We start from the raw sequence: 65688 nt of genomic DNA, 5'->3' as shown, positions 1-65688 counted from the left end.
AAAAATGTTAGTTTTCATTTCATTTTTTGTTTTTCTGGTTATTCGTTGTGATCGAAATTCATTATTTCGAATAAATTCGAAAATCCAGAAATCTGAAAATTCAAAAATAAGAAAGAAAATCCGAAATAATAACTAACTAGCTAATAATAACTATTAAATTAAAGGTATTGGAATTTTCTTTCAAATTTGTCTGTTGAACATAATGAATATGAATTTATCCGAAATAACGAATGTCACATCTAAACAAATGTAACGTAACAAATTAATAATAATAAAAAAAGGTTTTTATTATTATTTGTTACGTTCCATTAGTTTAGATGCAGCATTCGTTATTTCGAATAACTTTGGATAAATTTGTATTCGTTATGTTCACTAACAACCAAATTTGAAAGGAAATTCCAATACCTATAATTTAATAGTTATTATTTCAGATTTTCAGGTTTTCTAATTTTTGGACTTTAAAATTTAGGATATTTTAGAGTGTTCGGCTTCAAATTTCCAAATTTTAGATTTTTGGATTTTCAGAATTTTCAGGAAAAAAAGGGTTTTCGTTAATTTGAATATTTTATGAATTAACGAACTTGTTGAATTTTGTAAAAAAAAAAAATTATGCAAAATAGGTACCCTTTGTCCCGAAAATGCCTTACCGATCAAGGAAGTCTGATAACTCAAATGTAAGCAAAAGGCTTACCTCAGCCGGCTGATTATCAGAAATTCCCGGATCGTCTCAAGCTCCTCGTTTCGGATACTCAGGGTCACCTGATAACCCCTGCTGGGCTGGCTTCGCCACCTGAAATGGATATTTTGATGATAGGCAACTCCTATCCTCATATTGATTAGTGGTTCCAAATTAATAACTACTGCAGTAGGGAACAGACACAAAAGATACGCTCAGCATCTTTCCAAATAACCGTTCTCCTTTATTATGACGCATTTGAAGGCTTTTATACACATGATTACGTAGGTATCGCATTAATATTACAATTGTACGTTTATGGTAACAAGGGGCGTTACATAGGCAGGCTTATTCTAATCAGAACTTGAAAGAATGCAAAACATGTACTGAAAACATTATTAGTGCCGTGTGCACAGTGAGGGCATTGTGCAATACATATAAAATAGAATACAATTATATACAGAACCTACAAATTTCCATTACATTATGTTCACTAACAACCAAATTTGAAAGGAAATTCCAATACCTATAATTTAATAGTTATTATTTCAGATTTTCGGGTTTTCTAATTTTTGGACTTTAAAATTTAGGATATTTTAGAGTGTTCGGCTTCAAATTTCCAAATTTTAGATTTTTGGATTTTCAGAATTTTCAGGAAAAAAAGGGTTTTCGTTAATTTGAATATTTTATGAATTAACGAACTTGTTGAATTTTGTAAAAAAAAAAAAAATTATTTGGAACTAAACCAATTGCACATGTCTAGTTAAAGTGAAACTTTAGGCTAGGAATTGAAAACTGGTGGGCAGGCAGGATTTTTAATACAGAAGAGACGTGCTTTGTCTCTTCTGCATTAAAGCTTCTTATCTGCCTGTTCACCCCTGCTCATTGCACAAATTTGGCAATGCTGAATCTGACGGAACTCCCGCACATGGATGGGAGTGACATGATCTTGGGCCAGCCGATAACAGCAGCCATATCAAGATCCTGAAGCCAGCGGCCGGAATATGTTAGCGGCTGGTGGGGAGTTCCGGGGACGATGAATCGCTGAATTCAAAGTACATTCGTGAGGTAATATTAATTTATTTGTGGCTTATGGTTTGAAGGCAGCTACCATTGGTAGCGTGTGTGTGTGTGTGTGTGTGTGTATATATGTGTGTGTGTGTGTGTATGTGTATATATATATATATATATAATCCATTGGCACTGTGCAGTATATGGAGTCATTAAGATGTCCATGATTAAAAGTGATAGAACAGCACAAAACAACACTTTTTTTTTTTTTTGTCTGTTTTTTATCAACGGTAATGAATTGTATGTATAATTTATTTGTCTGCATGTTTGCACATTGTTGTGTTCGTACAATTTTTTTTTATTTTTTTAACCACTTCAATACCGGGCCATTGTAAAATGATGCTGGCAGGAACATCTCCTTCCTCCGGGTGGACATCATATGACGTCCTCCAGTTCTCGCCGTTCCTGGGAGCCCGCATTGCAGCGATTGGGGATGAGGCATGTCCTTTGGACACAGCCCATCCCCGATCAGGGTGAAACACCAATGATATTGGCTCTTTACAACGTGACCGGCTGTGTCCAATCACAGCAAGTCACATGTGTTGTGCTCATAATCGCTGCTCGTGCGTGCCCCCGGGGGCGTGCAGCACAGCAGTTGGGGGATGAGGCATGCCCCTCAGACACAGCCCATTCCCGGGCCGGGGTAAAGAGCCAATAAAATAGGCTCGTTACCACGTGACTGGCTGTGTTCAATCTCAGCCGGTCACAAATGTCAACAAGCGGCTGTAGTGCTGCTTCTGGGTTCTGCTCCTCTGTGTGTGAGGAGGAGACCTGGAAGAAGAATGTGCTTCAGTACAACGACCTACCCCCACAACATGGACCAGTCACAAGCCCCAGCCCAGAGTAACTGTCACCAGGCCATCAGAGTACCCGAAAAACCTGTCACCTGCCCATGCCTCGTAGAATATTCATTGGGGTGTTTTCTTTTCAAAATTGGGTCATTTTGCGGGCGTTTCCATTGTCCTGGTGCTCCAGGACCTTCAAAAGTGTGATAGGTTGTCGTGAAATTAAATGTGTAATTTATGCTTCTATAATGCCTGACCGTGCTCCCTGCATGTTGGGCCTCTCTATGTGGCTAGGCTGTGTAAAAGTCTCACAGATGTGGTATTGCCATACTCGGGACGAGTAGCAGAATATGTTTTGGGGGGTAATTTTTGCTATGTACATGCTATGTGTTGTCAATTTATAAGATTTTTCAAAAAAAAATGTGTTTTCATTTTCTTTACACATTTTCAAAAAACTTGTGAAAAAAAATGAAATGTTCAAAAGACTCATGCTTCATAGATTTTACATTGGGTGTTTGCTTTACAAAATGGGGGTAATTCTACTGTCCTGGTGCTCCAGAACCTTGCAAAGTGTGATAGGTGGGAATGAAATTAGATGTGTAACTTATGCTCCTAGAATACCTGATGGTGTTCCCAGCATGTTGGGCCTCTTTACGTGGCCAGGCTGTGAAAAAGTCTCACATATGGTATTGCCATATTCAGGAGTAGCAGAATGTATTTTGGGGTGTAATTGGAAGTATGCTTATGCTGTGTGTGAGAAATAACTTATGACAATTTTGTGTTAAAAAAAAAAAAGAATTGTGGGAAAAAAATTACAACTTAAAAAAACTCACCATGCCTCTTACTAAATAACTTGGACTGTCTACTTTCCAAAAAGGGGTTATTTGGGGGGTATTTGTACTGTCCTGAAATTTCAGTTTCTCAAGAAATGAGAGGCTGTCGGTACACCAGGTGTGATTAATTTTGAATGATTTGCACAGTAGCTTGTAGACTCTAACTTTAAGGCTACATGCACACAGACGTTTTTACAGATGCTTTTTTGAGCGTTTTTTGCAGCTTAAAAACGCCTCTCCATGTTAGTCTATGGCCTCATACCCACCATGGCGTTTTTGAGCTGTAAATGGCATAGCCGTTTTTTAAGCTGCAAAAAAAAAAAAAACATGACCGGTGCGTTCTGACGCCGGCAAAAGGTGTTAAACGCAAATTAATGAGGCTTAACGCTGTGTTAAGCCTCATCCAGCGTTTCTGTCTCTATTCAAAATCAATGGTTCCCTATGGGAGCCCATTGATTTGAATAGATGTCGCACCAGAAGTCTTGCGGTGCGACATGTTTGCTGAGAATCTTGACGGAAAAATTAGCGTGAGGTTCCCCCCAAGATGATACCAGACCCTTCAGTCTAGTAGGGGTCTTAAGGGGAACCCCCACACCAAAAGAAATGGCGTGGGGATTCCGCCAAGGTTCATACCAGACCCTTATCCGAGCACGCAGCCCAGTAGGTAAGGAAAGGGGGGGGGGAGCGAGAGCCCTCCCCCGGACCATACCAAGCCACATGCCCTCAACGTGGGGGGGTTGGTGTTTTGGGGCAGGGGGGGCCCTGCGTCCCCCGCCCCAAAGCACCTTGTCCCCATGTTGATGAGGACAAGGGTCTCTTCCCGACAACCCTTGCTCGGTGGTTTCAGGGTCTGTGGGCGGGGGGGCTTATTGGAATCTGGGAGCCCCCTTTAATAAGGGGGGCCCCAGATCCTGGTTCCCCACTCTATGTGAATGAGTATGGTGTACATCATACCCCTACCCATTCACCTGGGGGAAAAAGTGTAATAATAAAAAAAAAAAAAAAAAAAAAACACTACAACGGTTTCTAAGGTCATTTAGGCAGCTCCGGGGGTCTCTTCTGACTTCTCCATGCTCTCCGGCCTCTTCTCCCGCTGTCTTCTGCCGCGCTCCTCTGCTATCTTCTGCTCTTTTACTAGCGGTGGCTCGGACTTGTCTGTCGTTTTCTTCCCTCCGATGTTGACACGACGCTCCCTCCCACTGTAATGCCATTTGTGCAGTGCGCAACGACTTATATAGGCATGGGGCGGGGTCACCGGGTGATGCCATCTGAACCCGCCCCTTATGATGCCACAGTCCCATCATGCCCCAGGACTGTGACGTCATAAGGGGTGGGGTCACCAGATGACATCACCCAGTGACCCCGCCCCATGCCTTTATAAGTCGTTGCGCACCGCACACACGCCATTACAATGGGAAAGAGCTTTCATCTGGACAGAATTGTATTCCTAGCATAGTAGGCCACAGAAAATATTAGTGGGTTTGGTAGTTAGCAGATTGTCAGTGATGCCTAGTAAAAAGACTAGTGGGTCCCCTTCCAGAGAAAGGCCTGTAATCCCATTCTTGTCAGCGACCACTGCCTGCCAGAAGGTTTGAATATGGGGGCACTCCCACACCATATGAATGAAAGTTCCCACCAATTGCCTGCACTTGGGACAAGTGTCATCCCCACCCAGGTAAATCCTGGAGAGCATGAGGGGCGTGTAGTACACTCGATGCAAAAATTTTTGTTGGACAAAGCGGTCCTTGGCTGAGATTCATTGTTGTAGACCCTCGGTCCAATCCTCCTCCGTCAGAGCAGGAATGTCCTGCCGCCACGCTCCAATCAACCAGAGCGTGTTCGAGGAATCTTTACTGGTAAGTCTCAGGTATATGGAGGACAGTGTGCATCTGATTTCAGCAGACGTAAGAAAGGATTCAACCTGCATCTGGTGCCTGCATCGCTAAGATGCTGGGTAACCTGCTTTCAGGCCATAAGCATTGTTTTCATAGGAGTGGTTACTTGGGAACTATATTTGGGCCCTCGATATAAGAGATTGCTGAGTTCAGAGTAGGACCCTAGAATGACCTCCTCCAAAGTCACCGCCGGTTTGGAAATGTCTTAAGTAAATTACCACCTCACCGTGACCAATTGTGCAGCCCAGTAGTATTTTCTGAAGTTTGGCAGGGATAAACCACCCTCAGTCAGTGAAAGCTGCAGTGTGGTTTTGGCCACTCGGTGGGTCGAACCTGCCCAGACAAATAAGGTGACGACTCTATGAAGTTTAGCGAAGAAAGCATCCGGGCTAGGGACCAGGGATTGACGAAAGATGTAGAGGAACTTGGGAAGGTAGGACATTTTTATCAGATTTACTCTCCCCACCAGAGTGAGTGGGAGGTTCTTCCATATATTACATTGGTGGATAATTTGTTGGAGTACAATGTATAAGTTGTAATCTAAATATCGCATGTGAATGCCTAAATATTTAAAAACGGGATACCTGCTGTAGAGGGGTCTACCAGCTGATTCCCCATTGACAATGGAAACGGGAGCGATTTGTCCCAATTCACTTAAAGTGGAGGTTTACACAAAAAGTGAACCTCTGCTTCTTGTAACCCCCCCCCGTGTCACATTTGGCACCTTTCAGGGGGAGGGGAGTGCAGATACCTTTATAAGACAGGTATCTGCACCCACTTCTGGGAATAGACTCCCGTGGCAGTCACGCCCATTCGTGTCACCCCCCGCTGTGTTCTGGGAAACACACAGGTCCCAGAACACAGTGGAGACCAGTAAGGACGCAGAGCGCGACTCGCGCATGCGCAGTAGCGAACCGGGAAGTGAGACCGCAACACTTCACTTCCGGATTCCCTCATCGAGGATGGTGGCGGCGGCAGCCAAGAGATGAGCGAGTGCTCGGCTTCAGCAGCCGACATTGCTGGCACCCTGGACAGGTGAGTGTCCATCTTTTACATTTTTTATTTTTTTTAGGTGGACCTCCTCTTTAACTCCTGAAAAAAAACCAAACCGGTCAATAATAGCTAAGGCCGCCCTTAGTGACCATCGAGTGTCATGCAAGTACAGTAATGTATTGTCTGCATACCGAGACACTGTTTCACGAAGGGGTGGAAACGAGATGCCCTGTACCTCCCCAGAGGTCCGCAAGAACCTCCGCCAATGGCTCAACAGCCAATGCTAAGAGGGCCGGGGAGAGGGGACAACCTTGCCTGGTGCCTCGGTGCAGAGGGAAGGGGGTCAAAAGTGTACCATTCGTCCGAACTCTGGCTGAGGGGGACGAATAAAGCATCTTCAGCTAGGAGATAAAGTTAGGCCCTAGACCAAACTTCTGAAGGACGAGCCACAGATATTTCCACTCCACCAAGTCAAAGGCATTCTCGGCATCCAGCGAAGCCACCACCCTGGAGCCCCCCAGCTGAAACGCCGGCTATGACTGTGTGTGAAGCCTTCTCAAGTTGATGTCAGTACGCATAAACCCGGTTTGGTCTCTGTGGACCAAGGATAGGATGACCTTGTTAAGGTGAGTCGCCAGCACCATTGAAAGGAGCTTCACATCCATGTTAAGCAGCGAGATGGGCTTATATGAGCAGCATAGCTCAGGGTCCTTGCCTGGTTTGGGTATCACAACAATAATAGCTGTAGACATCGATGGAGGGAGAGAAGAGGCCTCAAGGAGGCCGACAGTACTTCCAACAGCCTACTAGCCAGTGCTTCCATATGTGCTTTGTAAAATTCTGCCGGGAGACCATTGTCTCCCTGTGTTTTCCCTGCCTGCATGGCGCCAATAGCCTGCTGAACTTCCTTTAGGGTGAGTGGAGCGTCAATTTTCTGGCGAGCCTCCTCAGAGTCGGGAGCTGGATGTCCTCCAGAAAAGCTCGGAGCTCAGTTTCAGTGTATGTCGCCCTGGAAGAGTAGAGGTCTCTGTAAAAGGAGGCAAAGCAGTCAATAATACCTTCACGGTCAAATACCCGCTGTCCATTGGCATCTTTAACATTTGCAATATCTGTCATGATCAATTGCTTTTTGGATAGCCATGCCAAGAGACGACAGTCCGCTCACCCTGTTGGAAAACACGCTGCAACTGATGCAAAAAAAATAAAAGTGGCTAAACCTGAAAAAAACGGCGTTTTTAGCACTGCTCTAGTGCTGGCATTTTTAAAACGCCCTGCGTGCAAGAGCCCTTAAAGGAGAAGTCCAGCCTGACCTTGTTTGGCTGGTTTCTCCTATGGGTCACAGGAGTGCAATTCGTTTTGCACTCCTGTGACCCATTTTCAGCAGAGAGCGGTCTGAAGTCCGGTCTCTGCTGACGTCACAGGAATCAGTCCAGGCACCCTGTCATCATGACTCTGGGAGTCTGGATCTGCCAGATGCCTGGACTGATACCCGCCTCAGCGAACCGCTGAGATGGCCGATCCCCACCCCTCCACAGCTCAGCGATCCAGTAGCAGAGCAGGAGAGCTGTTGATTAACAGGCAGCAGCTCTCTGCTCGGGGATCTGTGAGAACCGAGCCATCGGCGGTGTTCGATCGCTCGGTTCTCAGTGAAGAAGCGCCGGGGGACAGATGCAGCTTCAGACCGATGCTGCATCCACCTAGGTAAGTATGAATCTGAAAAAGAAATAAAAACCCATACTTCTCTTTTAAGTCAGAGCTGCTTAGTAGATTCTATAACTATCACACAGACCAATACACACTTATTGGGATATTTTTTTTACCAAAGACATGTAGCAGAATACATTTTTGGCCTAAATTTATTTAGAAATTTGATATTATTGTATATATGTTTTTATAACAGAAAATATTTTTTTTTCAAAATGTTCTGCCTTCTTATTTATTTATTACAGGTACTTATATAGGGCCGGCAATTTACGCAGCACTTTACATAAACATTCACATCAGTCCCTGTCCTCAAGGAGCTTACAATCTAAGGTCCATAACTTGCATTCATACATACACATACTAGGGGCCAATTTAGACAGGAACCAATTAGCCTACCAACATGTCTTTGGAGTGTGGGAGGAAACCAGAGTACCCGGAGGAAACCCATGCAGGCAAAGGGAGGACATGCATACTCCAGGCAGGTAGTGTCGTGGTTGGGATTCTAACCAGTGACCCTGGTGCTGCTAGGCAAAAGTGCTAACCACTTGGCAAAAAACAAAACAAAAAAAAACACAGTGGTGATCAAATACTACCAAAAGAAAGCTCTATTTGTGTGAAAAAAAAATTATATAAAATTTAATTTGGGTAGTGTTGCATGACCGTGCAATTGCCAGTTAAAGAAACAGTGCTTGACAGCAAAATATGGTCTTGTTACAAAGGGTGTAAAACCTTGCAGATTTCAAGTGCTTAAAACAAAAAATATAACTTTCAATTACAGTGTATGATGCCTTTACCTACTTGCTGACTGCCAGCGGTACATTTAGCTCCCCTAGGCACTGCAGCCTATCCATACGTCACGATGCACATGCGTGCAGCAGATGCTAACCGCAACCATCCACAAGACAGTGCGGTGCTTCGTACTGGGCCGCTGTGATCATTCAGTGTCACTATGATGACACTGTTCTACTCTGATGAGAGTATGGTACATAAAGAAAAAAATTGTAAAAATAAAAGAAAAAAGAAAAAAGGTTAAAAATTCAATAACTTTTTGTTTTGACATAATGCCACCAGTCAGTATCCCTGATCACTGCCATACCAGTCATATGATGATGCTGTACTGCACTGTAAAAAAAAAAAAAAAAAAAGTGAAAAAAAATAAATGTATTTAATTTAATATGCCAAAAAAAAGTGACAAAACATTACAACTTCAAAAAACTTGTCATGCCTCTTACCAAATACCTTGGACTGTCTACTTTCCAAAAAGGGGTATTTAGGGGGATATTTGTATTGTCCTGGCATTTTCGGGCCTCAAAAAATGAGATACAGTTGTGCTCATAAGTTTACATACCCTGGCAGAATTTGTGATTTCTTGGCCATTTTCAGAGAATATGAATGATAACACAAAAAAGTTTCCTTCACTCATGGTTAATAAATGGCTTTGGCCATACAATATCAATCAACTGTGTTTAGTCTTTTTAATTCATAATGGCAACAGAAACTACCCAAAATGACCCTGATCAAAAGTTGACATACCCTAGTTCTTAATACCGAGTATTGCCCCCTTTAACATCAGTGACAGCTTGAAGTCTTTTGCGGTATTTGCGGATGGGGCTCTTTATCTTCTCAGATGGTAAATCTGCCCATTCCTCTTGGCAAAAAGCCTCCAGTTCCTGTAAATTCTTGGGCTGTCTTGCATGAACTGCATGTTTCAGATCTCCCCAGAGTGGCTCAATGATATTGAGGTCAGGAGACTGAGATGGCCACTCCAGAACCTTCACTTTATTCTGCTGTAGCCAATGACAAGTCGACTTGGCCTTGTGTTTTGGATCATTGTCATGTTGGAATGACCAAGTACGTCCCATGCGCAGCTTCCTGGCTGATGAATACAAATGTTCCTCCAGTATTTTTAATAACATTCTGCATTCATCGCCCCATCAATTCTGATCAAATTTCCTTTGCCTTTGTAGCTCCCACATCCCCAAAACATCAGCGATCCACCTCCATGTTTCACAGTGGGAATGGTGTACCTTTCATCATAGGCCTTGTGGACTCCTCTCCAAATAAAGCGTTTATGGTTGTGGCCAAAAAGCTAAATTTTGGTCTCATCACTCCAAGTGGCTTTGTGCCAGAAGGTTTGAGGCTTGTCTCTGTGCTGTTTGTTGTATTGTAAGTGGGATACTTTGTGGCATTTGCATAGTAATGTTTTTTTTCTGGCGACTCGACCATGCAGCCCATCTTTCTACAAGTGCCTCCTTATTGTGCATCTTGAAACACCACATGTTTTCAGAGAGTCCCGTATTTCACCTGAAGTTATTTGTGGGTTTTTCCTTGCATCCCGAACAATCTTCCTGGCAGTTGTGGCTGAAATTTTAGTTGTTCTACTTGACCGTGGTTTGGCTTCAACAGAACCCCTCATTTACCACTTCTTGATTAGAGCTTGAACATTGCTGATTGCCATTCTCTATTCCTTGGATATCTTTTTATATCCCTTTCCTGTTTTGTACAGTTCAACTACCTTTTCCAGCAGATCCTTTGACAATTCTTTTGCTTCCCCCCCATGACTCAGAATCCAGAAATGTCAGTGCAGCACTGGATGAAAGATGCAAGGGTCTGTCAGGAGTGTAGAAACTCGTTGACCTTTTATACACACTAATTACAAGTAAACAGATCACAGATGAGGATGGTCACCTTTAATAGTCATTCAAACCCCTTTGTGTCAACTTGTATGCTTGTTTTTAGGCCAAAATCACCAGGGTATGTAAACTTTTGATCAGGGTCATTTGGGTAGTTTCTGTTGCCATTATGATTTAAATAGAGTAAACACAGTTGATTGCTAATAAATGGCTTCAGCCAAACACTAACCATGAGTGAAAGAAAAGTTTTTGTTATCATTCATATTCTCTGAAAAATGGCCAAGAAATCATAAATTCTGCCAGGGTATGTAAACTTATGAGCACAACTGTAGGCTCTCAGTACATCAGGATTAATAAATTTTTGGTTTTAAGCTGGCCATACACCATACAAATTTCTTATTCAATTTTCTTTAGTTTTACCTTCAACTATGTAGTGCAAGGGCCTGCCTGATTGCTTACAAATTGAAAGTGTTTAGGTTTGACCTCATATTATAGAGTTTTGGTAAATCTAAAGAAAAATTGTACAAGAAAATTGTATAATGTATGGCCAGACTTAGGCCATCAGTACATTAGGATTGATAAATTTTCAGTTTTAGGTCGTCAGTACATTAGGATTAATTTTCAGATTTATATACCATAGTTTGTGGATGCTATAAATATCCCACAGACTAAATAGTATACACTAATGTATACACTAGAGTGGGTTATTTTCCCCAAAGAAATACATTTTAGGACCAGTTTTTCCTGCACCAATACAGTCAGTTCCTGTCAGTTTCTGCACCAGAAACTGACTGCATGGTGTGAACCAGAGCCATTGGAATACATGTAAAACAATGTGCATGCATTTTTAGTGCAGAAAAAAAGCGCACGTAACGGAATGGAACTGCGTCTGGTGTGAACTAGACCTTAACCTAAATTTGTGAAGAACAATAAATTTATTTGCAAAATTTTATAACAGAAACTTAGAAAAACATGTTTTTTTTTTCAAAATATTTGTATTTTTCCATTTATATTGCAAAAAATAAAAAAAATGGTGATCAAATATCACCAAAAGAAAGGTCTATTTGTGTGTGCATGTGTGTGTGGGGGGGGGGGTTATATGAATTTCATTTGTTTACAGTTGCATGGGCAATTGCCAGTTGAAGTAGCATGGTGCAAAAAAAAAAAAAAAAAAAGAAAATGGCCTGGTGATGAAAGGGGTTAAATGTTCTGGAGGGCAAGTGGTTAATAATTGCAGACCAAAGCTATACTGGACATTGGCAATCTCGGTTCAATACTGCCACCTGGTGGTTCAATCTATAAGTGCAGACTGGAGTATTTTCCTAAATAGAAAAGCCAACCGTTCTTTCCTTCCCTTGTAAAGGAAAGGAACTCGCACCTAGACGTGTCCATTTGTCACATAACAGACGGTGCGGCGTCGCCTCTGCATTTCACGTTCCAGGAATCCCGTATGACAATGGTTCTCTATCGGAGCCCTCATTCGTATGGTGTACCTGCTCCCCTAGCGACCAATAGTGATATAATCACTGCCCGGCGCTGACTTGTGACGTTCCGGCCAGAACGTTGTTATCTGAAAGAAATGACTACTACAGAATGCTACGACTGTCTTATACAATGAATAAAAAATCACGCCGGGCACGGTGTGGGCGAAACAGGCAAAAAATGAGAGCGCGCATGAGTAAAAAATAAAAAAATAAAAAAAAAATGGCACCTTGTCGCCTTGGAGTGACGTCAGCGCAACCCCTCCCCCCAGGTAAGCGGTGCGGCGTACGATGTGTGTTCGGTGACGTGCGTGTATCTGCTAGCTCATCACCCGGCGCCCGTCCTTTCCCATTCAGCGGCGATCGTACTATCGGTGGGGACGACACCCGGGTGTCATGTTCCAGTGCTCTGCTCCTCCACTTAGGCCTCGGCTAAGAACGGTGAAAGGCTGCCTGGATTCCCCTTCCGCCAGTCTCCGGTGAGCGGAATGAGCGCCACATCAGACAACAGTCCGGAGGAGCGCAAGGAGGACGGCGTTGAAGATGGCTCTGCGGAGGAGGAGGAGGAGCCCCCGGCACAGGTCAGCCAGCTACCTTCTGTCCCCGCCCCTGAAGAGCCGCACATGGTCTTCCCTGAGACGGAGGGCCAGCCGGTGGGCAACGGGAAGCTCTTCTACTGGCTGAAGGACAGGTGTTTGGGCCGGGGGCTGTGTGTGGATCCAGCACGGGACAATTACAGGACCATGACCAGCTTGTACAGCTCCATCCAGCCGGCGGACTCCGTGAACCTGAGCACAAGGACACATGGGGCTGTGTTCAATCTGGAGTACTCCCCTGATGGGTAAGGGGCAGCACTGCTGCTGATGGGGCTTCATCATGCATTGGGTGACATCAGATAGGAGACCCTATATGCCAGATCATACCATCACAGTACACACTTGGGGGTCTATGAAACGCTGGCTGTGTGATTATGTCAGTCATTCACACAGGCGTCACAATCCTGCCAGATCTGTGTTGTGTTTACCCAGTGTTATGACAAGGAAGATCCCCCCATTGGATAGTGTCCGCCCTGTACTGCGCAGGCGCAGCGTTTGCGTGGTATGGAAGACAAAGGAGATGCCAAAAGTCTCTGAAGATGAACAGCTGATCATCAATTCTACACAGCGCCTACGCACTTAATAGTACATTCTGTCACTCGCTCCCCATGTTGTAAGACAGCACTTTGTAACAGGGCCCCTTTCGGGCTTGCCACGCTTCGGGCACGGCCTCTAATCTAACTCTATGTCCACTTGGATGGTGGGGCTTGAACCTGGACTGTAGTATTAAGTGCGCAGGCGCCGTGTAGAGCTGACGATCGGCTGTTCCTCTTCTGAGACTTTCGGCGTCTCCTCTGTCCTCCGTACTGCGCAAACTCAGTATAGGACAGGTGCTATCCAATGGGAGACATTTCTTGACAGGTCACCGGCTCACAGATCTCAGGGCTGTGGTTGGCCACAGCTGATCAGCAGGTATACATCCAAACGTATTGGCTGTAACATGCTGCCAAACTTGTGCTGTAGCCAATCACAGGTCAACAGAGGGCACACGCGTGCATGCCGCTAAATGAGTTTGTATTCCGTGACATACAGGTACAAATGCTGTAGCTGCTGACTTTTACTTTTAGGGCACTTACCTGTCCAGGCATCCAGTGGTATCCTCACCTGAGCTGATTCCTGAATCAGCTCGCAAGTGCTGGCGCCGCCATCTTGGCGAAGGGAAACTGACAGTGAAACCTTGCGGCTTCACTATCAGTTTTCTTCTGGGAATGCGCAAATCGTGCTTTGTTTTGTGACTGGGCTTGCTTCTAGGGAAAGGAGGTGGGGCAAAACTGAGCTGGAAGTAGAAGCAGGTATCTGTCAAAACCAGGTATCCCCCCCCCCCCCCCCCCAAAAAAAAGAGGCAAATGTGGCAGTGAAGGGGGGAGAAGTCAGACAAGTGGAACTTCCTCTTTTATGGTGGAGCTCCACTTTATGCAGTCTTGGTCTTTTTTATACAAAGGGGTCTATGTATTAAAATTGTACTGTGTGGTTATGACAAGCATTCACACAAACACCACAAATCTTTACCCTAATTTGTTTATTTCCAAAGATCATCAGTGGCATATAGTTGTAGTAATGTGGTATTTCTCCCGAATACCTCAATCAGGAAAATACCACATTATTGCCACTAGAGGGCATTGGCATTCCCAGGATAGAAACTTATTAGGGTAAAGATTTGTGGTGTCTGTGTGAATAATTGTCATAACCACACAGTACATTTTTGATACATAGACCCCTTAGTACAAAAGAGACCATGTCTGCCTATCTGGCCTTTTTATAACTGGGCAAAGGCCAGGGTTTGTCCAGCCACAGCTGAATTACACATTTAATCCTGGTGGTGTATTGTCTTTACAGTTGTTGGTGCACACATTGTAGCTGAGTGCTGCAAGGTACCTGTACACCCTGGTTTAGAGGCATGCATGCACATGCTCCCTGCTGACCTGTGTTATGATTGGATGCAGCACAAGTTGTTCAGCAGCTTACAGCCAATGATTTTGGCTGTATTAGGCAAGTAAAGGCGCAACTCACTGGTGATAGGTATACTCAGAAAAACCTCTTATTTTAGCCAATTTTTGTGGCACTTGCCTTCTCTCTCTCTTTTTGAAACACGAAACAGATCGGGCAAGATTTCACCTTGCTTTGTTACCGTTTAGAAGTGAAAGCAAGGAGAGAAGCAGCCAGATGATCAGCGAGTAAAAGCAGCACACATACACTGGTTAGGCACATGGTTAACCCATTGATTGCACTCCTGATCATTCCTGTCACCCATCCAGTGTCATTAGTACAGTATTATCACTGATCACAGTATTATGCCGCGTACACATGTAGCCGACTATCGGACTTCCCACCAGACTGTCCGTCGGACTTTCCGAACGGGCTACTTGCCCACACACGGCACTTTTTCAGCAGACTAATACGGCGTACTAAGTCCGCCGTACTATCCGCCCTGCTTTTGAAATGAACGGACTCGCCCACACACGCGGAGGAAAGTCCGCTCATTTCGAGCGCGTCTCCAGGTAGGCGGGGGCCCGCGAAGGAGACGCCGCTGGCCCCGCCACCTGGTATGGACTTAAAGGGGAACCCCAACGCCAAAAAAAATCGGCGTGGGGGTCCCCCCAAGTCCACAACAGACCCTTGTCTGAGCACGCTCCCCGGCCGGCCAGGAAAGGAGGGGCGAGCGAGCGCCCCCCCCCCCCCCCCCCCCCCGAGCCGTACCAGGCCGAGTGCCCTCAACCGCAGACCCCGACAACCAACGGCCAGGGTTGTCGGGAAGAGGCCCTTGTCCTCATCAACATGGGGACAAGGTGCTTTAGGGTGGGGGGCCGCGCGGCCCCCCCTTCCCCAAGGCACCCCCCATGTTGAGGGCACGCGGCCTGGTACGGCTCAGGAGGGGTCTTGAGTTTGCCGGACTTTTCCACCCGCGTGTTTGATTGTGTGTACGCGGCATTAGTGTCACTTGTGACGTCCGTTAATGCAGTGCTTGACAAATTTGCTTGGAATCTAGGAGCCAGCTAAAAAAGTTAGGAGCCTGGTCCGTAATGGCAATCCGGACCTGTCCCTGGCCTGACATGGAGACGAGTGAAGGGAAGATAGCGCGGCCCCCACCTGTCTCCAAGTCATTGCCCATAGCTCTTCGAGGGACTTTTTTATTTATTTATTTATTTTTATTGCATTTTAGTGTAAATATGAGATGTGAGGTCTCTCTGACCCCAGATCTCATATTTAAGAGGACCTGTCATGCTTTTTTTCTATTACAAGGGATTTTTACATTCCTTGTAATAGGAATAAAAGTGTCTTTTTTTTTTTTTTTTTTTTTTTTAAAGAACAGTGAAAAAATAAAAAGTTAAAATAAGAAAAAAAATACATTTTAAATGCGCCCTGTCCCGCCAAGCTTGCGTGCAGAAGCGAACACATACGTGATTAGCGCCCGCATAGGAAAGCGGTGTTCAAACCACACGTGAGGTATCGCCGCGATCGGTAGAGTGAGAGCAATAATTCTAGCCCTAGACCTCCTTTGTAACTCAAAACATGCAACCTGTAGAATTTTTTAAACGTCGCCTATGGAGATTTTAAAGGGTAAAAGTTTGTCGCCATTCCATGAGCGGATGCAATTTTGAAGCGTGACATGTTGGGTATCAATTTACTCGGCGTAACATTATTTTTCACAATATAAAAAAAATTGGGCTAACTTTACTCTTGTCTTATTTTTTTTAATTAAAGAATTTTTCCCCAAAAAAGTGTGCTTGTAAGTCCGCTGCACAAATACGGTGTGACAGACAGTATTGCAACGATCACCATTTTATTCTCTAGGCTGTTAGAATAAAAAATATATATAATGTTTAGGGGTTCTAAGTAAAGGGGAGGAGATGGGCGGGCAGTGAATGATCCATTAGCATTGCTGGCTGTCATACCAACAGCCACCACTAGAGGGTGCCAGATTCCAGAAGGAAACATAGGACCGCAGAAGGCCTCAAAGCCGCGACCTCAATTGCCGGCGGCTGTGCGGCCCGACGTGATCAAGCTGGGGGGTGCACGGAGACAGGATACCCCCAGCTGTGCTGTGCCAGGTCGCTAATTCTAGTCGCAAATGCGACCTGGAGCCCGGGATTTGTCGAGCCCTGAGTTAATGTCCCTCCCAGCCAGTGTCAGCACCAGATTGTCCACAACACTATCACAGTCACACTTTAAGTCGCTGATCGGCGCCATTACTAGTATAATGTCTATACGTATCAGTATCTTGATTATGATCAGAACTATACTAGTGTCCATAATAGTATAGTGTCCCCAAAAACACAGTGTTAGCAGGATCAGCCCTCGATCACTGCCAGTACTTGTGACATAAATGTATGAAGAAATTTGATTTTATAGGATATACTTTATACTTTAAAGTAGAAAATAGCAGGGGATTGTGTTTATTTTTTTTTCCTTACAAATTTTTCAGTCTTTATTTCGTTTATATAGCAAAAAATAAAAAACCCAGTGGAGATTAAATACCACCAAAAAAGCTCAATTTGTGTGAAAAGAAAATTATATAAATGTAATTTGTGTACCGTGTTGCATTACCAGGCAATTGCCAGTTAAAGTAACATTGTTAAACAGTATAAAATGCTTTGGTTATGAAGGTGATAAAACATTCCAGAGGGCAAGTGGTTACCTTGTACCTATAGGTAAGATTATAATATGCCATACCTGTAGGTACCATGAATATCTCCTAAACTTGCACTAAACTAAACCTAAACTGAGAAGTATACATATTAATGATGTCGCTTCACATGCGCTTTGCATTCAGGTTACACTGAGTGTGCATTGAATGTAAACAGCGTTGTGCTGCTAAAGTGACTCCCGAGAGCAAGCACAGAAGTATCATCACAGCCCAGTGATTCTAATGGTCAGAGAGCACAAAACCTGAAGGAAGACTGAGTGAAGGTGGAAGTGTTGGCAGCAATGACAGTGCAGCACAGGAGGGCTCCATTTGAAAGGCAAGTCAGTCATAATCTGCTAGTATGTGTTGCATTCTAGCACATTATGACACAAACCTGCCAGGGGGCCATCCAAAAAAAAAAACTGTTGGAGACTTTACTACTTTTAGGGGTGAGTAGGATCAGCAATCATGTGACCACTGATTGGCGGTCACATGATCGGGAACCAGTCCCAGCGACTACTGATTGTTAGGGGGGACTTTTGACAGCTTGGTCCTTGGACAAAAAGAAAAGACCCTAAGATATAGAAGTGTAAAGTAGGGGATAGAAGAGAAGGGGAAGGAAAGGTTAGGGATTGTCACACACTAATTTCTAGGATCTCGGGACCCCATATCCCTATTCAGGAACCAAGAGGTCAGAGAAGTAAGGTTCTCTGATCAGGGTGAGATAAAGTTTAAAGTGGAGTTCTAACCAAAAGTGGAACTTCGGCTTGTTTTACTCCTTTCCCCCTCTGGTGCCACATTTGGCACCTTTCGGGGGGGGGGGGGACAGGATACCTGTCTTTCACAGGTATCCTGGGGCCTCAGCCACGGGTATTTGCGTTTATCGCTGGGGCTCCCTCCTCCTTCCCCAGCTGCCGGGCCAGTAGAAGAGAGGAGCAGAGCCTCGTGTACACGCAGTAGGGTTCATGGTGTGAAGCTGTAAGTCTACACTGCCGGGTTCCCTTACTCGAAATGGTGGCGGCAGCACCCAACAGCTGATGGAAACATCAGCTGCGGTGCCGACATCGCTGGACTTCAGGACAGGTAAGTGTCCTATTAAGTCAGCAGCTGCTGGTTTTTAATTTTTGCAGCAGTGGGCGGACCTCCACTTTGACCATGGGGTCCATATTTTCAGGAAATCAAGTTTAGCCTCTTAAATGGCTATCAATTTTTCATTGATATCATTTAGGTGGGTTTTAATCTCCTAAAAGTTCTGGGACTGGGCAATAGTTTGGTTAGTGGCACTAACATTAAGGCCAATAAGTTTGTTTTACAATTTGAGGCCTGAGATGGCTTATTCAGCAAGGCTTCAGCAGAAACTTTACATAAATTACAAATTTACATAAATTATAAACTGTATATATTAGGGCAGGGCTCGACAAAACCCAGGGCGCCAGGTCGCATTTGCGACTAGAATTAGCGACCTGGCGCCTGGGGCATCACAGCTGGGGGTATCCTGTCACTGCGGACCCCCCCCCCCGGCGTGATCGTGTTTGGCCGCGCCGCCGGCGGGTAATTGAGCCCCCGGCTTTGAGGCCTTCTACGATCCTATGGTTCCTTCTGGAATCCGGCGCCCTCTTGTGGTGGCCGTTGGAATTACAACCAGCAATGCTAATAGGCTGGCAGGCAGGGGAAGCTCCATCTCCTTCCCTTTACTCAGAACCCCTAAACATTATATATATATATATATATATATATATATATATATATATATATATATATATATATATATATATATATATATATATATATATATATATATATATATAGTGTGTGTGTATATATATATATATATATATATATATATATATGTGTATATAATTTTATTCTAACACCCTAGAGAATAAAATGGTGGTCGTTGCAATACTGTCTGTCACACCGTATTTGCACAGCTGACTTACAAGCACACTTTTTTGGGGAAAATGTATTTAATAACAAAAAAAATAAGACAACAGTAAAGTTAGCCCAATTTTTTTTTATATTGTGAAAGATAATGTTACGTCGAGTAAATCGATACCCAACATGTCATGCTTCAAAATTGGGCCCGCTCATGGAATGGCGACAAACTTTTACCCTTAAAAATCTCCATAGGCGACGTTTAAAAAATTCTACAGGTTGCACGTTTTAAGTTACAGAGAATGTCTAGGGCTAGAATTATTGCTCTCACTCTACCGATCGCAGCGATACCTCACGTGTGGTTTTAACAACGCTTTCATATATGCGTTCGCTTCTGCACGCAAGATTGGCGGGACAGGGCGCGTTTAAAATTATTTTATTTTTTTCTTATTTTAACTTTTATTTTTTTCACTGTTCTTTAAAAAAAAAAAAAAAAGTGTCACTTTTATTCCTATTACAAGGAATGTAAAAATCCCTTGTAATAGAAAAAACATGACAGGTCCTCTTATATATGAGATCTGGGGTCAGAGAGACCTCACATCTCATATTTACACTAAAACGTAATTTTAAAAATTTGTCTTTTGAAAAAAATAAAATGTCCCTCTAAGAGCAATGACTTGGAGACAGGTGGGGAGCTGGGGGCTATCTTCCCCTCACTCGTCTCCATGTCAGGCCAGGGACAGCTCCGGATCGCCGTCACGGACCTGGCTCCTAACTTTTTTTATCTGGCTCCTAGATTCCAAGCAAATTTGTCAACCCCTGTATTAGGGAGTAGGACACCGTATGTGTAACCTCCACTGTTCCAGGGAGAGGGGTCCTAGGAGCGTATTTGGAAAGGAGTCGGGTACCAGTGCATTAAGATTGTATACGAATTTTCCAAAGCTAAAACCTTTTGAGAGCTCATACTTGTGGAAAATAAAATGTCTTCCCATTCCTCCTCTGAAATAGTAGTTTTAACTCCTCCAAGCGAAGCATACAATTTATCTTTATGGCTTGATGTAGAGGAATTCAAAGAAGCCTGAATAAGAGTAATAAGCCCGGGAGAGTGAGGAATGCTGTAACGTTTTCTCTTTCTCGCTATTTCTGTAATAGCACCAAATGCTGTAGTGGCCAGCTTCCACAGCGATCCATCAGGTATTAGATGTGCACACTTACATTGGTCCAAGCTTGACCAATGTAAGCATTCAATGCAGATAGTTTCTGGAGTTCAGCTTTTTTAAAGTGTAACTCTACTTTCGTGAGAAAAAAACATTTGCAAATATAAAAATAATATAGTGTATACAATGACTATACAAGTCATATTGCAATTTAATGTTATCAAAATTACCTTTCCTTTTCAATCTGTAGCTCTGTTATTTTCTTAAAAAAGCAATATGGCTACCTGGAGGTGTTCTTTACACAGTGGGGGTACAGAATGCCCCCCCAAAATGTAATTTTGTGTTTGTGTGATTGGCTCACTGTTTTTTTCAAAAGTCTGCACTAAGATACAAGTCAGATTTTTAGCATCTCCTGCAACAAAAATGCCTTTTTTTTTAGTTTGTTCATTACTCCCAAAGGGAATTCACATCTAAAGAGATGCAGACCCTGCAATATTTCTCATTAGAGCCCTGCAGGTGCAGCAGCTGAATGATCATTATGAAATTGCTCCCATTCACGTTAATTTTGCACATGGACAGTGACAAACGGCTATTTCGTTAGAATAACAAAATGTAGTTATCTGAAATGGTTTGCTAAAATCCTTGCAATGTATAGAGGTCACCAAGAGGGCAATGTTGTTTTGATTTTGTTTTTTGTTTGATTTTGTTTTTTGTTTGATTTTGTTTTTTGTTTGATTTTGTTTTTTGTTTGATTTTGTTTATTTTTTTATTTTTTTTATTTATTTATTTTTTTTTTCAACAAAAGTGGGGTTACTCTTTAAGCCTGTAGGACTGGAAAAAAGTGAATGGAAATCTCCATAATAGGAAACCACTACTTTCCTGAAAGTGGGGAAAAAAAATTCTTCTGGAATAGTTTTTTTGATGCAGTGCAATATAAGATACATTATACATGCTTTGTCTTTAAAAGGTTTGAATTATTGACGCCAGGGCTTAAAGTGGACCTTCGGTCCTTTTTTCATCTATTAAAGCGGGAGTCCACCGGGACTCCGCGTTTTTTTTTTTTTTAAAGCCAGCAGCTACAAATACTGCAGCTGCTGACTTTTAAAATAGTGACACTTACCTGTCCAGCGCGCCCGCGATGTCGGCACCCGAAGCCGATCGCTAGGTCGTCTGTCGGGTCCTGCCGCCGCCATCTTGGGTATGGGAATCAGGAAATGGAGCCTTTCGGCTTCATTTCCCGGTTCCCTACTGCGCATGCGCGAATTGCGCTGCGCAATAAGGACGCTCCCTGCTGCCTCTGGGAGCTGTGTGTTTCCCAGCAGGCAGCGGGGCACTTGCGGGAAGGGGCGGGCACTTGCGGAAAGGGGCGTAAGTTACGCCCCTTTCCGCAGAGAGCTGTCCCGGAAGTGGGTGCAGTTACCTGGATTATCCAGGTAACTGCACCCCCCTCCCCCCTGAAAGGTGCCGATTGTGGCACCGGAGGGGGGGAGGGTTCCGATGAGCGGAAGGTCCACTTTAGGGTGGACCTCCGCTTTAAATCTTCTGCCCTTGTTGTTTTAGCTTTGGATAGTAAAACATTTTATTTAATTTTTTTCTGCCAGTAAATACCTTATACAGCCCACTTCCTGTTTCTTGTCTGGTAAAAAAGCCTAGGCTTATGACATCATGTACAGCTCGCTCTCTCTGGCCAATGAGAGCTGCAGAGCTGGAGGTGTGCCTTTGTGTATCTGTGTAAATCCAGGAAGTGAACAGGCAGCAGCTTCAGCTGCCCACAGGTAAAATGGATGCAGCAAGACTTGGTGGATAGAGATTTCTGCACTATGACAATTGCGCAGTTATGCTACACTGTACCTGAACAAAATTTTTATCATTTTGTTCCCACAAATAGAGCTTTCTTTTGGTGGTGATTGATCACCTCTGGGGTTTTTATTTTTTGCTAAACAAGTACAATTTCTCCTTCGCTGATGGCCATCACTGATGAGGTGGCACTAGCAAGCATTAGTGATGGGCACTAATTGGTTTCCCTGGTGGTCATCAGTGGTGTGCATCCCTGGTGGTCCTGGGTGGGCACCCTCTGGGGGCTGGCCTGAGTAATCCCCTGAGGGTGCCCCATGCCTCTGTCCGAGTCTCTTTACCTAGATCGGAGTTGCTGTGTGTTGCCCTGTTCTCCCGAAAGACATTGTATGACTTCCGGTCAGGATAGCAGAAAACGCTGTCCAGCTGTCATTTTTGCTATAGGTGAGGCGGGAAGTGGATAAAGTGGTTGTAAAAGCCAAAGGTTTTTTACCTTCATGCATTCTGTTTATGAAGGTGAAAATGCTTTTGTGTGCAGCAGCCCTCCTAAATCTTACTTGAGCCCCATCCCGATCCAGTGATATGAACGAGAGCAGCGCCTCTCCTGGATCTCTTCCTCCTCATTGACTTAGACAGCAAAGGAGTCATTTGCAGGGCCGTGAAAACCCATTGCACAGATCATCCATGACAAGTTTGATGCATACCACAGTGAGGGTCAGGCGGGAGGCGAGGAAGAGTTACGGGAAGCCCAACCACATCTTTCCACACACACCCCTATGGGGTAATCCCATGCTCCCTCACCTAAATAGTATCCCAGACCCTTCTCTGTGGGCGAAAAAAGGAATCATCACCTTAAAGCACATAGTTTATCGGGGTAGGCTAATGACTTTCCAGGAACTGAGATGTACATATGCACTTCCGATCTCTTTCCAGTTCAGATACTGGCAACTGAGACACGCCTTTTGGGGCCCAATTTCCTGCCCCTCTGACCCTGGAATCGGACTCCATTGAATGTCTACTGACTTCCAGGGTAATGGGGAGACCCATGTCGACCTTATATCTTTACCTCACAGTGGAACACGACACTGAATTGACCAAATCCCGGGAGAAATGGAGATCAGACATTCCATCCCTAGATGAGGAAGAATGGGAGGAGTGCCTGACTTCTTACATTCCATCAATGCTAGCTGCGAAGGACAGGTTCATACAATTTAAGTTCCTGCATAGGGCCTACTTCACCCCACAGAGGCTGGCGCGTATTTACCCTCAAAGGGGCCCTAATTGTCAAAGATGTAAACAGGAGGTGGGCACATTCTGGCACATGGTCTGGTCATGTCCCAAAATCCAGCCCTACTGGACGGAAGGGGATTCTATGCTAAATAATGTGACCGGGTCGAACCTCCAGGTTGACACTCAAACCCTACTATTGTGCCATTTGGCAGACGTTGAGGGGGACAGGTACTGCAAACTGTGCCTTACCTTCGCATTGTATTATGCCAGACGCGAGATTTTATTGAGATGGAAACTTGAAGACCCCCCACTCGTGGAGGAGATCGGTAAACCTGGTGCTCCCCCTGTATAAGTTGATCTATGAAAGTAGACAATGCCCAGGGAAATTGGATAAAATTTGGTCTCCCTCTCCCCCTGGCGGGCTCGCGCGAATGTCAAGTACCTGCATGATGACATGCATTTATGATAGAGTGTAACAGCTACTTATGTTATCTGTACTGCTGCATCATTAATCTTTGCCTTCTGCCTTTTTAATATCACTTTTAAAGAGAAAAGAGTTAGTGATGAATATAAGTAGCTCTTACACATCTGGATTGCTTGGTATATGAATTTGCAGTATGTAACCTTTTTAATCTCTATTTAGGTCTGTACTCACAGTGGCTTGTGAACAAACTGAAGTCCTGCTTTTTGACCCTGTGTCTTCAAAGCACATAAAAACACTATCAGAGGCACATGAAGACTGTGTAAATAATATCAGGTAAGGTCTTTTTTTTTTTTTTTTTTTTTCACCACAACATTAAAAAGACCCTGTCATCAGATCATTTCAACAAAAATTTCCCATAAGATTATACGTGCAAGAATGTGCACCAGATGTGTCCTTTTGGGTGCTGAGTTATCCAACACCCCTAATTTTATTCTACTGAAATGAATGTCACCTATGGTATTTCTCTTATGATGTTATTCTTTGATAACATAAGCAGGCCGTCTTGGTGATCAGTACCGCATCACGGCGCCTGGGCTTCTACTTGTCCACTCACCACCGCCATCACCAGGTGCGAGCAACTCCCATTGCCTGGAGCCCCAGACCTGAAGTGCCAGGCAGCCGCTCCAGCATCCAAAAAAAAACAAAACTCCAGCTCTGCTGCTTAACCGCAGCACAGCCAAAGTTTCTCTCTTCCTCTCCGCACACTGTTACCCATGTGACCCCCCCCCTCCCCCAACAGAGCTGCTGCCAGTAATTGGATAACATATCACAAGGATAGAGGGGGCTGGGAAGTAGTCAGATTTTCTAGCAAGTTCAAAAGTACTTTCCCTTTTAATCAGGATTTAATGAGATAAAATGTTGAGGTATAATCCTCCAGGTCTTGATTCCTATAAAGATGAAAGTGTTTGTATACATATACGCAGTGAAGTGACTGACCTCATTGGATACACAAAGGTAAAACAAATTCTCCTACATATGTTGTACCTGTTTATCTGCAGCCATATAGCCTGTACAGCCTTCTACGACACACAGATGAAAGGGTATTTCTCAGGGCATGGGGATCTGACCTTACACACTGCAGCACTAGAGCACAGGCCTCCCTGAAATCTGATTAAAGGGAAGGGGGAAGCTTCATAGGCTCAGACTAACCTAGAACTGAGGGCATGTGTCCTCTAAAGTGTGCTGGAGAGAGGACGGGCTGTCTGTTGGAAGGTTGAAGTGTCACCTTAATCTTTTAGGAGTGAGTAATGTAGATAGTGGAAAGATGAGAGATCAGAAAATAACTGGACTTGGTGCCTTGGATTCAGATTAGTACTGTAGAGAGAGATGCTTTAACTTTTCATGTCTGAGGTGTAAGCTAGAACATGTTTTTTTTGACAAACTAGTTTTTTAAATAAACATATGCCAGAAAGAAAATGGTTAAAAAAAAAAAAAAGTGTCACACAGTGTCCAGCGTCTAACAGCTCCTGCTCAGGGGCCAGGAGGCGCCAATGCCAAGGGGTTAAAGTGGCACTTTAGGGCAAAATTGAAAATGGGTGAACAGGCAGGAATTTTACTTCTGAAGAGCCATGCTTTGTCTCTTCTGCATTAAAGCTTCTTACCTGCCTCGTACAGTGAGACGCACATGTGCAGCTCACTGTACAAAATCGGCAGTAACGAATCCGACTGAACTCCCGCACATGCGCAGGGGTGAAGTCATGCCAGCCAATGAAAGCTGCTGGCGATGATGGCCTGGAAGCTAGCCACCTGAAGATGTCAGTGGCCAGGCAGGAAACTCGGGCAGAGGTGAGTATAGTTCTGCTGTAAAATGTATCTAGACCAAAAAAACAAACAAAAAAATTTAATATTTCAGTTTACCAATCCTTTGCTGTGTAACCTTGATTTGTTTTTTGTTTGTTTTTTTGTTTTTTAACCATGGTTTCCTTTATTTTCACCTGGTAACCAAGTCAATTACACTCTTCCTCCTTTTAAGATGTTTCCACTCTAAAGGAGAAACAGAACTACCCATACACAGCAGCGTTTTTAAAGCTGTAGAGAGAGTGGTATTAGATAGACTAGTAGATTTAACTGCTTAAGGACCGCCTCACGCTGATATACGTCGGCAGAATGGCACAGCTGGGCACAATCGTGTACCTGTACGTGATTCTTTAAGTGCCCAGACGTGGGTCGGTGGCGTGCTCCCAACCCGGTCCTAAGCTCCGTGACTGCGGTATCAGCAGACCCGATCGCCGCTGGTGTCCCGCGATCGGGTCACAGCTGAAGAACGAGGAGAGGTCTGTGTAAACAAACCTCTCCCCGTGCTTCCTAGTGTGGCTGTCACCGATTGTCTGTTCCCTTTTTATAGGGAAGGACGATCAGTGACGTCACATGCCAGGCCACGCTCCCCTACAATAAAAAAAAAAAAAAATGTCCTACATAACACCTACACTGCCCCCTAGTGGTTAACTCCTTCGCTGCCAGTGTAATTTTTACACAGGAATCGGGGTGCATTTAAATAGCACTGATTGCTGTATAAATGACAATCGTCCCAAAAATGTCCGCTGTGTCCGCCATAATGTCGCAGTCACAATAAAAATCGCTGATCGCCGCCATTACTAGTAAAAAAAAAAAATTAATAAAAATGCTATAAAACTATCCCCTATTTTGTAAACGCTATAACTTTTGCGGAAACCACTCTATCGCTAATTGCGACTTCTTTTTTTTTTTTTTTTTTACCAAAAATATGTAGAAGAATACGTATCGGCCTAAACTGAGGGAAAAAATGTTTTTTTATATATTTTTTGGGGGTATTTATTATAGCAAAAAGTAAATATAGAATTTTTTTTCAAAATTGTCGCTCTATTTTTGTTTATAGCGCAAAAAATTTAAAACGTACAGGTGATCAAATACCACCAAAAGAAAGCTCTATTTGTGGGAAAAAAAGGACACCAATTTGGTTTGGGAGCCATGTCGCACGACCGCGCAATTGTCAGTTAAAGCGACGCAGTGCTGAATCGCAAAAAGGGGCCTGGTCCTTTGGCTGCAAATTGGTCCGGGGCTTAAGTGGTTAAAGGCAAATACCTTTTTTAAAAAAAAAAAAAAAAAAAAAGACAGAAGTATCAAACAGATACAGAATTTAGCAAGAAAACGTAGCCACATAAACATGTATGAAAATGGGGCAAAAGTACAATAGGTGGGTACACTTAGATAATACACAATCAGGCCTTATATAAAGTATGAGACAAAACAATATATAGACTAGTAGATTTAGAAAAATTTTACATAAGTGACGAATTAAAAGCTGAACTCCAGCTAACACTTTTTTTAGCAGTTATAGAAGCCGTTTTTCCTTTTTGGGATCAAGGTTTTACATAAATGTTGATCATTGTAAGTACCCTTGTCAGTTTTAAACAAATTGTCTCAACTGACACTTTTGCTGGACAGCTTAGTCCTGTTGCAAGAAGTTGAAAAATAACAGACTTCCGAATCACTGGGTGAGGAAAAAAAAGTTAAAAAAGAAAACGAATGCAGCCACCAACTGCAATATAAAACATTTTTAGAGAAACTTTGACATTCGTCTAGCTCCATACTTTGTTTAGTAAGTCCAGTGACCACACTGGACTGAGTCTATCCCTCCGATGTGCTCTCCTGGAACAATCTTTGGAAAGAAAGATTTGGCAAGTGTAACTTTATTTTTTTCTTTTTTTTTTTTTTTCAGATTTCTTGACAACAGGTTGTTTGCAACCTGCTCCGATGATACAACAATAGCATTGTGGGACCTAAGAAAGCTGAACAATAAGGTGTGCACACTACATGGACATACCAGCTGGGTGAAGAACATAGAATATGACACACATACAAGGCTTTTGGTGACTTCTGGGTTTGATGGCAATGTGATCATTTGGGACACTAATAGGTAAATGATTTGTTTATTATAGCCTTAAAGCAACCCCGTTAAGGAGTTAAAAATGCCAACAGCATTTGTAGCATACCTTCCAGCTCCTATCTCTTACATCTTGATGTGTGCTCCCTGCAAGCAGTTGTGGTTCCTTCCAACGACCTCTACATCACTACTGCACCCAACATTGAGTAAGGATCAGTGGAAGGAACCACAGCAGCCAGCAGGGAAATCCACTATTCAAAGCACCAAATGGCATAGGCATTGGGTGCTTGGTTACGAAGCAAAGTTTCAGCAAATGGGCTACCAGACGGGAAACTGTAAAATAGTTTTCTTCACAGTTAGTGCTTTTTCTATTTTTATTTTAAGTTTCATGACATGGTCACTTTTGATTAACGATTGGTATTTAAACCCATGTAGCTGGCTTCTGCCAGCACCTGGAATTGTGAACAAAATGCAGAGGGTGACGAAACTTGAGATTCTACTTGCAGGGCAATACTATTATCAAAATTAATGAAAGGGAGTTGGTGAAGAGCACCCTTTTACCTTGACTAACTGATTAACTTTGACCTTTCAGAAATTTTACAAACCTGCATGAATACATTCCTGGAATGTTATAATATATAGCAACAGTAGAATTTTTCAGAAAAGCTTCACCTTTTTATCACTAAAATCAGCACTTGAGCTCCAGTTCAGTGACTTTGCCTTGGCTGAGATATTGACCTGCCTCGGGCAGAAGAAAGCCTTTGCTAAGTCCCCTCTCCCCTAGTCTGTGTGATGTAAAGAGGCTGCAACATGGTGCTGGCTCTATCAGACATTTGTGACTACACCCAAGAATTGCACATGTACCAGAATTGACATGACTTGTGATCTCTGAGCCAGCATATCAACTTGCAAAGTAGCAAGACATTATCAGGGGGAGTATTGTAATCTCTGTGTGGGAGGTAATAAATATCTGGAAGTGTTACACTTACCCATTACATAGCATGTATGCACTTTACATAAAAGTATATAAGAAGCTAGGTCCAGTTTGTGTGAATTTGGAGTGTAGCAAGGTGAAACCAGAATTCTGCCTGTCCTTTCCCAATTCCTTTAACTCCCTACTAGGGATGAGCTGAACACCCCCCTGTTCGGTTCGCATCCAGAACATGCAAAAAAAAAAATTTTTGCGAACATAGCTGGTCTATGGGACACGAACATGAAAAATCAAAAGTGCTAATTTTAAAGGTCAATATGCAAGTTATTGTCATAAAAAGTGTTTGGGGACATGGGTCCTGCCCCAGGGGACATGTATCAATGCACAAAAAAGTTTTAAAAATGGCAGTTTTTTCGGGAGCAGTGATATTAATAAAGCTTAAAGTGAAACAATAAAAGTGTAATATTCCTTTAAATTTCGTACTTGGGGGGGGGTGTCTATAGTATGCCTGTAAAGTGGCACGTTTCCCATGTTTATAACATATATAAGAGCAAAATGGCATTTCTAAAGGAAAAAAAAGTAATTTTAAAAGTACTAGCACCGGCTATTAATGAATTGTCGGTCCCGACAATTCACATAAAAGTTGAAAAATAAAATGCGTGGTGGGTCCCCCAAAATTCCATTACCAGGCTCTTCAGGTCTGGTATGGACGCCAAAATAAAAAAAAAAAAAATGGTGTGGGGTTCCCCCCAAAAATCCATACCAGACCCTTATACGAGCATGCAACAAGGGCCTCATCCCCACAACCCTTGCCCGGTGGTTGTGGGAGCCTGCGGACGGGGGGCTTATCAGAATCTGGAAGCCCCCTTTAACAAAGAGGACACCCAGATCCCGCTTACCAACCCCCCCCCCCTGTCCGGGGGGGGGGCTTGTGCTCCTGTGACGGTAGGGAAGAGCAGTTGGGCGAGTTTCACGCAGACTTGTATAAGAGCAGTGTGAAGCGCAAGATTTTACAAGCATTTTCAGAGCTATCGACAAGCTTTGTTGAAGGTTTGAAAGCACCATTGGGCTTCAGTTTGTAAATATTGAACATAAATCATAATGGGAGTGCTGATTGCCACTTTAAACCAGCTGCTAGTAGGCTTCACCACTACTTGAAGCTTGTTTGAAGCCTTCTAGCAGCTTGTTTAAAGTGGCAATTTAAAGTAGCACTTTTATGAAAATCTGTGCATAACATTTCCAAACAGGAGATAAAGTGTGCTTTTAAAGGCTTACAGAAAACTGCTCAAAGCTTGCCAAAAGCTTGCTGTGCACACTGCTCATATACAAGCTCTTTAGTCAAAGCTGCTCAGTTTGTTTTTATCTAAAGGCACCATACACCTGCATAGGCAGTAAAGGTGATACTTCAAATCAAGTTTAGCAGACTTAGTTGCACATCGGCTTATATATCTTAAAAGATTTCAGTGGCTAGATCTCCATGGCTTACCATGGTTCACTCTATGCCAGTTTCCTGGCAGGCACATTTGCATGGGCACATCAGCCTATTCATTTGAATGGGCTACTGTACCTATGGAAAACACAGTAAAAAGGTCCCTGCACCTTTTCCAAAAATGCAGCAGCTGGAAAATTGCACAGTGCTGTGCGGTTTTCAGTGTGTTGGTGCGCCATTAGGATGAATAGCCTTAATGTCAGGCACTGTTCCTACCCAGCCTAGCATTTTGGGTATTCTTCCTTTTTAATATGAATATTTCCTATAATGTAAAATATACAAATCTAAGATTATGAAGGTTGGGGCTGCTTTGTAGAGCTGCAAATAGTGCAGGAATCTAGCCACTGTAGTATCCAAGTAGGATTAAAAATAAAAAAAGACTTAACTAAAAACTCAGCTGTCAATTTTTGGCTGTGAGAATTTATCTTCACTGGTGAGTTACAGCTCCCTTTTTATTCTGTGGGAAAATAATAATTCTCCAAGTAAAAAAGGTTGCATTCAGTAGTTAGGAATGCCCCAAGATGGTATCATATAATAGTTGCACTTTGACTCTAGAAAAGCTATTTTTATTTTTTTATGGCATCTTTTAATTTTGTGGATGTAATTTTACTGACATTTTACATGGGCAGGGTATGTGTGTTTTTTGCTTTAATACTCTCTTAATTACTTGTATTCACAGGTGTACAGAAGATGGTTGTCCACACAAAAAATTCTTTCACACTCGGTTTTTAATGCGGATGAGATTAACTCCTGATTGTTCAAAAATGTTAATTTCCACTTCCTCTGGATATCTGGTAATTTTACATGATTTAGACCTGACAAAATCCTTAGAGGTTGGTAGTTATCCTATCTTAAGAGCCAGGAGAACAGCTTCCACGTCAGGTAAATGGAATATAAAATATTTTGTCTACTTAAAACCAAATTCCACCCGTAAGATTTGGCCGGAAAGTTTAATGTGCTGCTCTGATACAGTGAAGGCTCTAATGATGGAAAGCCTTCATCTCATGGCACGGATGTGAGAAGGTTAAGTAGTGTCACTGACCTATGTTCATTCTCCATATATTCCTGTGAAGGATCTAATCGAGTCATATGTCACTTTGTGGTTGATTTTTCTTAATGGATATATGGAAAATCATCATTGCCTGTGACAGTGCATAGTCTTGACTGTGCCATCGGGGACCTGAAAAGCTTTACCATATATACCTATAAGAATTGGAGTATCAGAGCATCAGAGGATCATTGTTTTGTTTTTAATGGTGTAAAGTCTAGGACTGTCAATCCTGATCATGCTTCCCTATCTAACAAGTAATTGAGCCAAAACAAGTATACAGGAATGTAAATTGATCTTCTCAGAGTAGGTAGTGTAGCTAGGTTTAGGATGACATCCATACAGCTATCCTTACAAGTGCGTTTTAAATTGTTAGTCATTTTCTAGTCCATCAAACTATATAAATAAATGGTAAATCATGTCAAACTTCCTTACATGTTTACCTGCAGACCAAGCTGTCCATTCAAAATAAGTTGGGAAAAGCTATAAAATGGCCAGGGCTGCTTTAGCATTTGCAGAAGCAGTTTAAAAAAAGCAAAATGATTAAAGATTAACTGCTTTAAAGAATAACTAAAGGAAAAAAAAATGATTTTAGTTTAGGATATAATGGAGAGGGATTAGAAACCCTCTTAGTTTTTATTGCTGTCTGTGCCCTCGTTAATAAGATTCAACCTCTCTATTCATCCTGTTTTACCATTAAAATTGAAAGCAAAGGAGAAAATACCAAATTTGGAGTTGTCCCCAGAAAATTAATAGAGGTAAAAACTTCCAATGGAGACACTAGTGCTAGAGACCTGGGGGGTCCCCAAGAAATTCCCTTCATTTGCAGGGATTTCCTCTCACTTCCTGTTTGGCTATGATATAGGAAGTGAAGGTAAATCTCCCCAATGAGACACAGATGGCGGGAAAATTTTTTGGCAGGGGTTGTAAGGGGTTCCCTTCACACTATCCAAAATGGGGAAAAAAATAAAGTTTTGTCTATAGTTCTACTTTGAGCACCCTTAGCAGTGTTTTAGCGATCTGTAGTTTTTATGATCAGTGGTCCGATCACCAAAAAAGTTTTCCTAGAAAGTCCAAAGTACTGAAATAGGTGGCTCCAGAAATTCCTACCAGGTTGAACTATAGACTGACATAAATACATAGTTGAAAAAAAAAACATATGTGAGCTGTTTATTACTAAAGACCTCTGCCACTCTACACTGCCTAATCGCTCTTCTGCTCTCTGCTCCAGCTTTGCTGAATTACAGATACTTATGTACACAGTATATGTATTGCCGTTGTGTATTTAGCGGTTTACCTGGAGTGGTTCATTATTATGTAGGTAACACTGGTCACCTTTGTCCTGCTTCAACCACTTCCTGCCCGGCCTATAGCAGAATGACGGCCTGGGAAGTGGTTTGGTTATCCTGACTGGGTGTCGTACGATGTCTAGCAGGGGAACATGCTGGGAGGGGGGGGCGTGGCAATCACGGCGTGTCAGTCTGACATGCCACATCTCACGCCCAGCAGTAAAACCTGTCAGTATCTCATCATGAGTGCCACCTGTCAGTGGCAATCGGTACTGCCCATCACAGCCAACAGTCAGTGCCCATTCAGTGTCATTGGTACCTTTTTATCAGTGCCTGTCGGTGAAGGAGAAAACAACATTTTATAACCAAAGCGAAGAAAAACTTTATTTTTTTTTTTTTTTATTTTTTTTTTTAAAACTTCGGCCTTTTTTTTTTTTTTTTTTTTTTTTTAGTTTAAAAACCTCAGAGGTGATCAAACACCACCAAAAGACAGGTCCATTTGTGGGAACAAAATTATAAAAATTTTGTTTGGGTACAGTGTAGCATGACAGCGCTGAAAATTGTCCTGTGCGGGAAGGGACAACAGTGCCTGGTATTGAAGTGTTAAAAATATTTTTATATATGCATAGGGTGTATGCCAAAACTGTCCCAGAGTTTAAGGTGTTTGTGTGTGTTTTTATTTTTTTATTTTTATTTTTTTCACAATATATATGCAAATTACAACTGAACTTACATTTAATACTAAAAAATTACATTTAAATACATAAAAAAAAAAAAAAAAAAAAAAAAGGCTAATTGATCTTAAGAAATACCATGGAAAGTGAACAGACACTCTTGTGCCTTTAGCCTCATAACGATATATCTGTATTGTGAGATCTAAGCCCCTGCTGACCCTGACTGCAAGTCTCAGGAGAGATTTTGTGATACTACTACTTTGCTGCTCACTGTTCTCCTTGCTGGAGTCTCAGGCACAAGGAAGCAAAAGCCCTGCCTCTACACAAAGATGCACACACTGTGAAACAAGGCAGTAATGGAGAAAAATCAGCTGCAGGGAAACCATATAAGTTATAACTAGTACTTATTGACTTCTGAAGCACTTGTTTTCTTTTGTGTGCTTTCCAACCTACATATATGGTATCTGTTGATATATATTCCAGTGTAAAACAATGGTATCCTAGCTGCTTGATAATATTTATGTAATGTCATACTTAGTATTGCGTAAAGGGAAAGTATATTATGCAAGAACGGAGTTATTGCAGTGTTTTCCTGCAGGTATATTTACGCATTTCAATTACCTTAATGTATTCAATCTTGTATTGATGGCCAGTCAACTAGTATTTTATGAAGTAGACAGCCTTCACGTTTTTTTTTTTTTTAGCACAGGTTTGCTAGAAAGAAAGGAACTTTTACGCAAAGGGAAGGGTCATATACAGTATCTCACAAAAGTGAGAGTACACTCCTCACATTTTTGTAATTTATTTTATTACGTCTTTTCATGTGACAACACTGAAGTAGTGAGTGTACAGCTTGTATAACATTGTAAATCTGCTGCCCCCTCAAAATAACTCGACACACAGCCATCAATGTCTAAACTGCTGGCAACAAAAGTGAGTACACCCCTAAGTGAAAATTTCCAAATTGGGCCCAAAGTGTCTATTTTGTGTGGCCACCATTATTTTCAAGCACTGCTTTTAACCTTTTTAAACATGGAGTTCACCAGAGCTTCACAGGTTGCCACTGGAGTCCTCTTCTACTCCTCCATGATGACATCACAGAGCTAATAGATGTTAGAGACCTTGCACTTCTTCACCTTCCGTTTGAGGATGCCCCACAGATGCTCAATAAGGTTTAGGTCTGAAGACATGCTTGGCCAGTCCATCACCTTTACCCTCAGCTTCCTTAGCAAGGCAGTGGGAGTCTTGGAGGTGTGTTTGGGGTCGTTATGTTGGAATTCTGCCCTGCAGCTCAGTCTCCGAAGAGAGGGGATCATGCTCTGATTCAGTATGCCACAGTACATGTTGGCATTCATGGTTCCCTCAATGAACTGTAGCTCCCCAGTACCAGCAGCACTTATGCAGCCCCAGACCATGACACTCGCACCACCATGCTTGACTGTAGGCAAGACACACTTGTCTTTGTACTGCTCACCTGGTTGCCGCCACACACGCTTGACACCATCTGAACCAAATAAGTTTTTATCTTAGTCTCATCAGACTACAGGACATGGTTCCAGTAATCCATGTCCTTAGTCTGCTTGTCTTCAGCAAACTGTTTGTGGGCTTTCTTGTGCATCATCTTTAGACGAGACTTCCTTCTGGGATGACAGCCATGCAGACAAATTTTATGTAGTGTGTGGCATATGGTTTGAGCACTGACAGGCTGACCCCCCCCCCCCACCCCTTCATCCTCTGCAGCAATGCTGGCAGCACTCGTACATCTATTTCCCAAAGACAACCTCTGGATATGACACTGAGCACGTGCACTCAGCTTCTTTGGTCGACCATGGCTATGCCTATTCTGAGTGGAACCTGTCCTGTATGGTCTTGGCCACTGTGCTGCAGCTCAGTTTTATGGTCTTGGCAATCTTTATAGCCTAGGCCAACTTTATGTAGAGCAACAACTTCTTTTTTTTTTTATTTTATTTTTTTTTTTTTCAGATCCTCAGAGTTCTTTGCCATGAGGTGCCATGTTGTACTTCCAGTGACCAGCATGAGAGCGATGACCCCAAATTTAACACACTTGCTCCCCATTCACACCTGAGACCTTTTAACACTAACGAGTCACATGACACTGGGGAGGTAAAATGGCTAATTGGGCCCAATTTGGACATTTTCACTTGGTGTACTCACTTTTGTTGCCAGTGGTTTAGAAATTAATGGCTGTGTGGTAAATTATTTTGAGGTGACAGCAAATTTACACTGTTATACAAGCTGTACACTCACTCACTGATATTTACAAAAATGTGAGGGGTGTACTAACTTTTGAGGTACTGTACAAATATAGCCTAAAGTACCCTTATTTGGGTAAAATGAATTCACAAAAAAAATTCTAAAAATATTGCTTGCTCCTACTGAGAGAAAGGGTGGTCACAAATGGCCCTTATATCACTTTAATCTAAGAACCCCGTAATGGATGTAGTGCAATCAAAGATGGTCATTACATTACAATATATTGTAACAAGATGGTTGCATACTGAGGTATTACAAGCTATTTTTACAGTATTCTACCTGTGTTTGTGAGATGCAATGTATTCAACCTGAATTGTATAATTAGCCATGAACTGGATTGAATAGTAACTGTGAATGCTGATTTTGATTATCTATTATCCACAGACGTGACCACTTCACCCACATCTTCTGACACAAGGTCGCCTAATTCTCCAAGTCATCACAGTGAATTGGGCTGCCTATTTGAAAAACATAATTTACGGGCTTTACAGAGAGAAGGTATGTGCTATTGTGACCCCGTTGAGTTGTACAATCTGCAGTGGTGCTTAGGTGTTTATTGTGGCTTAAAGTGTTTGTATGGTCAATTTTTTTACTTTTACCTACAGGAAAGCCTATAATAAGGCTTACCTGTAGGTAAAAAAAAATATCTCCTAAACCTGTACGGTTTAGGAGATATTCCCCTCGGTATGCGCCGCTGACTGCAGCGGCGCATGCGCACAAGGGGGTTCTCTCCGTGGAAATCCGGCAGCGCGGGAGTGACGATATCGCGGCTCCGGCCACTCACAGCGCCGGAGCCGCCATACCCGGAAGAGACGCCGAGGGAGCATGTCGGCTCCCTCGGCGTGGATCGGGCCAGATGTCGGGGCCTCGTTCTAAGGTAAGTATTTCATAATGAGCTAGTATGCGGTGCATACTAGCTCATTATGCCTTTTGCTTTGCAGGTTTAAAAAAAAAAAAATTGCGGGTTTACTACCGCTTTAAGTGTAGAGGTCGACCGATATGGGTTTTTCTCTGGCCGATGCCGATATTTAGAAATCATGGCGGCCGATAGCCGATATATGATGCCGATTTTTTTTTTTTTGGGCCGATATGTTAGGCCGATTTTATTTTATTTATTTATTTTTTTTTCCTTTTTTATAATTATTATTTTTTTTTAATCCCTCTTGATCTAACACACCTTTCCCACTGGGGTGTTTTTCAGGCGCTTTTGGGATAAAAATGGCGCCTGTAAAGTGCCTGCAAAATGGCTCCCCTGCAGTCTGTGTGAAAGACAGAGTGCTTTCACACTGAGGCGATGCGCTGGCAGGATCTTAAAAAAAAAAAGTCCTGCAAGCAGCACGTTTGGAGTGGTGTATACCGCTCCTCCACCACTCCTGCCCATTGATATGAATGGGCACCACTGCCGAAGCGCATGCAATGCGATTTGGCAGCAGTGCTTCATGGGTGCATTTAACCTCTTCCTTGGCCGCTAGCTGGGTTAGATTTGCCCCACTAGCAGCCAAATGGCACCGCTAAAATTATGGTAGAGAGCCGCTAAAACGTGCGTTTTACCATCAACGCCTGCCCGCTCCAGTGTGAAAGCAGTCTTCATAAGTGATACAGAAAATTTCTTACATTTAAACATTTATTAAACAAAACAAACCTCCAATCAGTTTACTTGTATGTATGATTTAGATTTAAAAAAAAAAAAAACTATATATTAAATAAAAAAACTAATATATTAAATAAAAAACTTTTGGACGAAAAAGAAAAATGGGCTAACTTTACTGTTTTTATTTTATTTTTATTTTTTAAATAGTGTCTTTTTTTTTCCCCAAAAAAATGCATTTGAAAGACCTCTGTGCAAATGCCGTGTGACATAAAATATTGCAACAACCGCTATTTTATTCCCTAGGATCTCTGCTAAAAAAATATATATAATTTTTGGGGGGGTCTAAGTGATTTTCTCGCAGAAAATACAAGATTTTTTACTTGTAAGCAACAAGTGTCAGAAAAGATTTAGTCTTTAAATGGTTAAACTGAGAACTTCTACACACAGAGATGACTTCATTCATTCAAGTGTAAACATTGTATCTTTCTGTTCTTTTCTTGGCAGCCTGCCCAGAGAGGAGGAAGACGTTTCTATGGCAACTTACACTGACTTCTATTACAGAAGTCATTTCAAAGTCCCACTGTAGTTCTAAATCGGCTTTTTATCAGCACAATCGGCCGATGCCGATTATTTAAAAAACGGCAAATATCGGCCGATATATCGGTCGACCTCTACTTAAGTGTTGCTCTGTGGACCAGACTTTTCAAAAAGCTCTTACTGATTTACCCTTTCAAGGCGATCGTCTGTTTGGGGCTACTCTGGATGACATCATTAATGCCGCATACACACAAGCAGACTTTCTGGCAGAAAAGGTCGGACATTCCGCTTTGTGTGTGCGCGTGTGCTTCATCTGATTTTATTTATTTTTATTTTTTTCCAAAATTCTGACAGACCTAGAAATGGTAATCAATAGCAGTACAGCGCAGATCTTATAACCTAATACAAAAATTAATATGTACATAACAATCAGTTAATATTATAGAAATACAGGATAGATAAGATGAAACCAAGAATCAAGAGTCCACATGTGCAGAGTGTTCTTATCCAGCGAGTTGGGGTGATTGATGTGATCCCCTCCAGCATTGATAAAAATGGACTCTAACCTTTTAAACTCTGGACCCCTGAGTACTCAGGTCAAAGAAAGCATTTCCCATCAAGGGTTTTTTTTTTTTTTTTTTTATTCTTTATTTCTTTGCAAAAATACAAAACATAAGTTGTTAATGAAAATTACATATACAAAATACTTTCTAATAGCCACATATTCCAATAAACATCAAGAAAAAAAAAAAAAAAAAAGAAAAACCAAAAACGCCACATTATATTCTTGCCTTTTTTACAAACAAAACAATATTAATTTAATATTAATACTATATCGATTCCCCCTAGCGGACCTATTCCCTCTCCATTTTCAAGGAGAGAAAAAAATATATAATCAATATGTAAATCATAGGAAGTTGCCGAGTATCTTTGTCAATACAGATGCAGAAAAGGCCTTCGATAGGGTCAATTGGCCCTTTATGTTAGGAGTCTTAAAACAAATGGGCCTTGGGGACCGAATGTTGGACTGGATAGCAGGAATATATTCAAAGCCACAAGCATTGGTGAAGGTCAATGGGATAAACTCTAAAAATTTCCCAATTTCTAATGGGACGCGTCAGGGATGTCCCCTGTCGCCTCTTTTATTTGCATTGTCATTGGAACCTTTGTTAAATAGAATTAGACAGAACCCCGATATTAAAGGTATTCCTTTAGCGGATCAGGAATATAAACTTTCAGCATATGCAGATGATTTATTATTTTCACTTTCTAGTCCACAAATATCACTACCCAATTTACTGGGGGAAATAGAGCGTTACGGAGCTCTGTCTAATTTTAAAATAAACTATAGCAAGTCAGAGGTGATGGGGATATCGCTGGAAAGTTCCATTCAAAAAAATTTAGAAGACAATTTCAAGTTTAAATGGATAGCTATAGCGCTGAACTATTTAGGGATAAAGATTCCATCTAATTTAATGGAAGCATACGCATTGAACTTTCCACCTTTAAGGGAAATTAGTATAACGTTGAATGAATGGAGCAAATCCTCACACTCCTGGTTTGGGAGAAGTAACATCTTAAAAATGAACATAGTCCCTAAGTTCCTTTATTTATTCCAGGCACTACCGATCCGGATTCCACTTGCCTTCTTTAGTAAAATCCGAACAATTTTTATAAAGTTTATATGGGCAAGTAAGCGTCCTAGGATTAATAGGAAGCTACTAACACTGCCTAAAGAGGCGGGTGGAATTGCAGCGCCGGATTTATACAAATACTACCAGGCTACTCAGCTTGGTAGAATTTGGATTGGTGCCGCCATAGAGACAGTAAAAGGTGGGTAGCTATGGAACAACAAGTAAGCCCTATTCCTTTAGATAGAGCTATGTGGTGTGGCACGGCTATACCTCCTATATTAAGAGCCCATCCTTTAATAGGACCTACGCTTCAGATGGGAGCTAAAGCCTAACGGATCCCCAGAATTTCCACAGCAAAATCCCCTTTATTTCCCATTCTTGGGAATCCACATTTCCTGCCTGGCCTGGAAATAGGAGTATTTAGGAACTTAAGAAAGAAGGGATGTTTTCAGGCATCACATTTCTTGAGGTCAAAAAAATGGCCATCAATAGAAATGTTAATGCAATCAGGAGGACAATATGAACTACCCCTATGGCAGGCGTTACAGGTTAAACATTTTTTGGATACTCTGGGATCGACTGAGGATTTACGATCGGCCACTTACTAAGTTTGAAGGATATTGTGAGGAGAAGGAGCCCCTATCCCATATTATTTCTAAAATATATGCTTTATTAATTTCTCCTTTAGAGGATATTGATATAATAAGTTTAGATAAGTGGGAAAGGGATCTCGGACAAACCTTTACCTCGGCCCAACGACAAAAAATCATATATTTGACTTTTAAATCATCTAGATGTGTCAAGATACAGGAATTAAATTATAAAGTATTAATGCGTTGGTATTATACTCCATCACGAATGCATACTTTCTTTCCAGAGTCATCAGATAGATGTTGGAGGTGTGGTAAGGAGAGAGGTACTATTGCCCATATTTTTTGGTTTTGCCCAGTAATAAAACGGTTTTGGGAAGAGGTTCGGAAAATCTCTAATTGTTTACTGAATATTATCTTGAGGAAGATCCGGCCTTCTTTCTATTACAATGTACACATATTCCATCAGAGAGATACAAGAACTCATTGTTATGTCATCTGGTGAATGCAGCTAAAAGCTGCATTGCCACTTGCTGGAAGGAAACAAGGGCACCGTGAATTTTGCAATGGTTAAACAAAGTAAGGAAAATTGGGATCATGGAGAATTTGATCCCTATGCCTCTGGAGGAAAGGGAAATTATAGTGCAAGTCTGGGCCCCGTGGGAAATATTTTTACAGTCGGAGGAGGGGAAGGGGTTGATTGGAGAGGAGGCTGAGGATTAGACCAAATGGTTAAGTGATGTAAACCTTACCCTTCGTTGGGCGGGGTCGGCTTCCATCCCCTGTCTCCCTCTTTCCTACCCTCCAACTGCTCCCTCCCCCCCCCCCTTTTTTTTTTTTTTTTTTTTTCCCATCAAGGGTTAAACAGAGGAATCCAAGTTCATATATTGACACTCCTGGTGTTTTGCTCATATCCCATACATATCATAGTGGTTCCATTTGTCATATGTAAAAGATAAAATAGCAACATCTAGTGCTCTCTGTATAAAATGATTTATTAAAAGGCAAATACAAGTACACTCACATTGTACAGCACTGCGCCCCAGTGCTAGGTGACAAGCGAAACAAATAAGGCAATATCCGATAAACGATCATGCACGGATCAGTGTTTGGACTAGCGGGTGACGTCACAACTAAGGTCACGTGGTATTCCGGACGCGTTGCGTCCCCAAAGTAGGCAGGACTTCATCAGTGGCCACTGATGAAATCCTGCCTACTTTGGGGACGCAACGCGTACGGAATACGTGACCTTAGTCATGACGTCACCCGCTAGTCCAAACGCTGATCCGTGCATGATCGTTTATCGGATATTGCCTTATTTGTTTCGCTTGTCACCTAGCACTGGGGCGCAGTGCTGTACAATGTGAGTGTACTTTTATTTGCCTTTTAATAAATCATTTTATACAGAGAGCACTAGATGTTGCTATTTTATCTTTTACATATGACAAATGGAGCCACTATGATATGTATGGGATATGAGCAAACACCAGGAGTGTCAATATATGAACTTGGATTCCTCTGTTTAACCCTTGATGGGAAATACTTTCTTTGACCTGTCTGAGTACTCAGGGGTCCAGAGTTTAAGGTAAGAGTCCATTTTTATCGATGCTGGAGGGGATCACATCAATCACCCCAACTCGCTGGATAAGAACACTCTGCACACGTGGACTCTTGATTCTTGGTTTCACCTTATCTATCCTGTATTTCTATAATATTAACTGATTATGTACATATTATTTTTTGTATTAGGTTATAACATCTGCGCTGTACTGCTTTTATTGATTAGCACTCATTGTGGGATTTGGTAATTTGACCCTCAGTATTCTAGCTGCAGAATTAGATTAGGGAACTTGTTGCATGTTTAGCGCTGGTTGATTTATTTTTATTTTTTTATATTTAGACCTAGAAATGGAACATGTTTCAAATCTTTCCACCGGAACCAGTTCCTATCGAGAAAACAGTTTGTCTGTATGCTATTCCGAAAGACCAAAAACGACGCAAAGGCAGCTACTGGCTATTGAACTTCCTTTTTCCAGTCCTGTCGTACGTCATTGCGTTCTAGACGGTCAGACTTTGGTGTGATCGTGTGTAGGCAAGTCCATTTCGGCGGAACTCCATCAAAGTTCTTTGGAGTCCGGTGAGAAGTCCGCTCGTGTGTGCGCGGCATTAAAGTGTCACCGGGGGTGAGGGGAGTTGGAGAGTACCTTTCTTCCACAGTCTGAAAAGGGGAAGGAGCCCAGTCGCAGACGTGGCCCTTCCTTCTCGGTACAGTTTTTTTCTTCCCTCCGGGTCCATGACAAGGGTTCAAAGTCCTTTAAGCGCTCCTCGGGAAGTTCCAAGCGACACTGGCAAGCTGAGAGCGGGTTTCTCTAGACCCGCTGACAAGGGCCCTTCGGTATGAAGGTGCGCCTTCACCCGTGTCTGGGGTGGGGGACGTCTTTGCTGGTTTCCGGGCCCGTGGACCTCTTTGATAAATTGACAAGTGGGCCCACAAAGTGATTGTACGGTTACAAGCTAGAGTTCCAGTCTTGTCCCCAGAAAATACTTTTCCCTTCCAATGTGCATCTGTCCCCGGACCGCTTGCAAGACCTCCATGGTGCCGTGCAAGACCTGTTTCCTCAGGGGGTGATTTTCCCGGTACCAGTGTCGGAATGTTTTCAGGGGTTTAATTCAAATCTGTTCAGGGTCCTAAAGAAAGAGGGCACAGAGGTAGCCAGGCGGGGCCAGTATTGTCTAATCTACGCCTTTTACTCCTTTCAAGCTTCAGCCGCAGCTTATGCGCAGGATCAATACCGAAAGGATGGTTTGCAGTCATTCTAATGGCCCTGGACTGGCATCGTTGGTCTTGGTACTCAGACCTGGTGCACCTGGTCGCCGACGCCCCTTGTGTCGTGAGGGGCCTCTGACTTTGGTCTGTGCTCCCTGTGAGGGGCCTTGGTCTGTGCTCCTTATGCCGGGCATCCAGCATCCCCTGTGTGGAGCCTTGGTCGAAATCCCCTGTGCGGGCAGTGGGTTTCTCAGTTGGTGGCCCCCCTCCCTTTATTTTTTTGGTGTGGTGACGCTTGGTAAATGGTCTAATAAATGGCACCCTCCCCTACTGCCTGTGTCTTGAATGATCCTATATCTGGCTCTGCCGCCACAGACATGGCCCACCTTGCCGGGTTGGTGGCCACACTCCATGTCCTGTCAGGGAGTGAGGAAGATTCCTGCACAACTGCAGTGGTGCACAAAAAGGTGATGGTTGTCGCACTTATTACCTCTGTGCAGGAACCTTTCAAGATGGGGGATGCAGTAGTGGCTACAGCGGAGGGCCAGTTCCCCTTTGGCACCCATAAGCCATCTTGCGTGGGAAAAGCATTTCCTTCTCCCTCCTTATTTTGACAAATTTGTCCCTGAAGACTGGGAGTGTCCAAAGTGCCCCTTTGTGCTTCTGAAAATGTTTGCTGTGAAGTACCCCTTTGAGGAGTCCCTACTTCAGAAGTGGACCCCTCCTTTAGGTTGCTCAAGGCAACCATGATTCCAATAGAGGAATCTCTGGCTTCTAAAGATTCCCCTGACATACCTGGATGGGGAGCAGAATCCCCCTGCTTTTGCTACATTGGCGGACCTGTTGGTCTAGGCGCTGCAGTTTGTCTGCTATGCCTCTTGGCTGCAGTTCCCCTGGTTTCTGAGTCCTCTGTTTCCGCAGTGGTGCTTAGACATGTATTGTAGGGGGCTACCCTGGATGACATCATTACGCGTCTTGATTTTGTCTGGTTACAAGATATAGTTTTCTGGCCTTGTTCCCCATAAAAGGAGTTTTTGCTTCCAATGTGCGTCTATCGCCGGACTGCCCGTGGGGCTGTGCAAGCCCCGTTGCTTCAGAGTGCGATTGTGTCGAACAGTTTTCAGGGGTTTTATTCAAACCTGTTTGCAGTCCAAAAGATGGAGGGCACAGTATGTTCAGTTCTGGACTTCAAGGCCCTGACCTGCCTTGTGTGGCTACAGAAGTTCAGGATAGTCTGTCTGCACGGCAGTGGCACCCCTTCATCATGGGAACTTTCTGGTTTATTTCGACATCACAAATGCTTACTTAAAGAGGAAGTAAACCCTGATGGGTTTACTTCCTCTTTTTTTTCCCTGCAAAGGTAAAGCATAATGGACTACTATGCATCGCATAGTAGCTCATTATGTGTCACTTACCTGACACAGGAGCCAGCGAAGTCGCCGCTGATCCCTGTAGTCCGCCGCATCCATGTTGCTGGTGGCGTCTCGCAGCTCAGACGAATCACAGCGGCGAAGCCGCGATGACGTCACTCCCGCGCATGCGCACGGGAGTCGCGTCTCGCAGCTCCGCCGCTGCCACTCGGAGAAGCCGCGATGACGTCACTCCCGCGCATGCGCACGGGAGTCGACAAATTAGGCAAATCCATTCATGGATTTGCCGCATTTAGTGCGCCTGCGCGCCGCTGTCTACGGCGCATGCGCCGTAGACAGCGGTGCCCATTTTCGGGCAAATATCTCCTAAACCATATAGGTTTAGGAGATATTGCTTGGACCTACAGGTAAGCCTTAATCTAGGCTTACCTGTAGGTCCAAGTTGTTTGGAAGGGTTTACTTCCTCTTTAAGCATTCCACTATGTGCCCGACCCCCAGCACTTCTTCTGTTTTTCCTGTGGGTGCTGAGCATTATCAGCGTGTGGTGTTGCCCTTTTGATCTTGCCACCACTCCTCGGGGGTTCACGAGGTGTTGGCCCCCCTGAATGTGGCGTGGTTACGTCAGTGGGGTTTTACGGTCTTTGGCTGCCTGGATGATCATCTTCTGTGAGTCCTCGACTACCCCCAAGGTGCAACATAGCTCCTATACAGACTTTGACAGATTTCAGTTGGCTTCTATACCATCTGAAGTCTGCTTTGGTCCCTTCCAGAACATTCGATTATCTGAGCCTGACCCGGGCCTCAGCTCTGGCCAGAGTGTTTCTTCCTCTGGACAAACTCCAGAAGTTGCATGCTGCATTTTCATTTACTGCATGTGGGTGTTGGGTCTGATGGTATCCACCTTTTTTGAGGCGATTTTTCCATTTGCACAGTTGCATACAAGCTCCCTTCAGGGAGATCCTGGCATAATGGGACAAGTGCCCGAGGTCTCTGGACAATCGGATTTGGCTTTTGTCAGGGCCAGGTGTCGGCCTGAGTGGTCTTCAGCGTCCTCTGGTCTGGCATTCCCTGGTGCGTACCTTCCAAATTTCCATACACAGATCCCGGTTCTCCTTGTGTCAGCGGCGATAGCGGAAGCCCGGCGGTGATCGTGACCAACTGGTACATGCCCACTAGTGGCCACAGGGCGAAGTGACATTATATAACGTAATTTCGCCCAGCCGTGCCATTCTGCCGCTGTACAACTGCTGTGGCTGGTCGGCAAGAGGTGCACAGGTCGTCTGGTGCTAGAATTTTTGCTGTCTGACATTTGCAGTAATACCTCACATGTGGTGTGATCACCGTTTACATATGCAGTTGGGACCTACGTATGCATTCGCATTTGCACGGGGGGACAGGGATGCTTTCATCTTTTTTTATTTATTTTATTTAAATGTTATTTTTGGATTAACTTTGATGTCACAAAGAATAAACAACATCCTTTGTGATATCATGGGCAGCAACAAGTACTCTTTATGAGAGATCTGAGGTCTATTAGACCCCAGATCTCTCCTCTGCTCTCAAAGGCATACAAACAAACCAAGATTGGTTGGACCAGATGCTTTGCAAGCCAGTATCAAAAGTGACAAAATCCTTTTTATTTCATTTCTGGTTCACCAAGCCCTACAGGTGGCAGAAGTCCCAGAATCCCTGATAGTTTAAAAGCACCAGAGCCTGGGAATGGCAGCAGCAAGAGGGGGCTCAGAGGTGTGGGATGATCACTGATCACCCATTGCCCACTGAAAACAAAACTTAAAAAAAATTAAAAAAAATAAAAACTATAGCAGGATAATGGCTGCGGCTCCTGGCATCGCTCCTTCCCAGAGGATATGTGTATATTTATATTTACAGTGGTCTGGAAGCAGCTAATCCTGCCTTTTTACTGGCTATGACCAAATTTCAGGTCATTCTGATGAGACAAAGCTCTTGCATGTCTGGTAGTGCCACCTGTCCTTTCTAGCCATCATATTTGTATTGTTCAGTAAAGTATGTTCATGTGCCAATAGGAATGTGTGGGAGGAATGGAGCAAGCTTCTGCATTCCCAGAAGCCATTGTAGATTTGCTCAATGAGAATGTCCCAAGATTCAGCTATTGTTGAAGCCTGCACTTTATGCTTTTTAGCAACTTTAAGCCAAACGTGACATTTTTAAAAAAATTTTATATGTCCTATTTCGCGCAGGTGCTTCCCCTCGTAACAGTCTTGAGGTTCTAACACCAGAGGTTCCTGGAGAGAGAGACCGTGGCAACTGCATTACATCTCTACAACTTCACCCCAAAGGATGGGCTACACTTCTTCGCTGTTCTAGTAATACTGATGACCAAGAGGTAAGAGCGCCAAGCTTCTATTTTGTTGGCGTGATATTTGTTCCTAAATATAGTACTAGGGTTCATTTTAATGACTTTTGATCCCGGTTTTACTGCTTGTCTTCTATGTTTGGATGGATTATATGATTTATAGCAGGAGTGCTCACACTTTGTTACAAATTAATAGTTTGGAATCCTTCATACTGTTGGGGGTTCTGGATTGTGAGGAAAATTGAGTAAATGCTAATGTTTTTGAAGATTTGTGAGACTGGACACACCTGACTTACAGACAGTTTGCCTATAAACATTGCAGTGTGCCTTGTTTCCTATGTGTAAGTTGCTCCATCATATTTTCTGTATGCTAATTACATTAGAAACGTGATATTTTCATTGGCACCAGCCCTTCAGTGAATGAGCAACTGCCGACTTGGAGGACCTCCTGGGTTACAACTCATATCTCAAAACATTGTGATGTGTGCTGCATTGGACTGCTATAACCATCTTGCATTAAATGAATGAGTAGCAGAACACCAGTAATTGCAAAAGGTTATGGCAGCAGTCCACGACATACTGCTGGTGTTTTTCCAGGCCCAGACTAAAAGAATTCAATGTAAGACAGCTGCAATAGCATTAAGCTTTAGGCCTCATGCACACAGGGCATTAGAAAAAACAAGCTGCAAAGCCACTACCAATGCCAGGAAAGTTCCCCTTAAAAACCATACGAGACTGAACAGTCTGGTTTGCTTGGGGGAGTAATTATTTTCTCACTTTGGCGAGGGTTCCCCTTCAAGATCCTCAGCGTACAAGTCGCACCACAAGTTGGATCATCATGATCTGACTTGTGGTGCGACTTCTGTTTTAATCAATGTGCTCTCATAGGGAACCATTGATTTTGACATGTCAAAAAAAAAATTAAGCTGCTTTTACCAGCTGTAACACCTGGTTTTTTTTTTTGTTTTTTTGCAGCTTGAAACCACCTATGCCACTTGCAGATCCCAAAAGCCTGTATGTGTATGGACACATAGAAGAACATGGAGAGGTGTTTTTAAGCGGCAAAAAAAGTCTGACACTGCTAAGACCCCTTTCACATTGAAGGTGCTTTTCAGGAGTTTTAGCGCTAAAATTAGCACCTGAAAAGCATCCCCAATGTGAAAGCCTGAGTGCTTTCACACTAGGGCGGTGCGCTTGCAGGACCGGGAAAAAAAAAAAATCTTGCAAGCAGCATCTTTGGGGCGGTGCGGGAGCTGTGCATACACTGCTCCTAAACTGCCTCTACCATTGACATCAAAGTGCTTCGGCAGCAGTGATTTGCAGGTGGTTTTAACCCTTTCCTTGGCCGCTAGCGCCGCTATAACAGTGGTAAAGCACCCCTAAAACTAGCAGAGCTTTACCGCTAACATGGCCGCGCTAGCAGTGTGAAAGGGGTCTAAAAGCAGCTGTAAAAATGCCCTGTGTGCAGGAGGCCTTATGCTGCGTACACACGATCGGACTATGCGGCGGACTTGGTCCGGCAGACTCAATTCGCCCGTGTGTGGGCTCCGGCTGACTTTTTCTTCCCAAAAAAACAGCGGACTTAGAAAGAAGTCTTGACTCAAAATCGCTCGTCTGTGTGCTAGTTCGCCAGACTTTTGAAATGAACGGACTTGCCCAAACACAGAGTAAAGTCCGTTCGTTTTGACCGTGACTCCGGGTAGATGGGACTAGCGAAGGAAGTCAATGTCGCCACCTCCTGCGGGCCCCCCCAAAGCACCTTTGTCCCCATGTTGATGAGGACAAGGGCCTCTTCCCAACAACCCTGGCCGTTGGTTATTGGGGTCTGCGGGCGGGGGGGCTTATCAGAATCCGGGAGCCCCCTTTAATAAGGGGGACCCCCAGATCCCAGCCCCCCACCCTATGTATCGGGTATTATGTACCCCTACCCATTCACCTGAGGGAAAAAGTGTATATAAAAAAAAACTGTTTTTTAAAGTGGTTTATTAGACAGCTCCAGGGGTCGTCTTCTCAGCGGGCTCCTCCGCTATGTTCCGCTCTTTTACTAGCGGAGGAGCCCGGCTTTCTTCTTCGTCGTCGCCGCCCGGGAGTCTTCTTCCGACTTCGGGTGTCCTGTCCTGCTCTTCGTTTCTTCCGCCGGGCCTCCGCTATCTTCTTCCAGCTCTTTTACTAGCATTGGCCTTCTTCCTCTTCTTCCTCTTCCTCTTCTTCTTCATAAGGGACGGGGTCACCATGTGACATCACCCGGTGACCCCGCCCCTTATGCCTGTATAAGTCGCCACGCAAAGTGTCCCTGGCATTGTGGCCAGAGAATGCGTTGTGTCAACATCGGAAGGAAAAAGACCGGAAAAGTCCGGTCGTGTGTGGGCAAGTCCACTCGTTCGGAAAGTCTGATGGTGTGTACGCGGCATTACTGTCACTGCTGCTGTCCCACTACTCTAGTGTCATTTTGTGGCAGCTGTCAACAGCATACTCATGTTTTTTTCTGCTGAATGAATAAATAACAGGTCAGTACCAGTGATGGTAAGGCTTACTGCAGCTGTCCCAGGACTCATTCATTCAGCCACTGCATGAAAAATGTAGAAGCTGACCTTTTAGTGAATCAACCCCAAAGAATTGTAGGCAGAGGAATAGCATTACAGCTCCTATATGTCTCTTAGTACAGGGTGATTACTATGCAGGTCTAGGCCTAGCGCAAAAGCTAGGTTTGTTGTTGGGCAGGTGCAGGGATATATTGTAGATACCCGCGGAACTCTGGGTGTCCATTTGTTATGTCCTTTAACAGCTAAATTAATAACACTTTTGGAAACTTACCTTAATGATGAATAAACCAATGTTGTACAGCTACCCCTGGGGCTAAATGTGATGGTTTGATGATTTATTTGTTCCCTGACTTTTTTTTGTTTTTTCCTTGCAGTGGACTTGTGTCTACGAGTTTCAAGAAGGGGCCCCTGTACGTCCAATCTCTCCTCGATGCTCTTTGCGTCTGACCCACTATATTGAAGAGGCTAATGTGGGCCGTGGCTATATTAAGGAACTCTGTTTCAGCCCAGACGGACGCATGATTGCCTCTCCTCATGGCTATGGGATCCGATTGCTGGGGTTTGATACCCAGTGCAGTGAGCTTGTAGACTGTTTACCTAAAGAAGCTGGGACTCTACAAGAAATTCGCTCCCTATATTCTCATAGGGACGTTGTCCTGACAACTAAGTTCTCTCCCACCCACTGTCAGATAGCGTCAGGGTGCCTTAGTGGACGGGTCTCCCTGTACCAACCAAAATTTTAACTTCCACAATGCAATTTTTTTTCCAAAGCCAGACTGGGAATCCACTTGTTCTGATTTCTTTAAACATCAGCATTTTGACTTTTCCTGAAACTAGAGGAAAAAACAAAACATTTGTTTACAATAGGTTGTGAGCTTTGTGGTCATACCACTTCCAAATGAATAGAAGTTTATTTCTGCTGTTGATGTAACAGGGCTTGCAATAAAAAAAAAAAAAGAAAAAAAAAAAATCTCTAAAGGAATATATTCTTTTAAGTTTCAGCTCTAAAGGGATATATAAAAGGGCTGTTCTACTAAAACTGGAGAGTGCAAAATCTGGTGCCGCTTTGCATAGAAACCGATCGGCTTCCAGGTTTTTTTTTTTTTTTTTTTTTGTCAAAGCTTAATTGATCAAGCTGAAGTTAGAAGCTGATTGGCTACCATGCACAGCGGCACCAGATTTTTCACTTTCCAGTTCTAGTAAATCAACCCCAAAGTGTGCTTACAAGTGAATATTGAGTTGCCCATAGCAAACAACCAGTGTCCCTGATTTATTTTAGACCCAGACTGTAGGAATTACAGTTGGAAACCGATTGTGATGGGCAACAAGACCTTTTTTTTTTTTTTCTTTTTTCTTTTTTTACAGGACCCTTTCATACATCAGGCCTGGATTTTTTTTTTTTCTTTTTTTTTTTTTGTGTAATTTCCTAGCATTCTTGTCAGACATCTTGCTAGGGAAAAACACTGATGTAAATGTAAGCAAAACTGTTAAAATAATGTGCAGTGCTTCCCAATAAAACAGACACGGTACCAGCTGTTCCCTCCTGATGCACCAATAAACTGTAAACTATGTTATAAGTTTAGCATGAAAGGAACTTTAAAATGCCAGTTGCTTCACCAATGGATTTGGCATGGAATGGTCCCTTCCCTATGGTATCTATAATCTGGTATTCCTGGCATACATCAGCCGTCCTTACTACTTTGGCTGTATAGCCTTTCACCTGTTGTTTTTTTTTTTTCTTTGTTTTTACCTTGTTTCCTTACTTTTATGTTCTGTATCTGTTTGGGTTCATTAAAAGGAAAGCATATCCTACATTTAAACACTTTTATCAAGCAGTCATGAGTTCCGCTTTCATTTTAATATGCTAATAAAACATAATGTTCTTATTCATTAAGACAGTATTAAAAGTCCATATGTAATATGCCAGTCATGATTTGAAACAGTTGTAGCTGTATATTTGGAACTATTTATTTAACAAATTATACGATAAGGATAAGATGTGACTGTGAGCTGTGTGTGATGTTCATCTTCATAAAAAGCAGTCTAGTATAAAAAAATAAAATAAAAAAAAAAACATCATGAAATATTACAAAAATATTTTACTGTGTAAAATGGTTGAAAGATCATGCTTGCTGTTTCATAAGCTGATCACAAGGGGATGCTATATCATTTTGCTGTTATACAATTTGGTTTATTATTCAGTAAGCTCTCTTACAATCCCTTGCAGGGTGCAAAAAAATTTATTTTTTTGTTTTATTTTTTTTGTTTTGTTTTTTTCCTCCTTACCGGGAGCTGTTTAGATAGTGGAGGCCAAAAACTGGTCTCCTTGGCTACATAAGTGACATGCATTTCCTAGTGAAATATTATGTATTTAAATGCTCAAGATCTCATTTACTGTAAACTTTCTGGCTGTTTTAAATATCTATTTAAATAATAAAATATAAAGTAGTATCTGCAAATGTGTGTGTATATACTGTATTTGATTGGTGTGGAAACCCAAATACATCATAAACAGCACAGAAGAAAATGTAGTATGGGCATGGTTTTACATTTGTAATCCATCCCCATTCTGAATGTTTAGAAATAGAGGTTATCATGGTTATTCTCTCTAGCAGTTATGTGTACATAGCTGTTGGCAATAGGCTTTAAAAAAAAAAGCAAATTGACATCAAGATACTGTCTAGCCTTCATGTAACACAATGCATCATATAGGCTCTGGCTAGAAAGAATACTTTCATGACCAATCCCTTTTTTAGTAATAAAATATTGATCCATAGACTAATGTTGTCAAAATGTGAAATATTGCGGATGCTTTTTCAGACTTCAACTGCTTTTTACACAACTGGAGTATAGATATTAGACTAATAAGCACGCACACACACACTAAACTGAAATGGTGTGATGCCACTATGAAAAGAACATGGCGGGTGGAGGGCAATTTGACCGTGTTTACATGATTTTAGAGCGAGGAGGTGTTTTTTGCTTTTAACTTTACTTTTCTTTTAAAAAAGTCTGTGATACATCCCAGTGGAATAAGGGTACTTTCTCTTTTGTTCACTGACTGACACAGCTCCTTTATTCCTGACCATTGGGTTGTTACACCACCTTCAGGAGAGGACTAGGCAGAACATGTTATACATGTGAAAAAACAGAACTTTACAGTTCCGCCCAGGGGGGTGGTCCCTCCAGTAACATCCCCTCAGCCTGCTTCCTGCAGCCTCAGTTTTTTTTCTACCTAGTAAAGGAGATGGACCTAGGAACCCTGCAGGCCCATCAGTCCGTGGATCTTTTTTCTGCAGAAGTTTGCATTTTGCGCAAGATTACGATTCTGTGATCTGCTATCAACAGCCGGCTGGGTGACAGGCTGGATACCCTTATCCTTGTAGTCTCCCCAGCCTGGCCAGCGAGTGTGTGTAGACCAGAGCTCCATGCTGGGTCGGCCACGACATGCCCCTCAGGCTCCAGGGGCGGCCGGTGAGCGCAATGCTCTGGGGCACACATGACCGGGCTACTGATGTCTGCGTCAGTGTGCCGGGCCAGTAGCCACCCCATACTGATTGGAGAGTGGGTCTGTGATGGAATGGCCCCAGCTCGTCCGGAATGGTAAGTACAGCTCTCCCTGCCTCAGTGGGGCTGGGCATTTCCTGGGAGGTCAATTCGGGGGTCCCTCTCTTCTCTCCCTGTCCCTATCTCCCCGATCCCACCTCCGTGGGGGATGCTGCATGGGCTGCTGAGCGTTGTGTGTGCAACCATATAGATAGGGGTTCCCTGGGGGGCTCTCATCTTGGGTGGGGGGCTGCGCTGGGTGGCTGTGCCCCTGATTATCATCTCCCCGCTGGGTGTCTGGAGGTCTGCACATGCTGATCGCCATAGCGATGTTCTGCCGCCATTTTCTCTGTCTTTTTTCACTGTCCCCCTCTGTGTACGGTTGTTTGGCAGCCATGTTTGGTGTGACTCGGACCATTTTACTGTAGTCCGCCAGCCATTTTCCCTGTGATTTGTCCTTTATACTGGACACCCAGCAGGCCTTTTTGTTATTGCCCTGTGCTGGTCCCTGAGGCTCTGAGCAGTGCGGTTTCGTCACTCAGACACCTGGGAGATGACACAGACACTACTAGCTGAATGGCGCAGAACTCAGTTAGGGTGGTGAGCCCTGCGGTGGGGGCCCATACACCTGTCCTAATTCCCCAACAGGTGGCAGACAGGGTGGGTTTGCGTGGCTTCAGAAACTGATGTTTCTTCACCCGAACTCCCTGCAATGCAACCGGCTCGCCTGCAAACAGTGCAGCGCCTTTTGAATGCCTTGTCGGCGGTCCTGAAAACGTTAGTTGCCAGGGTGGAGGCGGTGTGCTGGCGCAAAGGTGGTAGAAAGCCCCTCCCCCCCCCGTCCTCCGGGGAGAGCTCTGACGCAGACTCAGGACCCCGCAGTGACTGGTGGCCCCTGCTCTGTCGTTTTCAGATGACGCTGACCAGGACCGATCGGACAGTGAGGACGAGTCCCTGTTCGGGTCCATGCAAGAAAAGCGCTAGTTGGAGCATTTATCACAGCTGTGCATGATACCCTGAAGATCAGGATACAGCAGGTCCTTCTGCTGCAGTAACAGTCCCTTTTGGGTCCCATAAGCCAGCCCGACACCTAAGGTGTTTCCGTATCTGACTTATTTCGATAAATTTGTTTACAGGAATGGGGGCGACCGCAACAGACCTTTTCGGTCCCAAGGGCGGTGCGTTACCCCCTTGAGGAGAGCCTTCCTAAATAATGGTCGGCTCCTCCGGTCACGGCCCCCCCAGTATCCAGGTTAAATAAAGTAACCACGATCCCGGTGGAAGGGGCTCCTGTGTTTAAGGACCCCACGGGCAGGAACCGAGGCAGTGGCCTGTTCCTTTATTTACGTTTGGGGGGGGGGTTAGCAATACGACCAGTACTGACCACAGTACTTGTGTCGCAGCCACTTACTGAATGGGCAAAACGTTTGCTCCGTGAATTGGAGAAGCAGCAGGCTACTCCCGTCTGCGTGGAACTAGCAGACCAGTTGGTGCACTGTATGTTTGGAACGTGACTTCCTCTGCTATCCAGGGTTTGTGTCAGCAGTGGTGCCTGATTTGGCTGAAATGCTGGTCGGCGGACCAGGCATTTGAAAAAGCCTTGACAGATTTACCCTTCCGTGAGCGGCTCTTTGGAGCCTCGTTTGATGACATTGTTAAAGTGGTTGTAAACCCTTACAAACCACTTTTGACCTACAGGTAAGCCTAGATTAAGGCTTACCTGTAGGTCTAAGAAATATCTCCTAAACCTATACGGTTTAGGAGATATTTACCTGAAAACCGCCACCGCTGTCTATGGCGCATGCCGTCTGTGGATCACCACATCTGTCTGTGGATCAGACATATGTGGTTCAGGCCTACGCCTTGAAGGGGCAGGTGCCCCCCTTTCCTGCCATGGCCCATTCCACCAGGACAATTGGGGCCTCCTGGGCTTCCGACATAGTGTCAGTCGCTCTGGTGTGTAAGGCGGCGATTAAGTCATCCGTTCACACTTTTACCAAAATTTACAGAGTGGATGTAAGGGCATTGTCTGATGCCTGCTTGGCCGCAAAGTTTGCGGGCGGCCGTGTAATGTTGCCATTCTGCACTACTTTTTCTGTCTAAAGAAAATACAGTTACCTTTTGAGTATAATGCACTGTTACCGCAAGTTCTGATGCGGTTAGATAAGGCGGTGACTCCCTTGTTAGGGAGCACTTCTGATTGGGGGTGAAGTTCTGTTATGCTGTTTTCCCACCCCTCCTTATGATACTGCTTGGGGACGTCCCAATGGTCAAGAATAAAGGAGCTGTCAGTCAGTGAACGAAAGAGAAAATAGGATTTTTGTACTCACCGTAAAATCCTTTTCTCTGAAGTTCACTGACTGACACGGCACCCTCCACTCCTATTGATTTATGTTATACTGCTTGTTGACGTACTGAAGCTGCAGGAAGGAGGGTGAGGGGATGTTACTGGAGGGACCACCCCCTGGGTTTTTTCACATGTTTACCTTTGTTCTGCCTAGTCCTCACCTGAAGGTGGTGTAAAAACCCAATGGTCGAGAATAAAGGAGCTGTGTCAGTCAGTGAACTTAAGAGAAAAGGATTTCATGGGGAGTACAAAAATTCTATTTTTACACTGAGGTGGGGTGTGTGTTGGTGGTAAAGCGCAGCTAGCGGCTGAATGAGTCAAAAGTGCCCATACCGAATAGTTTTGCAGGCGCTTAGGTAGCGCTGCCCATTCATTTCAATGGGCAGGGAGTATACATTGCTCCCAAACCACCTTAAAGATGCTGCCTGCAGGACTCAGCTGCCCCCCCCCCCCCCCCAAAGTGGGCTTTCAAATGGGGGAGGCGCTATTTTTAGTGCTGAAAAGCACCTTCATGTGAAAGGGTCTAACACTTTTTTTTTCCATTTTAAAGCTAAAGTTGCAGATCTCCCATTAATATTGTCCCACAGTGTTTTTGTGTTCTGTAAATGGGCAGGGGAGCAGCTGAAAGACAGGATTCCACTGTCTGTTCACAGAATATGATGCATTGTGGGACCATTTAATATTAGAAGTTTTCTGAATGGCAGAAGCAGGTGACGAGCGGCTATAGTTATCACAGTGCCAGAAGACAGCTGCTAATGGGCAGTATCCAGCAGCTGCGAGGTGGCACCACAGGGAGGATTTTTAGTAGATGCAGCTGCTGGGGCATCCGTTTGGTGCTGGCAACTAATGGCTGCGAGTGCTGACTTGTGTGTTCTGGCAGGGGCCGGCAGCCCTGTCAGAACACAATAGTACAGCAATCTCCCCCCTGAGCTAACATCGCATAGTTAGGACTCGTGAGCTCCCCTCCTCGTTTACCCTGCTGGGTTGAATGGGGGGGCCGGAAGCAAAGGTGTGTACAAGGCTTTAGACTCAAGCCAAAGCATCAGAGGAACAGAAAATTGTCATTCTTAAAAGCAGGGGGCAGCAATCACAGTCTCCATTATTCTTTCATGGATGTTTACTAGCGGTGTGCATCGTCACTGGTCTCACAATTTGATGGCGCTTATCTTGTCCACGATTCGATTCTGCAATGCATGACGATTACTGCTCAAGCGTGCATGGTAGTGGAGGGATGGGATCAGTGACACTGGCACTCATCTGCTCTCAGTGTCAGTCGATTCCCTCTCCTCCAGGCTGCTCAGTGTGTTTTCTCCTTCTGGTGCCTCCAGTGAAGTCTCTCCTGATGTCAAGTCTCATGGAGCTCCCCCCCCCCCCTTTGCACTCTACTGCCTGTCAGCTCATCAGCTGACTTTCTGCTTCAGTGAAGGGGAGAGGGCTTTATCCACCATGCAGACTCTGCCTTAGTGTATCTCCTGAAGAGACGGAGCAACGGCTGGTGTCATCAAACATCGATTCGGCTGACTCACAGCATCGTGAATGTCTGAATCACAATGCACCAATTTTTAGCACCCCTAATGTTTAATGTTTTGAGGTTCCCTTCACACTGGTGTGTGTTAATGAAACATAAACCCCATATCCTTGACTTAATGATCACATCGACTTTTTTTTTTTTTTTTAAGATGGTATTGATGTAATTATTCCTCTTGGTAGATCCCACCTACACTCCTTTCTGAGTTGCAGTGGCAAAATATATGTATTTGTATTCTATAGTATACAGTAACAAAAAGAAGCATCACTAATGCAGTCTACCCTGTTTCCCCTAAAATAAGACCTAGCGTGATTGTCGGTGTTGGCTGCAATATAAGCCCTACCACCCAAATAAGCCCTACCCTGAAAAGAAGACCTACAAGGACTTTAACTAGGGCTTATTTGGGGGGGGTAGGGCTTTTATTGCAGCTATCACCGACAATCACACTTGGTCTTATTTTAGGGGAAACAGGGTATGTATTGAGCAGTTTAATATAGTCAATTGAATAAACTCATAACAATAATAAAGGATTAGAACGCTGGACTCTTTATTTCTTTTTTTTTTTTTCTTTTTTTAAATAGTGCACACCCTTAAAACAAATCTATAAGAAGCAGATCTACCAATACTGTGTGTATCAAACATACAGTGAAAGGATGAGATGCTAGTGCATCTTTATGAAATACAGGAGCAGTTGGCAAATGCTGACATATAAGTTTAACTCGTATGGTACAATATGTTGGATTCATTCAAAAGACATACCGTATAGTGTGCTTTGCTTACCACCACAGAATTGAAAAAGAAATATATCAAAACAGACTTAAATATAAAACCACAAGAACAGCAACACCACTGTGAAAACACATTTTGTACATTTAAATACTTATAATAATATATGGCAGTTTTTGTTCAATAACATTTCTCTATAAATTCAGGATAAGACACAAGGCATCCAATATGTTTCTGATGTAAAAGTAAATGAATGAAATAAACAAACAATTGTTGAAGATTTTCATTTAGAAGTGTTCATTTCTCTGATTTACAACAGGTATAATGAATAAATGAGTATAAATGCAGGCAAAAATCATTTCCTATGCGGTTTGAAAAGGCACCTAATACATTCATCTATCCCTTTTTGGTCTTCTTTTAAATCTAGGTTTCCAAGTTCCAGTGCTCAGATGCTGAGTAATGTGATTTTTTTTTTCTTTTCTCAAGGATAAAAGGACAGAAATAGACATATTACTGCTAATAGGTCCCCTATTTTAGCAACTACCAAAAATACTATACGCACACGTGTAATGTATGGTACAAGATGATACATGGGCAACCCAGTGCTTTATCCAACAAATGTAAAGTACAAGAACATACATGTGGGCCAATGTTTTTAAAATTGATTGTTGGTTTGGATAAAAGTGCATAGTTTGGATAAATAAGAAATTCTGAAACCGGTTATATAGTGCTCCCTACAGCAGGTTTGGACACTGGAAAGCAGAAAAACCTTTGAAGGCCAGCCACATATGACACTGCCACTATCCGTCATACCTCAGACTTGAGAGTATGTGGTAAATATATCTTAAAAAAAAATATGCAGCGTAATACCTGTGAGCCTCAAGTGGCTTAAGAATTTGTTTCTTTTTTTTTACAGTAAGCAGATGAGTATTTTTTTTTTCCCCAACATTGAGGGTTACAGGAATTTGGGAAAATAGTTGGATTGCATTTGGTTGTGCTGAGTAGTGGGCAATAGCCACTGATGGATCTAAGATAGAACTTTGAGCTGTCTGCAAAAACAAGAAAGACCAAGCCAGGACCCCAACCAGAAGAAGACACCAGCTGCTGAGTAAACTTGATTCCTAGAAAAGAGGGCAGCTGGAGATAGGAGTTCTCCCACTATGGAGAAAAGGACCACCCCATTGACCCTAAGAAACAGAATTCATATCCAGGACCATTGAATCCATAGGGACTGCTGGAAGTCAAGACCCCCCATATACAAAGGGGAGAACTAAAGAAGACTGGCGGTCAACAAAAGGAGAGGTGACCTGTAAAGTCATCTGTGGCTAACACAGACATGAAGGTCTGAATAGCGCCACAATGCAGAGTGCAGTGCCCAAAGGTTACATTACAAATTAGCCTTGCCACTTTCAGAGGCCTACTCACAGAGTGAGTCTTCAAAGACAGTCACATCTGAGACTGTGGCCCAAAAAAAAAATGTGCAGCTGAGCTCAGTGCCTTCAGGTCACATTCCAGCTAGCCCTGCAATCTTCCCATTCAGCAGGGTCTGGGTATGGCCTGATGCCAAGGGTCAGCCGACTTGGATAGCTGCTAGGTAAAAGACCAGCTCCAAAAGCTGTGTGAAAGTCTTAAGTGTCCAAACCTGTAGGTGGCAGCAAACTAGATTCCTGTGCCTCTGAATGGATTATACATTTTTATTTATTTATTTTTTTAGTGTTTCTAAACTAGCATTATAAATCTGTCCTTTTTCTTTGTTAATGATACCATAATCCAGAGATATTACATGTTTAGAGTAGTATCTTTGAGGAGAATGGTTTAGTACAGGCCTGAGCAACACAATTGGTGTATTAAGGAGGTAATGATTTTAATTACATAGTAATGCGAGACAAACCTCTTAATGACAGCCATCCTAATTCAACATTCTTATATTCAAGATAATTCAGAAGAACATTTGTTGATGATTGGTTAGGCTCATGCGACTAAGCAATCAAAAAAAAAAAGGAAAACCTTGTGTAGTGTAGCCCTAATAAGAGGTTTTCAGCAGAGTTTCTCCACAAAGTGCATACTTATGCTCCTACTGGAAAATCTGATCTGAAGGTCATTTTCTTTAATGTAGGTGTATCTAAACCCAAACACATAAACAAAATGTTTTTTTGCATGCTCCTGTAATGTCCAAAACATTTATACCCTGTTTTAGTCTTGCATTCAATTAAACCTTACATTTATTTTATTACACCTTTTCTGTTTCCTCCATTACCCCCTCATCAACATGCTAATAAAAATGTTAAATAAAACATTTTATTAGCTTATTTTAGACCCAGTGGTGTCATGTCATGTGCTTCTCTAAGCAATGCAGACAGATCGGGGCTGGTGGCATGGGTGAGGTGCTGTACATAGATTTCCTTTAAACATCACAGCACCCTACCTCGGTATTACACTCAAGAGCCCTAAGCCAGGGGTCTTCAAACCAGTTGTTCAGGAACTACATTTCCCATAATGCCTAGTCATGTCTGTGAATGTCAGAGTTTGACAATGCCTGATGGGAAGTGTAGTTTCACAACAGCTGGAGAGCCAATGTTTGAAAATCCCTGCCATAAGCTCTAATAAAATCTGTGAGCTGACGCTTGGGAGGACTTGTGCAAATCTGAAAATGCCTAGATAGGCAAGTGTCAGTCTGAAAGGTTGGCTGGTTCTAGGCAGGCTGTATTTGCATGCAGACCACCATTGGGCAAACCCTACATTTGTTATTGATCCTCTATGATTGAAAGAGCTGAAATTCAATGAATGAGAATGGTGGGCCAGGGACAGGAAGGCTGGGAAATCAGAATAAGCAAGGAGAGGGTACCACTGCAACACTTGGTAATGCACCAGTGCCATGTATGGATCCATTCATTGTGTATGGCATCTCCATGCATTGTGCAGTAGAGAGCAAGTGCTGTAAAAGGGAAGTGTACATTTTAGGATCTGTTATGGTATGTTGACAGCTCATTCATTAGGAAGGCTTTGCCTTAACATAATGCAGAAAATGTTGAAAGTCTGAATCTAGCCTTAAAGACCCATTCACTCCAGGATAGTATATTCCAATTAATACGGATTATGTAACTCACATATTAAAGCAGGCCTATTCATTTGAATTGGCTGCCTCATGCATTACAACAGACCTAAATTAGTACCTGAGGCATTTTTCTGTATTGAAAAATCCAAAGAATTGCACAGCAGCAGACCAACAAATGTAACCTAATTACTACAGCACAATGGTGTGAAAGGGGGCATTAGTGTTCTGTTGCACATTAATGCACACTATGATAAAGCAACCCATTCATTATAAATGGGCAAATGACAATGTTTTATTTAACCACATGCTGACCACCCTATAGTACTTTGCTACAAGACGGCAGCTGTGGGTGGAATGATAGAGATTATATATATATATATATATATATATATATATATATATATTTTATGCCGCAGTGCTGCTTGCCTCACCTTGAAGCGTGCTATATATTTCTGCATTTCCACCTGCAGAGGGTGTTTCTGTTGTGATTATTCACAGCACAAGCTGATCTGCGGGCCCCGAGGACTCGATGTCCATCGCCACCTGCCGATAAAACACTGAGAACTGAGATATGCCTATGTAAACAAGGCATATCTCAGTTCTGACGGGGGAAGAGGCAATCATGTGTGTCTATCAAAGCAGACACTAGGATCAGTCCCAAGTGAAAGCACCACACTGTGTACAGTGGCTAGTCCCACAGTTACAGCGGAACTATAGGCAACCCCCCTCGCTTTTATTTTTTTCATTTTGGATAGAGCAAGGGAGGGTTAGAACCCTGGTCAGATTTTTTGTTTTGCCATCTATGTCCAATTGGCTTCGGTACAGGAAGCGAAATCTCCAAAAACAAGTGAGGAAATATCTGCAAATTAAAGCGAAGTTCCACCAACAAGTGGCATTTCCACTCATTTGTCTTCCCCCCCCCCCCCTGCCGTGCCACATTTGTGATGCGGGAACCCATACTGGATTCGTTGCAGCAATGTATGCCGAGCCTCAATGGGGTTTTATCACGCTTCTTAAAAGTTTATACACACACACACCCCTATCTACTATAGCCCTCATCCATGTATGACAGCCTTCTTAACGCAAACGCCTCTTCCTCTGATGCAGTAGGTAGAGGACATACCCATTCTTTTCTCCACAGACACAAATTGAGAGACTTTTTAGTTGCAGGTTTGCAACTATAGAGGAAAGGGTAGCCATGTACAGTACATCTCAAGCTGTTGGCTTAGACCCCTTTTACTCTAAAAAAATAAATAAAAATAAAGTGACTGAAAAGCACACAAAAACCTAATTTTCATTAAAATCAATGAATGCTTTCACACTGGGGCTGGGCGGTGAAAAAACACCCCTTTCCAGTGAAATTAATGAAAAGCTCTTCAAAGTGCTCAGTGTTTTAGACCCCTTTCACAATGAGGTGGTTTGCAGGCGCTACAACTCTAAAAATAGCGCCTGCAAAGCACCCTGAAAGAGCCACTCCTGTCCCTCCAAGCCCGAGCCCTTTAACACTGGAGTGATGTGCTGGCAGGAAGCTAAAAAAAAAAAAAAAAGTCCTGCAAGCAGCATCTTTGGAGCGATGAAGGAGTGTGTGTGTCCTGCCCATTGAAATCAATGGTCAGCACAGCTTTAACCCTCTCGGCTGCTAGCAGGGGTTAAAAGCACCCCGCTAGCAGCCAAATAGTGCCACAAAATTGATGGTAAAGCGCTGCTAAAAATAGTGGCGCTTTACCGCCGATGCACCCACCGCCCCAGTGTGAAAGGAGCCTTACTGGCAGTTTACAAGTGCCTCCCGTGGGAAAAGGGCCTTAGAAGAGAAGATGGAAGATGTTTGTGAGTTGGAGAAGGCCATTATCCATGAATGAGACCACTTGTTCATCACCGGTCTGTAGCTGGCAGTGTATATAGGATGGGGAAGGTGAAGAGATAGTTCGCTCCCCCCTCCTCAGTCACAGGAGCTAATAGTTTCTGCTGCTGTCTCAGGAAGAGGAAGAGACTCGAGAGCCTTGCTGCTCTTGTGAACATCGCTGGATGGAGCTTGTGCTCAGGTTAGGATGGGCTGGGGGGACTGCTGCACACAGGTTTTTTTCCCTTTATGCATAGAATGCAGGAAGGTTAAAAACCTTGTGCCTTTACAAACACACAATGTATATTACAATACCTTAACCATCATGGTCAGAGTAAAAGTTCACCACAGAGCTCTTTCCATCCTTACAGTAGAACAAAGGCCACACTTTTTGTTTCACTTTGGATAGAGTAAGGGAGGGTTTTAATCCCTCTTGGGTCACCCCCACCCCAAATCTGTGCCCCATTGAGCAGATGTCCCTTCACGTCCTGTCCCAGTGTGACAATAGGAAATGAGGGGAAAGTCAACAGAGTCACCAGGAACTTAGAGTGGAAGATTTTCCTTCTATTATTGTTCCAGTGGCCACCAAAGTAGAAAACCTGACATTCACTGCAGATGTATTTTATCGTTTTTTTTTTTTTTTTCTAAAATGTCAGTGACTGATTCACCACCATTGCATGTTTGGTAAAAGTTACATTTACTGCTTCATAAATATGCTCTAAGGCTGGGTTTACACATGTGAGGTGCGAACTGAAGCTCCATTTTCACAGCTAATTGACAAAGTAGTTCTGCGTTTCGGGTCAGTTTTTGATCAGTATCAAGTCAGGTTTTTGTCCTGTTCACAACTGAATGACGTGTGATTCAGAAGTATTTCCATAGAAGTCAATGGGCCTGAATTTGCACCTGAGCTGGACTGCACTGCTCAAAAAACTGACGGGACTCTTTATCAATTCATATTGAATACGCACTCCGGCTTCACCAGACATATGTGAACAGGCAATAGAAAGCAATGTGCTTTTATGTCATGCAAATTGGATGTAGTTCAAAGCGCATCCAATTTGTATGTGTGTGCGAACCTAGCTTTAAAGCAATACTAAAGCTTCTTTTTCTTTAAAAATGACAAACATGTTATACTTACATGCTCTGTGCAGTGGTTTTGCACAGAGCAAGCTGGATCCTCCTCTTCTTCTCAGGTCCCTCACCAGCACTCCAGGCCCCTCCCTCCTGTCAACTGCCCCCACAGCAAGCAGCTTGCTATGGGAGTACCCAAACCAAGCCGCTGCTCTGTGTGTTCTTTCAGACACCGAGCCTTGGTCACCTGCACCCTCTCTCCTCATTGGCAAACTGACTTTGGCTGAGACACAGCAGCGGTGCCATTGGCTCCTGCTGCTGTCAAATCGGGGGAAGAGTCCCGGATGGCCAAGACACTCGTGCACATCATGCTTACTCACTAAAATCTTCAAAATGTAATGATTTTCCATAAAAGACACAAACAGCAGATGTAAACGTGTTTCAGCTTTGTGGGCCTTGTTCATTCGTGCGCATCCCTGGATAGAGATGAGGCTCAGGTAAGTATTAGGAGGGCTAATGCACTCTGAAGGGTTTTTTTTTTTATCTTAATGCATTAAGATAAAAAAAAAAAAAATTAAAAAACGACCTTTACAACCACTTTAAATGCCGATTAGGGTTAGAACTTTCAGTTGTATCGGGTGGTCCGTTAGAAGGATTCACCCTCCCCGTCTTGCTGTTAATGTTTAAACATTAAGTGAAGGGAATTTTCAAACAGCAACACAGACAAGAAAAAAAACGTTCAAGTGCAAGAGAAAGGCAAGAACTGCAGGCAGATTTTTATTTCTGTCCCTGTTGCAAAGACATGTGTCAGCAGGACAGAGAGTGAAAGAATAATAGGATCCCCCAGATAGCAGTATAAATCAGACTTCTAACCCCTCCCCACTTAGTTGTTCATTTCAAATAAAGATTCTTGGCTTGACATACATTATTTTCTTTAAAGTGGTTGTAAACTCTCCCCCACTACTTTGTCCCATGTAAATCAGCATAAAAAAAAAACATGTAGCCATGTCCTTACTTGCATAGTATTGTTGTAATCCGCTTTGTTCTTTAGAATGACGTCACTGAGCATGCCCATATCTCCCATGATTCACGGCACACTCTGTGTGCTTGTCTATCTATCAGGACTTCCTACGGCACAACACTGAAATCCCACGAGAATGCATAATCACTCAGAACTTCCTACTACTCCCCATGTGACATCACATGGATTGGAAAAAAAAAGGCATCGGACAGCATTACTGCAGTCTTATCAGCTGAAGCTGATAAGACTGACACAGGCAAACACTAGATAATCGGCACAAGTAACTACTATGAAATAAAACAGTCAACTATGAGCAGGGAAGCAGGATTGCCATAGAAAGGTTGGATTGAGAAGGAGGCCTGGTTAACAGTACAGGAAGTGCTCAATGTAAGGACAGAAATACACTCTACTGTGGACTTAGAAAACAATACTTAAGATGGCGCTGCCTTACCCTTGAAAACAAGTTTCTTTAACTAGTTGCTGACCGCCAGCCGTCCAATGACGGCCAGGCGGCGCACCTATTGTGGCGGGAGGCCATCATATGACGGCCTCCCGTTTAGAGAGGGAATGCGCGCAATCGTGCGCGCGCACCCCTGTTTCTTCGGTGGCAGCGTGTCACGGAGACACCGCTCGCCACCGAAGGGGGTGAACAGCCATTGGTTATGGCTGTTTACCACGTGATCGGCCGTGATTAAGTCACGGCCGATCACAGATGGTCCCACCCCAACTGTGCACGGCGCATGCGCGCGATTGTGAGTGTGCTGCGCGTGCAGGTCGGTGGCGACGTGTTCCCCAGGAACACTGCTCGTCACCGATGCTGGTAAACAGCCATTGGTCGGCTGTTTACCCACGTGATCGGCTGTGATCCTTTCACAGCCGATCACTAAAATGTAAACAAACCGCGGTAACGAGATGTTACTGGGTTCTCCTCCTCACACACACCGATCGTGTGTGAGGAGATTACGGTAACATCTCGTTACCGCCTACAGTGTACACCAATCACACTGATTGCCCCCCCCCCCAATAAAGAGGACCTGTCACCACCCCTTATAGTACCTGTCATTCACAGTCCATCAGAGTACCTGTCACAGTCCATCAGAGTATTTGAGTACCTGTCACGGTCCATCAGAGTATTTGAGTACCTGTCACGGTCCATCGGGATACCCGAGTACCTGTCACGGTCCATCGGGATACCCGAGTACCTGTCACGGTCCATCGGGATACCCGAGTACCTGTCACGGTCCATCGGGATACCCGAGTACCTGTCACGGCCCATCAAAGTACCCGTGTACCTGTCACGGTTCATCAGAGTACCCGAGTACCTGTCCCAGTCCATCAGAGTACCTGTCCCAGTCCATCTGAGTACCCGAGTACCTGTCACAGTTCATCTGAGTACCCGAATACCTGTCACGGTCCATCGGGATACCCGAGTACCTGTCACGGTCCATCGGGATACCCGAGTACCTGTCACGGTCCATCGGGATACCCGAGTACCTGTCACGGTCCATCGGGATACCCGAGTACCTGTCACGGTCCATCGAGATACCCGAGTACCTGTCACGGTCCATCGGGATACCAGAGTACCTGTCACGGTCCATCGGGATACCCAAGTACCTGCCACCAGAGTACCCGAGTACCTGTCACCAGGCCATCAGAGTACCCGAGTACCTATTTGCAGCCCATGTCTCATAGAATATACGTTGGGGTGTTTGCTTTCCAAAATGGGGTCATTTTGTGGGTAATTTCACTGTCCTGGTGGTCCAGGACCTTCAAAAGTGTGATGGGTAGG

The 65688-nt window shown here is 43.5% G+C and overlaps 1 protein-coding gene across 1 annotated transcript; it reads left to right on the top strand.

The window, feature by feature from the left end:
- Nucleotides 1-12323: 12323 nt before the first annotated feature.
- On the top strand, nt 12324-51224 carry DCAF10 (DDB1 and CUL4 associated factor 10). The gene is made up of 7 exons (XM_077475311.1): nt 12324-12912; nt 23991-24104; nt 27529-27726; nt 30793-30995; nt 35783-35896; nt 46107-46252; nt 49140-51224. The coding sequence occupies exons 1-7, from the start codon at nt 12560-12562 to the stop codon at nt 49506-49508; spliced, it is 1497 nt and encodes a 498-aa protein (XP_077331437.1). The 5' UTR covers nt 12324-12559; the 3' UTR covers nt 49509-51224.
- Nucleotides 51225-65688: the final 14464 nt, after the last annotated feature.

Source organism: Lithobates pipiens, unplaced genomic scaffold (genome assembly GCF_037356315.1).
Source record: "Lithobates pipiens isolate NorthernLeopardFrog02 unplaced genomic scaffold, aLitPip1_a1.2 Scaffold_13, whole genome shotgun sequence".
NCBI classification, from domain to species: Eukaryota; Metazoa; Chordata; class Amphibia; order Anura; family Ranidae; genus Lithobates; species Lithobates pipiens.
Note: the sequence above shows the minus strand (reverse complement) of the source record. Positions and strands in the feature narration are given on the sequence as shown.

Bases quoted from the DNA above. Each gene is read 5' to 3' on its own strand.
- DCAF10 (XM_077475311.1), top strand. From the start codon at position 12,560: ATGAGCGCCACATCAGACAACAGTCCGGAGGAGCGCAAGGAGGACGGC. The intron at 24,105-27,528 runs GTAAGGTCTTTT...TTTTTTTTTCAG, and splicing joins GACTGTGTAAATAATATCAG to ATTTCTTGACAACAGGTTGT. The intron at 30,996-35,782 runs GTAAATGGAATA...TATTATCCACAG, and splicing joins GAGAACAGCTTCCACGTCAG to ACGTGACCACTTCACCCACA.